Source organism: Pholcus phalangioides, unplaced genomic scaffold (genome assembly GCF_987345545.1).
Source record: "Pholcus phalangioides strain wild (caught in Gottingen) unplaced genomic scaffold, Ppha-v1.0 ptg000008l_1, whole genome shotgun sequence".
Taxonomy (NCBI): domain Eukaryota; kingdom Metazoa; phylum Arthropoda; class Arachnida; order Araneae; family Pholcidae; genus Pholcus; species Pholcus phalangioides.
The window spans coordinates 3,925,254-3,984,151 of NW_028301601.1; the positions used below are offsets into that span (position 1 = coordinate 3,925,254).

General features: G+C 33.9%; 2 protein-coding genes across 2 annotated transcripts; one reads left to right on the forward strand and one right to left on the reverse strand.

The window, feature by feature from the left end:
* Positions 1-3,568: 3,568 nt before the first annotated feature.
* Positions 3,569-33,034, reverse strand: LOC149083512 (oxysterol-binding protein-related protein 11-like). The gene is made up of 21 exons (XM_089234027.1): positions 32,883-33,034; positions 30,457-30,488; positions 28,770-28,875; positions 27,797-27,844; positions 26,574-26,655; positions 25,201-25,280; positions 24,243-24,512; positions 23,218-23,259; positions 22,924-23,004; positions 22,585-22,667; positions 22,009-22,049; positions 21,705-21,829; positions 20,572-20,657; positions 15,477-15,558; positions 13,669-13,822; positions 13,222-13,332; positions 10,445-10,605; positions 10,171-10,284; positions 7,182-7,349; positions 5,920-5,985; positions 3,569-4,614 (listed from the first exon to the last, which is right to left on the reverse strand). Exons 1-21 carry the CDS (start codon positions 32,988-32,990, stop codon positions 4,543-4,545), a joined length of 2,112 nt encoding a protein of 703 aa, XP_089090153.1. The 5' UTR covers positions 32,991-33,034; the 3' UTR covers positions 3,569-4,542.
* Positions 33,035-34,221: 1,187 nt separating this feature from the next.
* LOC149083513 (RUN domain-containing protein 1) lies at positions 34,222-58,561 on the forward strand. Its single transcript, XM_089234029.1, has 17 exons — positions 34,222-34,555; positions 36,709-36,826; positions 38,218-38,362; positions 38,540-38,629; positions 38,766-38,873; positions 38,984-39,136; positions 41,780-41,870; positions 42,125-42,183; positions 43,202-43,276; positions 45,491-45,630; positions 47,009-47,114; positions 47,621-47,716; positions 48,858-48,968; positions 50,469-50,561; positions 51,083-51,180; positions 51,959-52,053; positions 53,916-58,561. Exons 2-17 carry the CDS (start codon positions 36,720-36,722, stop codon positions 54,020-54,022), a joined length of 1,674 nt encoding a protein of 557 aa, XP_089090155.1. The 5' UTR covers positions 34,222-34,555; positions 36,709-36,719; the 3' UTR covers positions 54,023-58,561.
* The last annotated feature ends 337 nt before the right edge of the window (positions 58,562-58,898 follow it).

The following is a 58,898-nucleotide window of genomic DNA, read 5'->3' on the forward strand; positions in this document are numbered from 1 at the left end:
CAGAATGACTTGAAAATTGACATGAATATTCCTGAAAAAATGCAATTGTATTTGGTAAAGGGGGAAAAAATACAAAAATACTTAAAAATTTAAAATTAATGACATCATCTAACACGTGGGAAATTTACTCGAAGAATGGAAACGATGGCCAGTCATGGCAAAATGATAACTTAATTACAGCATTGCACGATTTCATAATTCATGGAAACATCACAAAAAAATAAAGTAATTGAAATAAATAGCTACAACTTACTCAAGAAATGTTAAATATGTTGTCCACCATGTTCTGGCTATGAGGTGAAAGCACAAAAATTCTTGTTCAACAACAGATCAGAGTATGCCATGGTCATGATGTAGATGTGCTTACGATTCACCTTTATTAAACCAAACGCGCCCTCACATTAATATTCCTGAGGAACTTCTGACATACTACTTGCACATTTTGCACTTTTTTTCTTTTGCGAAAGAAACTTCCATTGCTTCACGAGCATCCATGCAAATTTTCATCATTCTGACCAGTACTTATTGTATAGTTTTGGAATCAAAACTTTAATTATAATCACCCTATATATAGCTGATTATTTTTCATAAATCTGTTGCTACTATACAGTAGAACCTTAACTGGGCTTGACGGTGAAAGTAAAAAAAACACGATTGAATATTAATACTGGGAGATATACAGAGATGTGCTACTTTTTATGGGAAAGAAAATTAAAATGTCTGTGAGATAATGTAACTACTAGTACACTAGTTTTTGCCCTTTAGGGACAGATGGTGTCTTTATTGGATTATAGAATCACCTGCCCCCAGCATGATGGTGTCACTCCTGTTGTTGCTTCTTTGTGAAGGAAAAAAGAAACCGTGTGAGATTATACACCACTACATTTATAATAGATGTGTGATGCAATCCTTATTCATGAATTTGCTAAAGATAGATCATCAAAATGTAGCCAAAGGTTAGAAAATGTTGTAAGAATGAGAAATTTTGGCTTTTGTATATAACTTTAAATAACTAAGATACTTCATATGAAAAAATATATATATTCAGGCCAGTTTATGAGACTTTAAAAAAAACCACTTATACCATCTTATGCCATTTAAAGATATACCATAAGAATGTACCCCAAGAATATAAAATGTGATAAAAATGAAAAATTTTTGCTGATAATGAACCAGTTAGACATTTTTCAAGGAAAAAAAAATGATATTTAGTCCACTTTTATTTGATTTTTTGAAAAAAACCATTTGGTAAAAACCAACATGGCTTAAACCAAACAACCCTGGTAGCTAGTGTTGTGTCTGATATTTCACTGCTGCCATCTATACTTGAAATTGTGAGTAAAGTGTAATGATTGAATACTTGTAATGTTGTAGGCCTGTTGCTCTGTGGCGAGACTTCAGCCGACCACCACTGTGGCACCGGTGGGGTTCGAACCCAGATCCTTGTGATGCGAGTCCGTCACTATGACCACTCATTAATTCTACATGAATGAATGAATGAACACCAGAACTTTGCCACTGGACTTATCCCGTTGCCGAGATTTCTTCCAGCCCAGGTTCGTGGCAGAGTCTGGAACATCATTAATTCTACAACAAGCTCTAAAAATCGTGTTGAGAGGAAAAACTGAATTGATGTTAATTGATAGTCTTGTATGTGATAATAAATGTTTCATATTGGAAAACCGATTTCTCCCATGTCCTTTTGTTGTCTGCATGGTTTGAATATGTTAAGAATCTGGGAATGAAATGTATCAGTCGCAATGACACTTTGTGGCTTAAATAGCAAAAATATGCACCAACCTAAGCTTACATATTGTTTAGAATAAGGTATCTAAATGATAATTGAATTGAAAAAAAAAATCAAATGTATTTTGGTATATTTGCACACATTTGGTGTTTCAACTTTAAAAAAAATTTAACTCGTATATAGTAAAATTTAGTATTTGTTTTTGTACATTAACACTTTCGCACAATTTGGGTGTGCATGCATTTTTCCTTTCTTACTTAAAAAACTCTAAATCTTGAAAAAATTTTCAGTCCTGTCAGTTTTGAGAAAGAGAGGTTTGACTGTATTACCAATGCCAATCTTTTACATGATATAAATAACAAAATACAATGTAGAAACAAATTTTTAAGTCACAATAGTGATCTAAGTGATGTCAAGCCCTGGTAGTAGCTATGAGCATGAGCTCTATCCAGAAATGAATGCTTTTGCTTCACAAAAGGGGTGACAAGGGAAAGTGGCAATATTGAGGGCAAGTCAAGGCCAGAATTGGTGTTTGGTAAAGTAGCTACATTTTTGGGAGTCACATTTTTTTTGAGAAACACAGTCAAAAATAATGTTTCTTTTGACTTTAAAAACATCATGACCATTTTTCTGTGTCGACAGATATGATTGATTTAGAATATTTTGTGTTGCCCTTTGAAGTCTGATTTAGCAACCACACATAGAAAAATGTTAGGCGTCAATATTAATTTTCTAGTTGCCATGGCAACCCAGATAAGTCAAGCCCTGTCTTAATGCATTTCAGGCATAAGCACACACATCTGTACAATAGATAATGTAATGATAAAGGATAGAGGTAATGATACAGATAAATTTTAACAGACGGTTTTACATTTGATCGATACATAATAATGCAGTACAATACTTTTTTCCGTTTATGTACCGCTCGCTTAATCATACAAAATGCATGATACTCATAACAGAGCCTGAGAAGAGCATGATAAACAGACATTCCATCAAGAAAGCTAGATATTTAAATCAACACATATATTAAAACCAGGTTAAAGCATTTTACGGCTTCAAGTGAAAAATAATTTTCTCTGTTGCCCTCTGTAATATTCATAAGATGAAGCTAGCGAATTGTTAAGTAGCTGGGGCCAAAATGAAACATTTAATGCACGTTTAGTTAATTGAATAATTAATTTGTTTGTGCCTCAGTTAACAGTGGCAGATTAATGGTAAGGCCAATGGGAGAAGGGTGTTCAGAGTTTAGATTTTGAAATCATTTCTTTGATCAATTCTCAATTTTTATTGATTTCGGAATAATTTTTTTTTCATTGATTTGGCACGATTAGCATTTTCTACATTTTTGTAATACCATTTTAAATATTGATTAGTCCCAAAAATAAATAAAATAATGGGTCAAGCGCTCCCACCTCCAGAATTTATTGAGATGCCCTGCCAGTGGTGCAAAATTTGTTGCATATGCCTCGTGCCACCAGCCTTCTGTATATTGATACAGTCAAACATTGGTGGGGAAGTCATCCACATAAAATGTCGATATGTTCACCAAGTTCATTTTTAGAAAATTCCAATTGTTCTCTATGGTGTTTTAATGTTATTAACTCCTGATAATCTGTATCTTCAAAAAGGTTATGCCTGCATATCGGGACTGTGTCATGGGCCTTCAGGCAAACACCCACGAAAAGACCTTTTTGAAAATGAGCGAATAGAATGCTTGGTCTCATTTTCAAAAAGGTCTCTTCGCGTTCTCCTAAAGTCATTCTTCCACTTTTTCGAGGCTTAGCTCGTCTTGGACTGGAGTATGCTGTAAGGTTTTGGAGACCAAATTGGCCAACGCATGCGATATCTTTACCTTTTTTACAATATATCCAAAGGCAATAAAATAAATGCCCTTCTTCATTTACGTCAAAAGCTTCATGCGGATGCCTTGTGCTATAGGTGGTGTTGGCCCAGGCAACTTTACTTAGCAAATTTACTTGTTTCATCCAAACCTCATTTTTGTGAGAGGTCACCCTCTTCTCTTGAGGCCTCCATAGTCGTGGACAAAATCCAAGAGATGGAACTCAAGTCTCTTTGATGTACCAACTGTCCATGGGTCCTACCGAATTTGTTGCTCCTATATTCTATATTGATTGGCTTGAAAAAAAAATGGGCCAGTCCATTTACGAAATTACATTTTTGCACTCCCAAGAGTGATCCCCCATAACAAGGTTTGACTGTATAAGTAGTCTCTACATAACAGACTTTCATACAACAAAATTTTTACCAGAATGCTAACGTTTTCATTCATTTACTCTACAATTAAAATCTTTTCTCTACAAGTTGCTTCATGGAGTTCAGTGACAACTTGATGAAAACTTGATTGTAATTAATCCATGAAATCTCTGAGTAAATAAAAACATTTCTACATAAACTAAGTGTATAACGAGCATATAATGTAGAAGTAGTATAAGTAAATGGCATTAGAGAAACATTGGAGCAGGTAGAAATTTTGTTCACGATGAATAAGGTGAAGAAATCAATTTCATTGAAAGATAGTTTTTTAATTTGATTTCAACCGATATTATGAACTTTCAGCAAACTAGAGTTGGCATAAAAAGTGTAATAAAGATTCAGATTTTTTTTACAAAAGGTGACAAGCAAAGGTTGTTCTTGTTTCATCTCGAGTAAATGATAGGTGATGTTTTGCGATGATTGTCCTTTCATGAAGATGGCCTAGAAGAGGAGAAAAAAAAACAAATGGATATTTATTTACCCTGCTTCCTTGAAAAACACTCTCATATTTGACTCGTCTATCCGCTGCTGCCGATCTCTGCATTTAATGGGTATTTGTACCTCCAAAATCCATCAACCAAATGGAAGAGCTAAAAAAAGGAAAATTTCACGTCAAGTGATGCATCAAGGAAAATTCAATTTCAAAAATTTCCCGCATTTAATTAACACTACCTATTTCTCATTCAATCGCATTCTCTTGTATAGGCCTAGGGCCAACAATATTATATAAATAAATAAACACAGTGAGATTTCAAAATTGGGTTCAACAGCACACAATTTTGAGATGGGGCCAAGTGCTTACAGATTGAAAAAGGTTTCCAAGATATACAGTCAAATTCTGTTATAATAAGAGCACATGATAGCTGGAAGAATTGTAATTTTTCAATGGACATTTTGTTATAAGTAAAGTTTTCTTTTGTTTTGTCAGATAACAACGTGAAGATTTCGCAACATTCCTGCTTTACGAAAATGACAATAGTCCATACCGAGGATGCAGGCTTCCACCTGACCTGTGAAAAGTGTTTTGTTAGCGAAGTATCAATATGATTTATACCTAGGCTGACCATAAAAGGCTACTACTACTAAACCACATATGCTCCTCGTCCATATTCCTCTGCGGAACCTCTAACGAATTGGTACATGCGGGAATGTGTGTGTACGTGTAGTGAAACCTGACGTGAAGTTTGTTTCTGTGTAATGCTTGTTGTGTCGTGCTGCCATCTCCCACCAGTTTTTCTAACTGTGAGTGAAGTGTAATGATTGAATAATTTATCGTTGTAGGCGTGTTGCTCTCTGTGGCGAGACTTTTTAATGGGGAGATCGGCTCGCATTTGCGCCATGAAGTTGGGAACCATAGGAAACCAACTTCAGCCGACCACCACTGCGGTGTCGGTGGGGTTGACCATAAAAGGCTGCCATCCTTGATAAAAATACAGGATCCACAGTATAGGAGTATAGGTCATTGCCAAAAAAATTATTAAAGATATGTAAAGTTTCCATTTATCATGGAAAAAATTTCAATTGTACCTGATGAAATGCTTTATTTACACTAAAAAAGTTAAAAAAATACTCCTCTGAGACAAATAAAGAGCCCCTCCTTCTTGAGAAAATCCTGTACATGCTACTGAATAGAAGTGTATTTGTTTTTTAATTTTTCTAAAAAATAAATTAGAACTATTAGCTGAATGCCCTGTGCCACAAAATGCTGTCGGTGCATCAGAACCAACACTATCCCTGTGTTCAGACACTACTGGAATCAAATGTTCAATCACTTGAAGTTTGTTACAGCAGATCTGACACTGTATTCCAATATTTTTTTTTGTAGTGTATATATCAATCTCAGTATTCTTTGATTAAAATCGAGATAGAAAGATAAAATGAGAGTTGTTGCTTACTGTGCCATGATGCTGCTGTCTCATTTCTGATCTTCTCTTTTCTTCTAATCTTTGTTCATCTTCAACCTACATTGAAGGAGAAAAAACAAAAAATGAAGTATGATGAGTATTTAACAAAAAATACCCAGATGGAAGTTGATTTTACTTAGAAAGAGGTAACGAGAAGGGAAGATATTTTGAATACTATGAAAATTATGTATTATTTAGACCTTTTCAAAAAACCTATATATAAGAGAGAGATCTCCCCCCCTTCCCCTTAGGGCAGTATAGGAATATGCATGCAGTATAAATAATAGAAAGAGATATAGTATTTTCTCTTTCTCTGTTTTACTGTTCTCAGAATTTGGAGGAAATACAAGGTCACAACAAGAAAAATGCCCATAACATATATGACTGTCATATTTCAAAAATACAGCAACCCAATTAAAAATGCAATTATAAAAACTATATATACATGATAAAATATTATACAATGCCTATAAAAAATATTCAGGGTTGTCTTGTTCTAAGTATGAATAGCTTCTTGATTCACCCCAACATTTATCGTATTACCCAATGTTTATCGCATTTCTTTTTAAATGTGTCAAGCGTGTTAAAATTTACTACAACTGGGGCACACAAACCATTCCATTTATTAGCAACACTATTGGAGAAAAATTCCCTGCGACACCACAACCTAGAATTGTCAAGGGATTATTGGAAAGGCACTATCGCTTCCACAAAATCAGAAAAAAGTCTGCTTTTTGGAAAAAGATGTGACATTTTACAGAGGGTTTAATGATTTCTACTGTGTCATTTATAATGTGGATCAGTGAAACGATCAAGAGGTAAAACATCTTTGAAAAAATTAGTCATTTAATATCACTTGAACATGCTTAAATCAAGAAAAATACACAGAAACGATACCAAAGTTTTCAGGAGAGAAATATTGATAATTGAAAATTCGTGCTGAATAATGAATAAAAAAATAGAATTATGGATGTTTGACTCTGATTTTTCCATTACTTCTCCATTACTCTGATGAGTAAATAAACACTGCAACAAACACTCACAACTATATCAATGACAGGAAAAATATTGAGTTCAATGAGTTTACTCATTCATTATAGCTGAACAGCTCAAAAACTTTCCGTCCCCATACTAACAATGTATGCAACAGCCTATTGATGTTTGATCATTGCATGCAGTCTGATATAATACAATACAAAATATTACGTCTTTCACTCTATGATATTTATCTACAAGCACTTTTTTCCCCCTACCTGTTGTTTCTCTTGCCCAGCTTTTACGTAGTCTCCCTGTTGTAACGCTTTTGTCACATTGAACCAAAGCTTCCGTGATTCATAAGCATCTTGTTGGTCCAATGGCCTTATATGCTTCTTATGCCTCATTAGTTGGGTGACATCTATCACTTTGGAACTTTTTGACTCCTGTTGATGATACAAAACATTTGATATCACAATTGACAGAAGCAGTTTTTAAAAATCATTTTGTGAACCTCGCTTTTCAACATGTCATGCAATTAGATCCTCATTCTCAGGCAATATTTTTCTCCACTTATGGTATTTTAATGTGATTAAGGAACCCCCTGATTTTTTGGGCTTAAAATTTGGAAAAGTTTTTATAAAGGATATTTTTCAATATCCACATATAAGAAATCCCCTATTTTTAGGACATAATATTTCTCAAAATACGGGTTCCTTATACATGTTAAAATACAGTAATTTATTGCAGAGGTTCTCAAATCTGCAGTGATTCAGACATTTGCCACTTTCATTTCCAATATGTAAGACAGACGACAGCACTTCTCTAACATGTACAACTCTAATATCACGAATATATTAAACAACAGGCATATACCATGCCCCCAGAGGAATGTTTATGAGGTGCATGTGTACGGTTCAGTGGCAATGGTTCTCAAAGTGTACATTGCAGCTCTCAGAAGCATCACCAAAAATTATGAAAAACATCAAATTGAGGCTAGGATACTGATACTGAGCTTATTCGATGATTAAAAAGAACTGAAAAATTCACCAAATTTATATCATTATTGCTATGAGGGCATTTTGGATACATGATCACCATAGGAAAGGAACCCAACTGTCATTTAAGTTTGAGGACCCCCTCCTGCATAATAAAACAACTCCAGAGTGTGGCATTAGATTATATTAGAATTTTTTTTCAAGTACCGTATATACTCGTGTATAAGCCAAATTTTTTTTGTGGAAAAATTTATTCCTCAAGTGGAGGGGCCAGCTTATACTCGGGTCAGTTTTTGATAAGAAAATATCAACCTCCGCAATCAGTAGTTATTTTTGTAGCAGTGTTCGAGAAACTGGCATTATTAGTGTATAATATGTTCAAACCCCAAAGAACCGATAATGTCAAGCCCGAGGCAAAGAAATTGAAAACATCATTGACTTTGATACCAGGTGGGCTAACGTCGACTTTACAGCCTTTAGATGTCAGCATCAGCAAGCCTCTCAAAGACTATTTGAGGAATTTGTGAGCGAATGGATGAGTTCTGATGATAAAGAAACTGCAAAAAGTTGTGCCTTGAAGAAACCTGACATTGGGCTAGTGTACCAATGGGTGGCGTGGAATTCTGTTTCAGCCGAAATTATCATCCGGTCCTTCGAAAAGGGCTGCATCAGCAATGCGATGGATGGAACTGAAGATATCCTCTTTGAAAGGGACAATGGTGATAAGACAGCCAAGATGAAGATAAAAACAAAGATGCCGCACCCCCTATGATGATCTGATAGATTACGATGAGCTTGGAGACTCAGAAGAAATGGATTAAAAAGTTTGAATCATGTTCTATTGTAAATTTCAGCAAGCTATTGATTTTGCATGAAAATATAAGAATTTTTTTCTCTAAAATGCACAGATTTTTTGGGGTCGGCTTATACACGGGTTTTTTTTAGTTTATTGCGATTTTGGTAGTCCAGAAGTGGGGGGGGGGGGGGGGTTTGGCTTATATACGAGTCGGCTTATACACGAGTATATACGGTATATAGCCAAAAATACTCTTTTGAATAACACTTCAAATTACTAGTCAAATACATTACATTAAATGCCTCGTTACCATTCAGATTTACTGCTGTTAGCCAATGTAACAAAGAAAACTGAGTTTCTGCAAGCTTTGCCCTCTCAAGAGCGATGAACTAACTTATGGGGAAAAATTTCTAATCAGAAAATTTACCCCACAGGTGGGATTCAGCTGGTTTGCATAAGTTTAGTAATTGAAATTCAATGGGGTTGTTGAAATTCATGGGGAATACCATTGTCCTATGGGGTTGCCAATCATAGAGGAATCACTATACAGTAAGATCTCGGCTAACGAAGATCATTTGTTCCAGAGTCGAGTGAAGAAACCAAAATCTTCATTAGCTGAATCGCAATTTCCCATAGGTTTCTATAGAAAATTGTTTGATTCATTCCAGGTACTGCCCAAAATTCAAACATAAGTTCTTTAAAACACCAAGAGGCACTATAAAAAAATGACAAAAACTGATTGAAGGCTAAAATGAATTGGTTCAAAATTGGATAAATGAAAATTAACAAGATGATATACTGAAAAATGTTTCTACTTTACTCTAAGTACACAACCAACACTAGCTTTAGTCTACTAAAGCAGGTAATTTAGTAGACTAAAGCTGGTGTTGACATCATCCATTCAAGTTCATAGGTTTCCCCATCCATTTGTGATTTTGCCAGATCATTTCTGTGTCTAATATATGTAGACAGAAAAGATAAGTTCTCCTAAAATGTCCAGACTGTTCAGCTTGATAAGAGTATTGTACTGAAAGAATGTCTGCTCTGAAAACTCACTCTTTTTTCATTTTTTCAATGAATTTTCTATTAGCTGAATCTGTAACATGAAATGGTTTAGAAACTTTCAGAAAGAAAAGTGGGGGTACATCTAAAAAAATATTTTGAGACGAGATAATCAGGCTCGGGTGATAGTAAAATGTGATGATGATTGAAGCTAAAATTCAGCTCATGACACAACTGTTTTATAGTAGGGCGTGCATCCATATAATTAGAAATGTTGTTAGCCAAATCTGTATTCATTAGATGAGGCAGAAAAATTGCAAAAACAATCCTTGTTAGTTGAGAAATTCACAAGACAAGGCATTCGTTAGCAGAGGTATCATTGTATTCTTATTGCAATACATGGTTGGTTCAAAATGCTATCTTCTATTACAAAATCAACAATTTCTTAGAATTTAATTTTAATTTACTTACATCAATTGGATGGAAGTTGATTGCACCATTCCACTCTCCATTGAAACGATGGACTAGTTCTTCACCATGACGGATTTCACCCGCTATTTGATTCGGAGTCGCTGATGGATGAGGCTGCAATGCAATTGTGAATCCAAAAATGAAATTTGACAGAAAAATAACTCAATGGAAATATAGAAAAATTGACAACCAGACTCTGCGCTGCCATTTATGTGGGCTCAGCTGTATAGTTGTTCGAAATTAAAAATTTATTTCACTCTGATTTAGTACTAACCTTAGTTATGAAAGTAATGAAGGCACTGTAGTCAGTAGCTGAGCATGTCACTGAAACTCTACCACCAATTTCAATCCAAGGCACAGCAAGTAAGTTACGAATATAAGCACAGGGTAAAGTAAAGATGTAAACTTCATTCAAATTCAGAAGCTGCAGCTTCACTGTAAAAAAAAGTGTCACCAGACACAGTGATACTTTAACAACAATCATTAACAAACTTATATCTCTGCTGGAAAACAGAATACAAAAAAAACCTCCATATAATGATATTCTGCGGACCAAGAAAAAAAAATTGTTGTAGAGGGATTATCGTTATATCGAGAGGTGACATTATCATCATAAGCCATCAAACTTATATGCTGCTGTTGACATCTTTTCTAAATTGATATTGTTAGTACCATAAAAAAATGTGTGTCTGAGTATTCATTCACAGCGAAATTTTCTTATTGATTATTGATTAGTTGATAAACAAAATTCAGATGTATGTGTGTATTGCTCCCGTAGAGCAGTTTATTGCAATACATTTTGGTGTATCCCACAAAAAAGGAGTGATACCAAAAACTTCAACACTTTCGCCAATACACATCTAGATGCATGATTCATGCTGCAACAGTACCTGTTATGAACTGATGAGCGGGCCTGATGATCGGCCTTAATATGGTCGTGATCAACCACATGATTAGTGACTATGGCTGATGAGCAATATTATACTATGAATAACTGAATTAAATTATATAATTATACTCACTTTGTTCTCTGGGTGGTTGGGCGCAGACCTCTGCCCAAGATTTTTCACTTGTTGACAATATTTTCACAATGTAATAGATTTAATGGGTGAACCTGATCAGCTCCCCCATTTGATGTTATTCCTGTTGCCATTCCAAAATAATTTTGTTGTAAAAATGTTTATGATGTGGAATTATGCAAATTTAGAATATTACGTCAATATTTTCATGTAAAGACAGAAGGTGCAAGTAAGACAGTCGGTCCTAAAATATCAACCAGTTATATAAATATCCCTGCTGCCTGCAAATTGATCACTACTTCTCCCATATGAATTGGTTTTGAATTAACGACTAGTATTTTTTACTAATCCTCAGCCGTCGGCTGAAAGTTCTTTAGTTTAACATGTAATGATCAACTGATTAACTATTCATTTTATTTCTGGCCATACCAGATAGATGTTAACTTGAACCTTAACTAAAATGTTCTCATCTTGTGAGTAGAATTGGAAAATCGAAAGGAAATTGATTAATAATTGTAAGAATGTTTAATTGTTTAACTTTGAATAAACGATCCATTGTGAAAAGAATCGTTCTCATTTCATTTTGTTGTCTGTTTACATTTTTTTGATATCGAAACCTGGATATGCAATAGTACATTGCAATATATATCAAAATTCAATTTCACTGAGATGTGAAATTACCTCCATCAAATTTTAGGTGATTATCTTTAATTGATCATTTTTTGTTGCACCATGGTCATTTTCTGCACACAAGGGCTAATTAGACAGAGACCTACAATTTACTGCAGATTCTGAATGGCAGCTTTATTTTATGTACTCACCGAAAGTTTGGTGAGCTAACCCCCTTGGCGTGGGCCTCCCTGCAGTAGCAAACTTTTTCTGTGGTGACATGGGCATTTCTATTGTACCCCTGCAACAGAAAAGTTTTGGAAAAGAACGAACCGGGTAGCAAACTCGCGTTTCTCAAAAAAAATCGTTTGGTACTTTAGGCAAGTATCTTATCGGCCTAGGCTACCCAGCCCTGATTATTATCATTTTTTATATAGAGTTATTTCTGTGTTTTTTAAATAAATATAAAATTTCATATAATAAATATAAAATTATAAAAATTGACAGAGGTTAAATTAGGCTACTCTTCAAAATTAATTTTTGAGATAACACTGGGTGTGGTACCAAATACTAACATTATCAAACATCCTCGGAACAAAAATATGTGACGACTTTAAAAATATATTGAAGAAAAACAAAAAAATATAATTGGTCTCAAAATCTCCTAAAAAATATTTTTATAGAGGGGTTGATGTGGTAAAGGGCATTGTTGTATCAAGAGGCGCTTGACATTAGACTATAGACAATTCCAAACAAGATTTGAAAATGTATTGAGGGATTTATTGCTATATAGAGTATCGTTGTAGCAAGATTTCACTGTATTTATGCATGAACTGAAAACTTATCAAGATTTGAATTAGGCAATCTACGTGGTTATTTTAAAAAATCATCTGCAAAACATTCTATTTAGTACAGACAGCTTACTATAGAAAACTAGCATTTTGAATACAGAGAAACTTTTTTAACCAGCCTAATTGGGATGGTGCGAAGGTCAATCACAGTTTAGACAAAATCTGGTTGAGTAAGAGTTAGAATTTACAAGATAAAAAAAAAATCACCATGGAAAAACTATTTTGCTACATTTATTGGGAAACAAGTCATGGCTCTTTCTTTGCAAATTATTTCTAAAATATTCTGATTCTGCAATAAACAATGCTTACACAATGCAGTTCAAATACAGTAAACCTTGGATTTATTTAGCATACATAGTACTCATATCATGAGAAATATCCCACTAAATCAAGTCAAAATCGGCAAAACTTTTTTGCTCATCTTAGTTCATTAATAGAGTCAAAATTTGTTAAAAATTGTTGCACATCTTGCAAAACTCTTCTAAACCAAATTAGTCATAATTTGAAGCTTTACTGTACTTCTTATTTCAATTCTATAACACACTTCTGCAAGAAGGAAAACACGAACTTACCTTCTCCATTGAAAGTCACACCAATATATGAGGTTAAGAAATTTGATTTGACTGAGATATGTCCATTCATGGCCATATTTCTTTCACTGCATTCGACATAGAAAGCAGACACTAGAATATTGAATATAGAGCAAATAATTAACCATTTAATAACATAAGACAATATTTGACAAAAAAAATTATCTTCTACAACTTGGTGTGAATAGGAATTCAGGATTAAGGAATTGTAAAACAGTACAGTCCACTAAATAAATACATGCACTACATATTAAACGAGTGAAAATAGAATTGATATTGAAAACCCAGTTTTTGCACATTAATTAAGAGAAAAAATTCAGCAATATGTGATGTCAATTTACATTTATTTTCAATACTGGCATCACAATTAAGAAAACAAATAAATGGCGATGAAATGGTTGAAAATTTAAAAAATAATTCTTCATTTACCAGGTGGATGGTGCGAGACTTGCTCAGCAACAAAGGTAACCCTGTCTACATCACTGGTTGCCATCCTGCCATTTTCATGCTGTCTTGGAACTTTCCAAGAACAACGGAATGTCTCCCCTAAGACTGGATTATAAGGTTTCCTTGGAACCATGACCTTTAATGAATAATTGATAAAAATGAATACATTTTGAACAAAATAAAACTAAAAAGTATAGACAAATTTTAAAAATCATTTCCATTCCAGCAGCAATGTTTTCACCCTATATTGAATATATTTAAAATTCAGCTAAAATTTCAGCAACTAGCTTCAAAGAATTTTCATTTTGTGTTGGTGATTTTCCATGTAAAATCATAATTTTGCATGAACTCGAATTTAGAATGATTAAGTGTTTGAATATTTTTTTAATTATCAGACAACACCTTAAGAGTAGTTATTAATGACATTGAGATTAAATTTTAAAAACAAAATATGGGTTAAATAGCATATACAGCCTTTCCAATCATATTTCCTTTTCAAAAAAGACAAGCAAAATTAATCTAAAGAATTTCATCTCTCTTGATGCATGAAAAACACTTCCAAGAGAGGGTATCAACACTTCTGTAGCTGACTACATTGTACAAAGTCTATCCCAAGGAGTCGATGCATTTAAAAAAACATGTTGACAGATCAAATATAAACAAAACTTTTTTTATAGTTTGTTAAAAAGTTAAGGTACCAAAAAATTATTTTTTGACTCCGTCGAAATTGACATTGAAACACCTTTGTCTTCCTTTTCACTAGTAATCCTAAAAGGAAGTAGATAAATGTGGAGCTGAACTTGCACAAAGTGCTTTGTTTGCACATGATTTATTTTATTATTTCATGGAATTGAGTGGATAAGATCTTCTTGGTTGTCTAGAGATTAATGAAGTTGTGTAGTATTTGATAATAGTAAGTATAGACGATAATGAACTGCATTGTGCTCCTATCAAGCTGTAAACCAATTAGGTTAAAGTTATCTGGGCATGTAAAACTTTTGATATGCATGTATTTTTTGGAACTACATGCTTGACATTGGTATGTATAAAAAAACCAAACACATTTAAATGCTTCCACTTGTGATTATCACAATGACGCAAGTGTTCCTACATATATGCGTGAAATTCCATAGAAAAGCTTTGTCAGGTAGTCATGATGCAATGTATAGTCAACATACAGTATAGTTTTACGACACCCTAATATTTTGTGGCCCGAAGAAAACTCTAGACAGCTGAGATGTCATTCGCTCTGTGCCAATCTCCACTGAAGATGTCTGCCACAAATTTGGAGCAAAGCATTCAGTAGACATTCACCACAACCCTGGCTCTTTGACTAGGAATCGTCTAATCTTGACTCAACACCACCAATATTTTTTGTTACAAGAAGCTTCATTTGTATTTGATCTGCTCTAGTATTAATCATAAAAAACAAGCATGATGTGTACACATGCAAAAGTGTTAAAACAGAAAAAGAAAACTTATTTCAAAATATTTCACCATACGAGGAATTGAAAAATTGCATAAATCAAGCATTTTCAGCCCATTGCTCACGAGCACCAGTGTTTCCTGAAGAACCCAGAGTGCTCGATGCTCATATATAATTTTTGGCTTGTGAGCACTTCATCAACTGTCCAATTGAACACCTTGTACAAATTTCATTCAAGGATTCAAACCATTCCGATTACATGCATTTGTATGCCAAACTTGCCGTTAAGGGTACTGTTTTTTTTATGATGGGTACAGACAGTGCTCGTGACTAAAAAATGGTTGAAAACCAACAAAAACCCTACCTCTCTAGCAGCATGAAATGATGTAAGGTACCACTCAAGCACAGCTAGCATTCTTTCTTCCGGGTTTACTTGCTCTTCTATCCTATGATCACAAAACATCAAGGCATGAAACATATTTTTCACTCAAAAATATATAAGAGAAGAATAAACATTGAATATCATTAATCTGTAGAAATATAATTTATTGTAAAATTAGAGACTGAGATTTTGAAGACCAATGATTGTGATTGTTCTTATTTTTAATTTTTTAATTTTCAAAGCATGCATGTACAGTACGCACAACTTTTAACCAAACGATGGCGATATCTTGCGTTCTAAAAGTTGTAGAATGAAGCGGTTTCCACCAAAAATTATGGTTCGTAATTTTCTACCCGATTATGTTCAAACTTCTAAATTTTCAATGTAAACCCTTATTTTTCCCCATCTTATCTGATTTATCGCATTGCACTTATCCTAAAAATAAAATTTCATCGCCATAAGTATAAAAATAAGAGAGATGAGTGAAAATGTGTTTGGGAATGCTCTCAACGTTGAGAAACGGAATTTCTCAAGGTTGATTGCAGGGGTAAAAAACACACACCAAACAAGTTTCGAACAATAAATACTCCATATGATACGTGAGTGCTTGGATTTAGTGCTGCTAAAAAATAGTTTTTATTTTATGGAGGTGAAAAACAAACTTTTTTTCATTACTCTTCGTTTTAGTGACTTTATATCCATGATTGAGTGAATATTTATACCATAATTATTTCAAACGATGTGTCACAAAGCAATTGTTTGTGACGACAATTTCATCAATTCAGAAAAGAAATATAAGAATTTGCACACTATTTTATATTACAATTTTGTTTAATTTTGCAATTCCTCAATTTTTAATAATGCTAAAAAATACGGATGAAACGAAATACTGTGGTTTTAGCAGAGACGACTCCACCAATAGCCACTACCCTAAACTTGGAGCACACTAAGATGATTTATGCTATTGGGAGAACTGTTATTTATTGATTATTATCTCCATAAATATTAATATCAATCTAATTGTATGGTATTAATTTGAATTCTTTGCACGTTATTATGTTTACCATTTCAGCTCATGAATATTGTCTAAGGAATGAAACAAATTTCTGAAATAGTGAAAAATTTCAAAATTTCGTTGTTTATTTGTTTACTCGAATTTTTAAAAAGAAAAAAAAATGTTTGAAAAAAAATTGGATGGATGACTTATTTATCGTATCACCATATACTTAAAACAATAATTACTCATTTCATTCAAGTTATGAGCTTCATATTTAAACATTTCCGCATAATTTGTCATGAGAAATTTTTCAATGAGTTTCAAATTTATATCTAGTATATGGTCCCTAAAGTGGTCATTTTCATATAATCACTCATATCTCACAAAATAGAGGTCAGATTGGAATGAAAATTAATTCTGTTGGGTTTTCGACTATGCCGATTGGAATGAAGTAAAAATTAATGTATGCTTCTATTCACAAATTTTTAAAATGATTTAATAATTCATAACAAAACTATGTTTGGCCCGTTAGAATCCATCATGTAAAATAAAAATTAATGAGATAGCTAAATTACTTCAGCAATTATGCACAAAAACAAGATGTTTCTGTTTAACATTACGTCATTCGTTTTTCAATAATTTACATTTCAATAACTGTTCGTTCGAAATTGATGAAATTTGGTATTTCGGCATTTATTGAGATTCTAAATCCAAATATGGAAGAAAAAAATGGGGTTACCATTGAACTTTCAAAAGTTGGATCTAGTTTTAGCATCAAGATGACCCCTTAAGAAAAAATGAACTTAATACACTTATGGAACATCTTAAACGAAGAAGGCTTTCTTTTTTTTTACAATAAATATAACCCACGATATCGCCATCCTTCGGTTAAAAGTTGTGTGTACTGTACATAACACATACATCACAACAAACAACAAAGAAACACACACCCAAATACAAACACAGTGTGACCACTAGGGACTGTCCACATCCAGCAGGTAAATAAAAATTTTATATATGACGTTGCACCACATACTGAGTAGATTTACATTTGTGTACAATAGAACTTGGGTTTACGAGTGATTCAGTTAACTAGTATTTTAATATACGAGAAATATATAAATAATAGCACTATATTTTTAATAACATCGCAATAAACGAGTGAGATGCAATTCATTCTATTCTTCACTGAATAGAACAAACCTTAACCTCTTAAAATTTTAGAAAAAAGCTGTTTCTACATCGTACATTGCCTCAAGATCATCACCAAGAGAATTCTTCACCCCCAATTCTGCTTGGAGAAAACTATGGGTTAATTGTGTCATTGAATGTGACTTTCAGGGATTAGCTGAAGAACAGAAGTCATTACTGGTCAAAGAGATTGTATCCTTGGAATTATTGGAGGAACATGGTCAGAGTTGTACACAGACAAACTGATGGATCTCATTGTGAGCAACAGCGAGACCTTATGTGCATGATCTTGTCTGAGGAGGATGAAGAGAAATCTCTTGGTTCAAATAAGATAAGAGAAATGTGTAAAATATTTTCCATATTAAGCAGAGCAAACTTTTGTAGAAAAGAACCATCTAAATAAAGCTGAATGAATGAACGCCAGAACTTTGCCACTGGACTTATCCCGTTGCTGAGATCTCTTCCAGCCCAGCTTCGTGGCAGAGTCTGGAACAATCTAAATAAAGCTGTAGAAGTCCAATGATGATGCAATTGTCAAATTTTTGCTAAATTCTAAAAAGGAGCAACAGCAAGAATCACTGCAATGACTCTTTTTCAAAGTCCCACAAAAAGAAAAAAACTGTGGTGAGTGAGCAGGTAACAATGAGTCCGTAAGTCATCCTAAACAATAGTCCTTCTCTATCGCATTGTTTATCATAGGTAAATTTGCAAAATTATTGTATTGTATGTTTACTTTATGGTGTTATTGTATTATTTACAGTAAAACCTCGATAAGTCGTCACCTCAAGTTATCGAAAAATTATGACGACTTAAGCGAAGTTCCGTCAGTTTTAATGTGCAATGTTATGAAAATCGTATAAATTTAAAGTAATATGACATTTATTAAAGTATGAATCAAAATAACAATATTAATAAAATTTATAGATTGCGAAAGAAAAAATAATAGCAATTTTTCATCTTTTTTATCTCTTATTACTTAAATTATTGTGGTGAAATGTCAAATGATAATAGACCATAAAGTTAACTTAATAAAAAATTTGGGAATGCTAAAATGCTGTACACTTTGATTTAAACTAGTAATTTTTAATTTATATACTAACAAAGCAACTGTTTGAATAAGTAGCTTTTCTTCATAACAGAACTCTATTGCCCATTAATTTTACATATATATCAAATTTAATTTTAGTGTTTGAATTCTTCATCAGTAGTTCATGATTTCATCAGTAGTTTGAATTCTTCATCAGTAGTTCAGCAACTACAAAGTAATCTCGAACACTTTTGACTTGATGGAGGGGCCCTGAGCAGGGAAAAGTAAACAGAAGACCTCAACTTGGGAAAGAATGTCTAATTTTTTTCAACAAAGATATTTTGTTTAAATTTGAAGCCCTAAATTAGTAGAGTAAATGCTTTCTATGATTATTTATTATCCGTGCCCATTGCACTTTGACTTAAACTTAATTAATTTGATTCTTTGATTTACATAAATTTTGATTTCCTTTATGTAATCTTTGACATATCAATAAATTTTGGTTTCGCCGGAGATGCCCTACACCTCCCCCTTGGGGGGGGGGGGGCGTTTTGCCCAGTTTTTCCAATGGAGCCCAGGAAGAAATGAGATCTAGCTTGAACAGTCCCCAACGTTCCAAAAACCTTAGTCGGCAAATGAACTTCCCCAGCATAACTTTCGTTACTTGAACTGTCCGTTTGGGTATATAGGATTTTATGGTGACTTTTAAGCATATGGCAATGTTGTTAACAAGCTTTTTTTTAATGGGAGCCATAAAAATAGTCTGTTCCTCTTTCTCAAACTTTTTCATAGTGACGAGTTAACCGAAATTAGCGACGAGTAAACGAGGGTTTAATAACATTGTGGTCAATGAGAGCTGAAAGGGTCTGAAGAAAAATGACGACTTAACCAGAGTGACGACTTAACGAGGTTTTACTGTATTATACTATCATTGCACTGTTCTATTTATTAAATGTTGTTTTTATCAGTCAATTTTATATGAATGAATAATTATAGAATAAATCATTCAAATTTACATTATTTTACATGAGATAGTTTAATTCTATAACAGAATGATTCAGATTATGAGCACATTCACAGAATAAATTAAGCTCACAAACCAAAGCTGCACTGCATTTCAAAGTAAAAAAAAAGCTAAAGGTATGGGGGTAAAAAACGTATTGGATCAATTGCTAATTAAGGGGGTCAAAGTCAGAGTGATGCAAGCCAATTCTAACTTAAGTACAGAAATGCAATCTTGAAGTGCTAAACTGCTGAAAGAGAAAAAATGAACTTAGTCTCAGCCTCAGTTCACTACTATAAATTGCAAAATTATAAAATTCTTAACATGGTACCGTCGAATCCATTATAACAAATGCCAAGAGACCAGAAGAATCACTTCGTTATAAAGGAATTCCAGATTACCTAGCATTATTTCTATGTAAACTTATTTAGGGGATTAGAAAAGTGTTTGTTAAAACAAGATTTTTGCTATAATGGTATTTGTTAAAATGGGATTCGACTGTACTATGAAAACAATTCTAATAAAACCTTTTCCCCAAAATGAAAATTATTGGCAAACACCACTCCGACTTTAACCCTCTCAATTAATTATATCTATACTTGTATTATATATCTTATACATAAAAGTTTCTAATTGATATGGTTAACTTATTAGACATTTTAATATTGTGAGGAATTGTATAAATTTAACACATTTACACATTTGTTATCAACAATGAAAAATGAGAAAGAACACTTTTAGAATCGGTGGCATTATGACAAAATTCTAGGCTAAGAAGTGAAATCTATGGTGAACTTCATAGACCTAAGAATGAATTCTGGAAAAAGGTAAAAAAACAAACAAAAATAAGCTTTCCAACCTGGTGAATAGGTCTGTGTGCCTCATGAAATCTGCAAACATCTCTAGCAATGAGCGGGGTTCAAGTATAAAGCTTGGCAAAACTACCTGCAACATGAATCAATCAAAAAAAAAATTAAGTCCATGAAAACATCTTTCTCTAAGATAAATTAATCCAGGAAATATGAGTTATACTAAAATTTTGTGAGTTGTTCAATGCAATACACTACTACTTAACTACACATGCACCTCATCCATATTTCTCTGTGGAACTAGTAATGAATTGGTACATGTATTGAAACTGACATGAAACTTGTTTCTGTGTATTGCTTGTTATGTGTAGTGCTGCCATCTGCCACCAATTTTTTTAAACTATGAATGAAGTGCAATGATTGAATGATTGTATTGTTGTTGCTCTCTGTGGCGAGACTTTATAACTGGGAAAACGGCTCACATTCGTGCCTCAAAGTTGAGAACCACAGAAAACCAACTTTAGCTGACCACAACTATGGCTTCAGTGGGGTGCAATGCAATATGCTAATATACATATCAGAAAATTTTATTGCAACACATCATTCACTCGGTTTTTAGGAACACCTCTAGAAAAGTTACAACAAAAGTTCAGAGTTTGATATATACATAAACATATTTACCCCAATCTGAATAACTAGATAAACCCCAATCTGAATAAGGCCAGATTATTGAGTCTATTGTAGATAAATTTTTTTATGTAAATTATGTGGTAAGTTATTTAAGTTCTAATTAAAGGCAAAGAAAAAAAATATGTTAAAAAAAATTACATAGCAACAAATATTCAAACCCAGTACTTTAGAAGTACCAATGATAGATGGAAGATTAAACACACAATAAAGTCTAAATGTCCATTTCCAGAGGAGTTTGTGAATCAGAGTTTAAAAAAATAAATCTTCCTGATACTTGTAAACATTTTTATATGTGACAGCAAAACACCAGCAGTAATCTCATGAAACATAGTCGAACAACAGTGTACACAATATATAGAAATAACAAAGCAGTTGGTTGATACCTATATTAGAATGCTTTTATTGAAAATACTTACATCAGTAGCAAAAAAGGTGAAAAAAATGTGAATATACTTGAAGTTATTTGATACCATGAAAAATGTAGAAGACTCACTTTTGTAAGGTCTGAACCAAGCTTAAGCTGTGACATCAGATTAAGTACTTCTGAATGCTGCTCTGGGTTGAGACATATTTCTTTTTCAGCGATTTCATCTTGGTCTGTAACCTCTCCACTTGGATCTGTAATGAGTGATGCTACAAATTTGTAGATCATTGGCTTGATTTTCAAATTGATAGTTGGAATGCATAACAGATATAAACAAAAAGTTTGGTTTTCTGATGCAGACTAGTGTGAATCACAAGATAATTGCAATTTTATTGCACTTATTGCAAAATTTTATAAACCCTATTTCACATACCTGCTCCTGATGATGTTTCTGCCGGTAAGTAAAATGTAGAGCTATGGTAAAATATGAAAAGAGAAATTTTAAAGGTATTTTACTCAACACATAACATTAAAATTTATAGATGAATATCAAAAATTATCATAGAAAAGTGGCAATTATCATGCATTCATGTACACTTGTGAGGAATACATGTACTTTATACTTTGTGATACTTATACTGTTGCATTGTATGCAATATATTACATGAAAAGACATAAAAGAGAAATTTTTTAACGAATATCATGGGATTGACCACAGAGGGGATAAATATGACTAGGCACATCAAACATATAACACAAAAGAAAACTACCAGTGAGAATTTGAGGAATAAAAAGATACAATGCTGTGTGTTTTAACTTTAGTGCAAGCCTTTTTTCAAACATGTTAACTGGCGAGGTTTCTGGTCCACCAATAAAGAGGAAAAAAAATGGTCACTCATGAGTGAAAAACTTTTTCCATCATAGGTTACGAATTTTTATAGAGTAAAAATGTTTTCACATGATAAATAGACCATAAAGTTAACTTAATAAAAAATTTGAGAATGCTCACCTTTCACTGATGGTGTCTGTTGAATTTGAGCTTGCCCTACTAGATTTCTTTGCAATCATTGCCTTGGGAAAGTTAATGGCCACCTGGTGAAAGGGAAAGGTAAGCTAAATAAATTTTGTGTGGAGCTGGGGGAAAAAATCCGTTAAAATTTAAGCATTTTTTTTTTAAACATAGAAAAAAATATATCATCCTTATTATCAAGATTTTTTTAAAGTAACCTTTGTCACATGAAAAACTATGTACTGAATTTATTATAATTTTTATTTTAGAGAGAGGTTTGATGATAAACCTGATTTTAAAAAAAAACACCACATGGCAATTTAAATTCTAGAAACATACTTGTTGGTGCTGTAAAATAGTGTAACACTGCTGCAGGCTTTTCAATGTTGCGGCAGAGGTTGCTTTGAGCAATAATAGATCCTGAGGAAAAAAAAATCTATTAAAAAATTATTCCAGACGTAATAAAAATAAACAGTAGCTAAATATGGTCTGTCCTTACTACAATGAAAAATTTGATAAAATATTTCAATACTTTTTTTACACTATCATCAATAAATTTTAATAGACTGGAATTTATATTCTTAATGGACTATACAATATACTGGAAATAAATGTTTATGTAACCACACTTACAGTATCACAAGATTTTGGTCCTATTCCTGAATGTGGTAGTAACTGAAAGAGAAAAAACAAAACATTAGATTGAAATAATACGGGCAAACTTCTGGAAGTGGATAAGTCCTTTTCCATGTTTCAGTACTGTATCAGTATTTTTTTGTAGTTCTGTCCAGATTCTAATGTGAAATTGAATAAGTAGATATTGTCTTATATATTTTTTATGGGAATTTTGTTTCAGTCACCTCGATCATCAATTTCTCTGTTGTGGCTGTGGTGTTGCCACCAACATGTGTGGGAAAATAAATCCATGCCCCAGGTGATGACTGATGTACGCACTCGAAGCGCCATCACCATCGTGTGATTATTTGAATTATCACGTAGTTCGTTTCTCGTCCTGTACATAATATGTTGTGTAAATAAAGTCTGTCCCTTCGTGTAAGATAAAATGCATGTCTGTTTTGAATTTAAACTACATGCAACCATCCCATTCACTCAACGTGGCCTTTTGTATTTATATTAAATTGTTTCACTGATTCCCCCTATTTTCAGTTTGAAATCTTTAAATAATACTACACAACAGTGGATATTGAGTTTTTTACATTAGTTTTTTTATTCGTCCACTTGGAAAAAATGCACAGAGAGATAGTTATAGAAGTACATAGATAGATAGTTTATAGTGGAGATTTACAGTCAAAAATCTATACACACATACTTTTGTAATAGAGTATGGCAAAAGCAAATTTCACTGTATTTCGTATGGCCAGACAGTTGGATGAATAGCTTAAACTAATATACTTGCACAAACAAACCAGACACGTTTGACTGTGAAATAAGAAATTTAAAAACTACTATTGGTTTAAAAAGGAAAGGGAGCAAAAGCTCTTCATCAATACATTGAATTTGTTTATTTGTTATTTTTTATTACAACTGAATAAAATAAAGTTCAAATATGGCAATGAAATAAACAACAAAAATGGTAACAAAATACAAGTAGTAGTAGACACAAATAATGCAACAGAAAATACTTTGCAACAGCATACCTCTACACTCCTTGTTAAACTATGAAGTCTGGATTCAGTCTGTTGAAGCATGTCTCTGACTGCAGAGAGGGCTTCAGCCACAGAGGAAGCAGTTCTCTTCACACGACTCTTTCCATCATCATGATATGATATGCTCCCCTGAGGCAGGATATATGTTGGGATATCACTATCTTTGGTGCTGGTTTGCTTGGATGCTCGATTCTCACAATATGAATGAGTTCTCGCAACCATTGGTCCAAGAAACTCCCTCGGAGGAAGTGGAGGGTTTTTCTATGAAACATAGGAAAATTAATTTAAAAAAAAAATCAAATATAATGGTAGATTTTTTGCAAGCCATGATAAAACATCATAAATGCGAAAAAAATATTCCTTTTATCATAAATTAAAAACTTACAGTTACTCATACATAATAAGACCTCAATTATCCAAGCAAAAGAGAACTGGGTATATTTGGACAACCAAAACCTCAGCTAATATGGGTCTTTCAGAATTTGGAGTAAAATTAAATAAACTTGTAAACGGTGAAAATCATATTCACATTATATAAGTTATTTTTAATTACTGAAAATGAGCGGGAAAAAACAAAGACCAAATGAATAAAGTATTTAAGTTACATGAAGTAATGCAAAATATTTACAGTTTACGAAATCTCTAAGACTACTTTTAAAAACAGTTTAAGGCTACTTAGTTTCCATCCTGTGCCTGTATATACAGTGAAACACATGAATAACAATACTCAAGGGATAAAAAGAAATATTGCTACATAGGTGATTGTTATAGAGAGATCGTTACACAGGATTTTCACTGCATGATGAGTTAACTTTAAAGTACAGGTGTTATAAAAAGTCTGTACACTTTGCAAGTTAGCAAGAGACTTTGGACATTACTCATGACAAGTACATTAAATGTGTAACAAACTAAAATTAAAAGAAAAGAAAAAACATGTTGAAGAATTTACCTCAGCAATGGTGTTGGTATGACGCTCTGCGACTACCCTTATCCTGTTCACCCAGAACTGCCTTTCTTTTGCATCATTAGCTATAATAAAATGTATAAAGAATTTAATAGGTTTTACCCCCAAAGAAAATATTCTAGCATGTTTAGTCTTGCTATGAATTATGGTGACATCAGTGACAGAGATAATTAGTAACAAAACTTAGAACAATTAAGAAAAAACAAACAAACAAATAAGCAAAGCAACAAGCCCTTCTTCATTATCCTCTTAACTACCCAAATACCCAGAAAAATAACTTTCGAGGAATGGAAAGGAATGTGCAGTGGAGTGAGTTTGACAGAAGTTGCTGCAAGAGCTTTCAGAACCTCATGCATACAACACAAAAAAATTGCCAATAGAAAGAGGAAAATTAAAGTTTGCAGCCCATCATAATAAACTTTCAAAGTAAGAGAATGAAAACCACATAAATGAATTGAACAACTTGCAAAGAAATATGAGTGATAAAAAATTTGAGTGCATGTTCATTGAAGTAAATGACAATTCTCTATCTTCTTCAGAAGGAAAGTGATCATAAGAATGGCTCTCTTTGTTAATCAACTTTGGTTTTATTTTTTGCTTTCAATTTATTGGAAGAGTAGATCTAAAAGAGTTACTTCTAAAAATTTATTTAATTAATTTTTTCTTTTTAAATCTTTAAAGGTTTCCAAAATCTTAATAACACAAATTTTTGAAACCTCTCATTGTGACAGAATATTCTCAGAATATTTTTGAACTAAAACATTCCAAACATTCCATTATGAGGTGATTATGCCAAAAGATTTGTTTTAAATGTTTCAGGCAATGTGAAATGAATTATATTTCATAATATAAACAAAATTAGCAAAAAAAATTTCATTATTTAAAAGAAAAAAAAGAATATTCTTGATTATTCCCCAATTTTTACATCAACCAGAATATTCTCCTCCGAGAATATTCTCCTGTCACATCTTTAGATGTTCCAACCTCTTCTATTTCCATCACCACACACTGATATGAAAAATGGAGGAACAAAGGGAAAAGAAAAAGACACTGATGCAGGAAAATAAGAACAAAAATAAATTTTGAGACCAGAGAGAAAGGTTATGGATTTCGAAAGTCAGATGGAAAAGAATATATATTTTTATGTAAATATCTAAGGTAACTGAATATGATGTCATCATCATGTACGCATAATTTAACCAAGCAGAATAATTTAAAAAAAATTAATTCTATGGTCTGCATCTGTTTTGTGTGACATCTGATGAAAATTACTATGAAACGAACCAACCTGTGGGCTACCTGGCCTCATACAGGGTAAAAAATAATAACTATGAACTTTCAAAACATAGAAATCACACCTTTCAATTTATACATTTCCCCACATGCAGCACTGATCGTGAAAGACTGGCTATCTTCATCACTGGGCGAGATGACCGCACCCTGGAAAAAAAGAAATAAGTTTTAAAGCTATTTTTCTATACTCTGTTGCAAAAATCGCAGTCTTAAATGTTGAATAGATTATGATTTTTGTGAAAATGATCATCAGAAATTCAAATCAATTTTAATTTCATCATATAATATCTAAACATAATAAAGCTATAGCAGATTTAGAAGGGTGCCATTTTATATATACTCAGAGTAACAACATTTCTTAACGGCGGTCATTTTCAATAAAAACATTCACATTATGACAGATAATTCATGGTTTAGGATTTTAAAGTTGGTTTTCTGAACGAATTTACAAAATGAGAATTTTTAAACATAATTACTAGACAAAACAGAACAAAGTGAAAAAATTAGTCCTCTGATATAAAATAAAGGTTGATACTGATCATTTTTGACGCATCGCGGCCATTTTCTGCACACGAGAGCTAACTAGACCGGGACCTACAATTTATTGCAATTTCCAAATGGCAGGCTTGTTTTTTATACTCATCGAGAGGTTGGTGCGCTAACCCCTTGATGGGGGACTCCATGCAGTAGCAATTTCTTCTATGGTCATGTCACAGTTTTTGTTGTACCCCTGCATCAAGAAAGTTTTCTGACAAGGACGAACCGGGTATTGAACTCATGACGCCTCTAAACATTCTCTGGTACTTTAGGCGAGTATCTTATCAACCTCGGCTACAGCGCCCCAAATAAAGGTTGTATGGTCACAATACAAACAATGTATAGCATCTGAAAATTTCATACACATGCATCATGTAATGTTTTGCAGGAATCGAATGTCAAATTGTGGGAATATACCAAGTGTATATCATACCAAAGTCATAGATTCTTCTGTAACAAATTGAATACAAGAGTAGCGTGATGCACTGTACTATTTTTTGAAAAATAATAAAAAGGGATACGTCAAAAGTCTTTGTTTTAACTCTTGCACTGCTCACATCATGATGATGAGCATGATAGGCTGCTCAATAATTTTTTGATGATTTACGATATGGAGCAAAAAAAAAAAAAATTTCTTATGCATACAAAAAGGTATATTCCAGACCATTTACAAAATTTAAGAATTAAGGAAGCTAGCTTATGCATATCTGTAGAAAAATCAAAAACTTGAATATCATTCACAAAGACTTACCGCTAGATAAATGGCTCCTCTAGGTCTTCTTTTTTTCACTTCATCAAGCTGGGCAAAAAAAAAACATATTCAATGTATGCATAACGAATGAGGCATAATTAATGCATGCAGATGATTCCAAAAAGATGGGAAAAGAGGTGATAGTATACACCAATACAAATAATTGTCATAAAAGAATGCATGGTCTAACATGAAACGCAAATGCACTAGCGTGTTTCAAAATGGCCACTCTGCAAATGTTAAAATGGTATTCCTGTATGAATTTATCAGGAGAAAAAGAAAATCATGCATGCAAATGTAACCTAAAGAAGAAAAGAAGAAGAAACCATATACAAATCTGCGTCAGTGAATAAAAGGTGTTCCAGCATGCAACCATTCTAACAGTTGTAATGTACAGGATAATGGTGAACTTCAGTAATTCTGAGTCTGTGCCTTTTATTCACTGTGATGCAGATTTGTATACGGTTTCTTCTTCTTCCTCCCCAAGTTACATTTGTATGCATGTGATGTTCTTTTTCTCCCGATAAATTTAAAAAGGAACGCCATTTTAACGTTTGCGGAGTGGCCGTTTTGAAATGCGCTAGTGCATTTGCGTTTCATGTTATACCAGGCACTCTTTAATGACAATTAAAGTGTCTTGAATATTGGTGTGTACTATCACCTCTTTAAGTTTTTCCCATCTTTTCTGAATCGCCCTGTATAATTACTTGTCTATCAGTATGTTAATTGACACCTCACACAGCTTACGGGATTTTTTCCCAAAAGTTATTCGCATTTAGAAATAAATAGCAAAGCAAATAAAAGATATAGCACAATAATGCTATACACCTCTCTCACTTGTGCATTTTTTTTTTTCATTGTTCCTTTGTACCAATGCATAAGCGAGAGATCACTGTATTTGCATCGGATGTTATTGTCTTTGGATAACTCATAAGGAAGGATGCCATGGTACAATGTGAAGTAAAGTACTTACCATGTAATATTCTAGGATACCGGAATCTGGCAGCAGAACAAACCACCTGTACTGGTAACCTTTAACGACATTGGTGTACTTATGGAGTTGACCTTCCAAAGGTTTGCTGCATGAGTTAAAAGTATATTAAAATATGTTGTCTTTAAAGGATATTTATTGATGTCATAAAAAAAGTTTTTCCAAACTATAAAGTTTAGATTTAATTCAATCATTTGGTAAAAAAAAAAAGCGTACATTCATAAATTTAATTAAAAAAATCGTTGCATTTTATCCTTTCAATGTAACTATGATGACCCTCGAGTCCTATTGTTGAAAAAATACTCGCTGAGGTTACAATAGGGCTAGACAAATCCCAGGTGCAAAAGTTTCCTCGGCAACTAGAAAACTGATATCAGTGCCCGGAAACTCTCCATATGCACTTGCTAAATTAGAGTCCAAAGATGACAAAATTTTCTGATTTCATGATAATGTGTCAATTTGAAAAAAAAAACTTAATCTTTAAGACTTTTTTTTTAGTAAAAACCATACTTGATTTCTAAGAATCTTGATTGCGGATTAAATTTTTTAATGATTTTTCAAGCTCTCAGTTGCACTAGAATAAAACTTGACATCGAGGAATAAGCATGCTCACAACTTTTATTAGCAACATATTCTTAATCAGCGAAGAAAAAAAAATTAACACAGCTCGAGAAAAAAAATGCAAAAGGATATATAAACATGTTTACCTGTAACAAAATAAGCCAATACTAGCAACAACGGCTCTCAAACAAGATAAGTTACAGGAACAATTATAAAAAAAAAAACATGAATGTGACAGTGACAACAGTAAAAATACTTGCTGGCTGATTGTTGTAAATGCTTTAAATCAGCATTTCTCAACCTCTGGTATACAACGAAGTCATAGGTGGTTTGCAGGCATAATCAATCCTTTAATTCTTTAACTGAATGAAAGATTGGCGTATATACTCGTGTACCCGCACCACTTCAGTATCACCATAATAACATTGAAGGCCCGGTATATAAGCCGAGCCCCCCCCCCACCCCAAAATCTGTGTATTTTAGAGGGGAAACAAATTTGTATATTTTTATGCAATAAAAGTTACAATGAAAACTGTCTAATCCATTTCTTCTGATTCTCCAAGCTCTACATCAAAAGCCAATATAGTGTGGCATCTTCGTTTTCATCTTCAACCGTGGCATCATCACTTGCAAAATGGATGTCTTGTTTAAAGCTCCATCCATCACATTACTGATACAACACATTGAGGAGCAGTAGCTTCAAAAACTTTCCGAGAAACTATTTCTCACAGCAATTCAACAAAATTTGGCGTAGATGTTGCTAATCAAATGACCAGAAAATACTCGTTTAAGGCAGTATCGCGGAGGTGGCCTCTGTCCACCACGCTTTCTACAACATCCTAGTTTTTACTACTATAAATTCCTGGATTTCGTACAGCACAGTACAGAAAAGTTAAACTATTAGTCGAATGCAGTTAATCTAAATACTTATCGACAAGCTGAATTCATCATACGTCTCAAAAACATCTAATTCACACATACAGATTTTAAAAATAACTTGACTGTACTATACAGAAAAAGGGCCGAACCAATGCCAATTACATGTGAGCCTACATAAAACATGTACATAAATATTTATGGAATCAAAAAATAATTTTAATGTACATACCTCATTTTATTCATTTCTTGAGCATCAAGTTCCTAAAAAGAAGGTAAAAAAGTGATCATTTTATGCTTATGATGCCAGAATTAACAAATACTGATAAAATATAGAACAATAGTACAGTGAACCCTCCAAATAATGACCACTAACAAGACCGAGCAAATGTGGGTTAATCTTGTTATTGGGAAATTACTGTTGTTAAGAGGTTCAGTATTTCTACAACGTAGATATAATTTTTTCATTTCTTGTGAAATTACAATAACCCATGAAAAGCTGTTTTTACAGCAAGACATTTATTTTGTATTGAATATGCGTGAATTTTTCATGACCTTCATTTGTGATTTTTATTGTAAATTTCACTATAGGAAAAATGCATGTAGCTGCACCGTAATCCTTGCATCCTTCAGTTATGATTCATCCTTTGATGCCATCAGCTATTTTTTATTGTTATCCAGAGCATTATTTTAAATTACCGCTTACCTGACTCTTTGATCTGTGACATAGCCGTTTTCAGAATTCAAGTTAGCGGTGAACCACTACCCCCTAATAAATACTTAGGCTCAGCCCTTGAACTTTTCAAGACGGTTAGGCAGCAGCACCAATTTACAGGGAACCTAACAGGCCATAGCCCAGGGCAGCAAATTTGAAGAACGATTGATCAGTTCGAACAATCGGATAAGTGTGGTTCAATTTGTATAGACCACAGCGGTAAAACCACGAATCTGCCTTTACATAGAGAAAAATCATGCAAGTCACCTAGAGAGCAAAGGACCAGGATATTGTGACCAAAATAGTTTGCAAGCATGTGTGATCAAAAACGGGAACAGATGCAGTATGGTCCGCCACGACTTTGGCGACTTTTTTCTCGCAATAAGTCGCCAAGACCATCATAATGCTTCTCTGGGTTGCCGTATTTTTTAACAATTTTCCGGTTTCATTGGGTGATACTAGATGGCGCTGACTTCACCAAACAGGATTTTTCTTTTGTTCACCGCGTTTTTTCAAAAATTCTAAGCAGCCGTTGTTCTATTTCCAGCGCGTCTCTCTCTCTCCCTCTCATTATTATTCCTCCCTTCTGTAGCTCTAGTTATTTGGATTATCTACTGCTCAGGTTGTATCATACCATTTTATTATTTCGTTGTATTTATTAGTTATTCACCCATTGCCATGCCTTCTGTTTTATCGGTTTATTATTTAAAATGAACCTACAGAACTTTTCATGCCCGGATCCGTTTATTTAAAAAAAAGGGTCCGGGTTTTAGTTTTAATACATAGAATATTTATGCCCGGAATTCCTTATGCCCCGATCTTTTTATTATTAAAAAAATGGGCCAGGTGTAATTTTTTGTAACTGATATTTTTTTCTATTTTTATGCTTGGTGGTTTCTATTATGTTTCCCACACTGTTTTTTTTTCGGTGTCTGTAGTGTCTGACGGCCTTGGCGACTCTTCGTCAGGCCATCAGACATGTGTGGAGCCAAATAATTGCCAAGTGGCGGACCATACGACAGCTGTTCCCAAAAGCGTAATTTACAAAGCAAATGACCATGGCCGCGCCAGAATGACCTGCACCTGATTGGTGCAGTGGGAAGATGCTTATCTTCCACTGTGAGGATTACCACCAAAGGTCCTCGGGTTCGAATCCAGGTAAGAACATTAGAAACAAGTTCTTTACACACAGAGCCTGAGGTGACGCCAAATGTAGAAAAGATACCTACAAAACTCCACTGGGTGAACATTGCTATATGGCGATATATGACTGAAGTTGCTGTATCTCAAAGTAGAAGAGTGCCTTAAAGTGTGCGTAAGCATGTGAATGACCTGCACAGCAAGAGACCAGATCAGTGAGCGACATAGAGTTTACAAGCATAAGAATGACCCAGAACATGTGCAAGCATGTTATGGGAGTGATCAAAACAGAGTGCAAGCACATGAGTGATCAAGAGAGAGATTTGAAGATGGGGCGGGGTAAGCGTAGGCCCCCCCCCTGCCTGCCTCCACTAGAATGGGAGAAGGTTAAGAAACCATAAATGTGCCTCTGCTGCAGGGTTTCAACTATAATTACTTGAAGAACACGTTACATATAGACCAATTTCACTGCACCATCTATGCTAGAGGTGTTTTTTTATAGAGAAATTACATGTTTAAATTATCATTAGTTTGCTTAATTAGCAATGAAAGATCTCAAGGTGTTTGAGCAGTGATATTCCACGTTCAGTGTAATTAATTGCCGCACTCATGCCTTTATTATACAATATACATTTGAGCACTTTTTTTTTACCACATAGCACGTGCTCCGACCTTTCACATCGAGTTCAAACAAGCAACAAAAATGATTGACTCCTCTGTTTTGATTACATAATATAAGCTAAAACATGATAATGACGCACACACATGCAATCGAACCAACGATCTTTGAGAGTTTAATTTACCTTGGCCTTCTTCATGGCTGACAAGAGGGTTTTTTTCTCTTCGTCCGTGAGATCAGGCACGTCATTAACTAATACATTGATTTCTTGTGTTTGGGGAGAAATCGCCATAATAATAATAAGTACATCGATGACATGTTGCCAACTTTCTGAGTACAAATAAAATAGAAATTTACAGATTGCAAGAACTTCATCATCACCGCTTTAGTCACTTTTAATGCTGAAACTAGATGGCAGGATCACATAACTGGAAAATTATATTTTGACCTGTCGTCTCTGCTTTTTTCGGTGGTACTTTCGTTAGAGCATCTCTTTATTTGGCGTTGAAGAAACTGCATTTCTTTTGTTTGATCCAAAAACTTAAGCCGGGTTTTCCTAGGAGCAGGTTTTCTGCGCCGCGCGCAAAGTGACCCGCCCAGCGCGACACGCCGTCCACTCACTAATAAGAAAATCAGGAACGACTGAGCGCAATACGGCTCACGACCGTGCTTTACGTCGGGCGTTATTGGCTGACTGCGTCTGGAGGAGTCAAATGCGTCGTGCACCGTGCGTTTTGTCGATGTCCTCTTCACTCTTGTGTGTTTTCTTTTCCTTCCCTTCAAACCGGAACATGCAGACGACAGAGTAGCTGATGCCAGGGCCATATGCTGCAATATAGCTGCCCTGATCTGATGCGCCACTCTAGGAAAACACAAACGCGTAGCGTTTCCTATGCACCACGTTTCTGCCGGCGCGAAATGGTCTAATTTGGTTCATGCGGCGCAAAAAACTTATTCCTTGGAAAACCAGGCTTTAACAAGAAAAGCTGATTTGGATCCACTGAGCTATAGTCGGGTTTTCCTAGGAATAAGTTTTTTGCGCCGCATGAACCGAATTAGACTATTTCGAGCCGACAGAAACGAGTTACATAATCACGCTACGCGTTTGTGTTTTCCTAGCGAGGCGCGTCAGATCAGGGCGGCTATAAAAGTATATGGCTTTGGCATCAGCTACTCTGTCGTCTGCATACTCCGGTTTGAAGAAAAGGGAAAGAAGACACACAAGAGTGAAGAGAATATCGGCAAAACCGCGGCGCACGACGCATTTGACTCCTCCAGAAGCAGTCGGCCAATCACGCCCGACGTAAAGCGCTGTCGTGAGGCGTATTGCACGCTGTAGGAAAACAGTCATGCTGCTTTTCTTACTGGTGAATGTACGGCGTGTCGCGCTGGGCGAATCACGTTGAGCGCGGCACAGGAAACCTCTGCTCCTAGGAAAACCCGGCTTTAAGGATTTTATTGATCCAATCAAGTCCAGTCAAAGAAAGCTAACAATTATTTTAACTAATCTGGTGGCAACACACACAGACGTTTTTTTTTTGTTTACGTTGTACACAGCTGTGGATGGCGCTGAATGTCCATTTTGTTGCGGAAGCGGTGCTCACTGCATTAAAATTAATTTATTAGTTACTTTGAATTGTTATTTGTAATTAAGAATATATGCGAAAAATGTTGTTGGTGCTGCAAAGATCTTTATAATGAGAGTTTTGCGTCGGTGGTTTTAGTTTGACAACAGCTGTGTAAACATTTGACTAATGTCACATTCCCGGTCCATACTTATTTTTACTATCTACGGAAATCTCTCTTGAAATGCAGCTAAAAAGTAGATTTTGAAGTGATTTCTGACCTCTTTGAATGGTATTTGTCTATTCGATTTTTTCTTTTATTGGTATTTTTCTTGATATTCATTCCATTGCTTGTCTTCCATATGGGTAAAATATGCGTGGGTGGTACATACCACTAGAGATGTGTTGACAGCGGGATTTAGCGGGCTATAGCCTAGGAAATATGTGCGGAGATGCGGTAAATTGGAGAAATGAGTGGTCGAAGAAATTAGTAAATCGTGAGAATAGCGGAAAAATTTGCTCAGCCCGCTGGCAGTAAAACCATAAACACACCTCTAGCTCTAGAGAGTGATGGGCTAAGTCAGTAATTGACCAAATGAGTGGTTTAAAGAGTATGCAAGCATGTTAGTAAATAGAAGAGTGACCCAGAGCACAAGGGGCTAGGTCACTGAGCGATCAAAAGAGTGACTCCGAGTTTGCAAGCGTGAGTGACCAAAACAGTGTAGAGGCAAATGAGTGACTTAGGTAGCCAGGACCATGTCAGCAAGTCATCTACAGCAGTGGTGCGCAAACCGTAGATCGCGATTCCCCCCCCCCCCCCCCCCCCCGGGAATTGTGAGAGATTCTCCAAAATAAAAACTTCCAAATAAGAAATTCATTTTTACTTTAAAATATGTAAAAACTAAAGAATGCTTTTATTCAGCTGAACTAATTATTGTGTATCGTACAATGGAATTTCATCAAATACTACTTGTACAGTAATTGATATATCGGCTCCGTCATGCCAGAATCATGTTTGTGCAATGTTCTTGCAAAAAAAAGAATGTAGGAAATGACGTTTGAATGTTACTTTACCCATGTTATTCTATGAAAGTTATTTTCCGAAATGTTTTGTAACGTGTGTTTCAATAGGGATACACATTCACGTTTTGGTCACAATTTCGATAGCAAAACAAAGTATCCAAACAGCTGGTAAAGAAAAGAAAATTTCTACATTCATGCTTCTAGCATGGACGATATCAAGTTAGTAGTTTTACAGGGTGACTTGGAGAGAATAACTTGATTTCAAAATTGTATATTTCTTGAAAATTAAAAACCCAGAATGGAATGGTAAGTAGTACGTGAATTTACGAGGGAAAATGTGTCTATATTTTACGACAAATTTTTTTTTAATGGTCGATTTTAAAGTGTAGAATAATTTTGAAATTGGATGATTCTTTCTTAATCACCCTGTATACGAAAATCAAAGTGACACCTAGCCACACTTCCATCTTGTATAGAGGGCGCTAAATACATAAGAAACAAAGTAAATATTAATATGATATTTAAAAAAAATTGAATATCTTTGGAAGTCAACATAGCCTAATATAAATCACAACAAGCGTTCCAAAAATGGCTTTCAGAACAGCAGATTTACTCTCTGAAAATCAATGTGCCGGAAAGCCAGTATATGGTCAGTCTATGTGGGGTTGCAGGACATATGGTCAACATGCGAAGGGATCAGCGATAAAGTTTTTGGTCAAAAGGAGGTCATGCTTTGAAAAGTTTGCACACCATTGATCTAGAGAGTTTGGTACCAAGTCAGGGACCAGACCAGTGAGCTGACAAAAGAATGACTTGGAGAGCAAAGGATCATGTCAGTGAGTGACCAAAAACGTTATCTAGAGAGCAGTTTACGAGGTTGGCGAGTAACCAAATGAGTGATCTAAAGTGCAACAAGCATGTGAGTGACAAAAAGAGTGATTTATAGCATGTGAATGATCAGAAGAGTGACAGAGATCAGTGAGCAACCAAAACAGTGACCAAGAAAATGTGCAAGCATGGGAGTTGTGGGTAAAAGAAAGTGTGCAAGCATAGGAGTTATGATTAACTGAAAGGTAGTGGAGGGGCCTAAGTTGGCTATAGCCTAGGTTTTTTATGTGCATATCACATGCTTAAAATTTTGTATAAAATCCGAAGCAATTGCATTCTCTATTATATAACAAGCCTGAGTATGTCAAATAGAAATAAAATATTGTATACACTTGGGGCTTCAAGCACTTAACTACTGAAATTTCATTATTTTTCTTTTGAAAATGGAATTTAATTTATTGAAAGAGCAATGAATAATTTTTAATGAGTATTTTCATGGGGGTTCCTGGTTATATCCTTGTCCTACTGTATTTATTTTAGGAAAAATTCTTGTTATGTTTTTATTTGTTCTCAATGCTTGCTCGAAATTTTCAGATCTGCTCAGAATGAGTGAATGTAGTGACCAAGATGTTCTCCAAGGAGAATGGCTTCAGGCTACTGCATCGGGAGATTCTGATGAGTATGCTGATGGTGTGTATTATGATAGAGATGAGTGAGTTTCTTTTATATATTCTTATCTTTCTCAAATACAGGCACCACAGACAAAAAGCCTGATGAGGTGGCTAAAAAAAAGATGCCCATAAAGAATATGGATGTCAAATATAATTAAAATACAGTATCTCAAAATAAGAGCAACTATCATGAAAAAACTAATAAATACATACTAAAATGACACTAACAAAAACTAATGATTAAATAAAATATACTGCCCATAAAAAAATAATGGTTGTCTTATCAAAGAATGGGTAGGTTCTGGATTCACCTTATTGCTTTCTAATTGTGCCAATTGCAGTAGAGTTCATGACACTTGAGTGTAAGCTATTCCATTTATCAAGAATCCATGATGAATCAAGCAATAATAAATCTAGAAAAAATTGGCAACAATCTGCTCTCTATGAAGAAAAAAAAATTAGACCCTTTGTGTGTTATTCAATGGAACATCCCATTTTTTTTTGCTCCTCCTGTAAAGTTCGGAATTTTTGTGGTTTTCATTTTTTATATATATATATATATATTAGGTGGCAATATATTTTTCAATGAAGTAGGTATTCTTCCAATTTTCAGCAGGTGAAAACTAAAGGCTCGTTTACATAGGCTAAATAATTTAATTGTTAACTAAATTTGTAGTCATCAAATACTTTGCAGATGTTAAGTGCTTTTTACACAGACATAGTTGGTAAGTGATTCAGTAAATAAGTCAGGGAAATGAGAACTGGTGAGGGGAAAATGTATTTGGCAAAAGTCAGGGATCTATGTAAATATTTTTTGAAATTCAGAAAAGTTCTGTGAAAGGAAATAAACTTGAAAAAAATAAATAAATTTGGGAGGCTAAGATTTTTTAATTATATTTCTTTCCTCCAGAGATTTGTTCAGGGAAATGATCAAGCAGATATTTCTGGGAACCTTGTAAATAGATAAGAGTCCAATCTATTTTTTCAGCTAATTAGGCACTATGTGCATGTGACCTTGTATTATCCAATGAGCATTCAATACTTGATTACTTACATTGGGACGGTTTTTCGAGCACATGAGAACTTAAAATTTAGTTAACTACTTTATCATTTAACTCATGTAAACAGACCTTAAGGGGGGGGGGGGGCAGTATTCAATTGGGAAATCAACTTTACAAAGTATGTGTTCGTCAAAGTTAAAATAAGTGTCTCTTAAGAAGATGAGATACCTTGTCAATTTGCTCAAGGAGTTAATCAAACCTAGCTTGCACGTTTGCTGTTCCAAAATTGAATGAATTGATCTGTGTGCAGATTAGAATCAGGGGTAATATAATAATAAATATAGGTTTTTTGATGCTGAGAAATATAATTTGGATTGAATTAGTTTTTTTTTACTGTTCAATTCACATATATTTGATATTCCAATATTTAGTGACTTGTATGAAACTGAACAACTCAGAAGATTAGAAGATGAACAGGAACGCCTCAATTCATCATTAATTGCTCTGACTAGTCATTTTGCACAAGTTCAATTCAGGTTGAAACAAATTGTGGATGCAACACCTGAAGACAAAGAGGTAATAACCTGCATTACTTTATTTTAATTATTTTGAACAATATTGACCTGCGATTGGTTTTTGCTAATTTATACAACTTCAGGACATTGAGAACCCAAGATCTGATCTGTGTGGAAGTGGTTTAAAAATCAATAAACATGTTTTACTGATATTTTCTTCTCTTATTTGTCTTTGTAGGTATTATTGAAAGATCTAGAAGAATTTGCATTCAGGGGTATTCCTGATATCCGAGATGTCGAAGCAAGGCTTGATGTCAGCCAAATTGTGGTAAGTGTGAAATCTTCACTGCAAATGTATTTATGAGTATGTTATTATGTCATTAAAATATACTGAAAGATTTAAGCCATATTTTTACTGGAAAGTTGCAGGTGAATTTAGTAAAGTTTTCCCACCCCTCTTTCAGACGGAGAAGGAACATGAAGAGAAGCTGGAGCAGCAACGAACAAAGCAGAAGGAACTCATAAATAAGCTGAAAGAGCAACTTGAAGATCTTGAACATTATGCTTATGAGGTATGTGTGTACTTGTTTTTTTTATAGATTTGTAGAATGTTGCAAGGAAATTATCATGCTAACTTTTGATGAATCAAATAATGATACACATTGTGTTTTGTGTATTTCAGACGGGAGAAGCAGGTATGCCACAAAGTATGCTTCTTGAAAGGCAATCGGTTATTCTTGAACAACTGAAAGGAAAACTCCTTCTTGACTTAGATGAACTTGATAAATTGAGTCCAGATGAACTTCGGTCTCAAGTTGACTTAGCAATCAAACAGGTATTTTTATTACTGTGGTCTGCCTAAATTAACTCTCAAGATTTTATACTATTCCTTAAACTGAATTTTTTTCTTGTACATACAGAAAGGTACATTTTCACCCATTTGCACAATGAAACAATGTTAAGACACTGAAATAATAATCTGTTTCAGACAGGCTTTTCTTTTTCATAAAGGTGCACATCAAAGCACCAATTATCAATGGGGTTATCTTTTGATTCCATTCAAAACAGGTTTCCATGTCATATATCTGTGACATAGTTCATTGTATTTTTATGACTCTCACTTCATGTTTTATAAAACAAAGGTAACTTGTTGTTCAGGTGAGAAAATATGTTCTAGTTTCTCTGTCGTTCAAAAAGAGAAAATCACAATTCATTTTTAAAGCCAGAGTGGCATAACCTCCAGCCCATGAAAGGTGTTTTAAAAAAAAGTCAATGCACTGAACAGCATGAGTATTTATATCAGTTTGTGGCCTGTAAGCAGTAGCCATCTCGCATATCTGACCCACATTCATCTGAAAAGGTTCTGCACCTCTGGTTCAAGCTCTTCAAAGTTTCTCAAATACAATGGAAAAGAAATTTAATTTTCAAATATAAGATGCAAATTGCTTATTAACCTATTTGCTTTCAAGATATTTTTAACAAAATTGGTGAAACCATGATATAGCTTATTTCTTGTCATAATGAAGTATCAAGTCGTTCTTGTAGTGAAACCCTATAATTTATTTCTGTAAAGAAATAAGACTTTTTTCCTTTTACATTTGATAAAAATACTTCAATGTCAGCTTCAAGAACTGTGTTTGTTAAACTGGAATAGTGTCCTTTTTTCTGCCATGAGCTTATTGTTATTTCATCCAAACATATACAGTTGGCCCCACTTAATTAGGTAACAGATAAACGAATATCTCGCTTGTACAGATAAAATCCTCTGGAGCCAAAATTTCTCTTATAGAGACAATTTCAAAGTTCCCTGCTTAATAGAATAATATCAACAACTTTTTCCCACTTAATTGAATATTACAATTCATATGACAACGGTAAATATACAGGGTGTCTCAGCACCAGGTTTACAAACTTTTAGGAGTGGGTAGGGTCTACCTAGACCACTCAGAATCACATAGCAGTGCATGGTTAGAAATGCTTTCCTGATGCAGTAAAGGATACAGAAAACAGAAGTGGAAGGACACCATGTAAGTGAACACACGTTTTAATAATAAATGTGCATCGAAAAAAAATTAACAGAGGCCAAAGGTGTTCAAAGTGTCCTCCATGAGGTGTAATGCAGATCTCACATCTCAAGCGCATTGAATTTCGAACATTCTGGAAGATTTCAGGCATGTCTAGGACTTTCCTGCAATACAGGCAGTGTCATGCACCAATGTTTTGATATGCCTCAAGTCTGGGGACTGCATGAAGTGATCAGGACATGATAGATCTGGCGATCGAGCAGGCCAATGCATCAAACACTCGAAACCACAGCTCCTGTATAATGCCACGGAATGCATCAGGAAAGCATTCCCAACCCTGCATTACATGTGATTCCCAGTTGTCTGGGTGCATCCTACCCCTCCTAGAATTTGTAAACCTGTTGCTGAGACACCCTGTATATTAACCACTATGTACAGGATATTTTTATTAGACGAGGATTATATGAATTATTATTAACGTTTGAAAATTATGGCAAATATGTAGCCACTCAAAACAATAAAACATCTGGACTTGGGGCTTAGAATGTCTAGGCTGCCTTCTGTAGATTTAGTTTTGTTCTGTCTTGAGCCAATTGAGGGTGCTTAAATTTTTAAATTAAAGTAAAAATCTCAAAAATGTGTGCAAACACACCATGGCCTCATAGAATGCCTTAAAATAAATGCAAAAAAAAAAAAAAAAAAATGAATGCAAAAAGAAAGGATTTGAGTTTGAGCAACAAATTTAAACTTTTGGAAAGAAAGTAAAATGAAATTGTGGCAAAGAGTATGGAGTCTTTCAAGCTCAGATGTCTGGCATGACACGAACTTTGGATGAAATTGAAATAAATTGGCAAAAAAACAGAAGCCTGATCATAGAACTTGAAGCTTGATCAGAAGATAAAATCTAATTTTGACTTTTGACTGCAATGTTTTCATGCTGAAATAGCCAAAAACTCAACCATGGTATAATTAGACAAAAAGCACAGGAAATCGTCAAAGGTTTTGGACACTCAATGATTTTCTGCTTTAAAATGATGGTTACATAGATGGCAGCAAAAGAACACTTTGATGTTTAAGACATTGCTACCTATATTAGACATATTACAAACTATACTAATGTTGTGAAATGGTAATTGAATTGGCTCCCATATAATCAAATACCCAGCCTAATCGGATATTATGTGCTGGAATTTTTGATAGTCATTTAAGTGGGGCTGACTGTATTCAAGTTTGAAAGTTTAATAATATTATGTTCTTTAATTAATTAATTTTTTGTAGAAATGCATCTTTCTTGTATTGTATGGATATTTATGCTCTTTAAATTAACCATAAAGTTGTCAAATTGATTTTCATTAAACTTGCATTAACATATTAACTTGCTAGTAAAAGCTTCACTGCTGTGGCTTTAGTGTATGATACTCACTAACAATACTAACCAAACTTGGTATTTAAAGCTGGTTAACCCAGTCAAGATGAAAGAACAACTGGTTTCACAGCTAAAGACTCAAATTTCTGACTTGGAAAGGTTCATTGAGTTTCTTCAAGGTATTAAAATTCTACTAGTACTTGAATTTTGAGTGTGTATATCATCATATATGGTGTTCATCTCTTGTACAGTGCATATCTGATATTTATTATAAAAAATTCTTTTCTATTGGTGTTTGGATTGAGAGATCAGTATTCTGCCTGGTTGATTTCAGACTAGATAATTTGCTTTTCAGTTATTTTGTATTGTGATAGGTCTTGATTTGTTCATTGTCATGTGCATGGTAATGATAACAGTTTCTTTCTTTTATCAGGTGAAAATTCATCAAAGGGCAAAGAACATTGCACGTGCAACTGTCCTATTCATGGCATGGTACATGTATTTTATTTCATATATACTTCACATCAGTGTTCTTCAACTTTTTTACATCTACGGACCGGACAAAACAGGAAAATAATTTCCTGGACTGGTAGAAATGAGAGAAATAATTTGCAGACTGGTGAAAAAGAAAATGGGGGAAAATAATTTTCAGATTAAAAAAAAAGAGAATAATTTGTTGATAGGCAAATAATAAACAAGAAAAATAATTTTCAGACTGGCTGATGACAAAAAACCTAAAATAAAAACAAATTTAGAAACAATATTTTAATTTTTTTACTCTGAAATTATGTAATAGCTCCATAGATTGGGCAAAATTTTTTGCACCAGCGGATAAACTCTATATTACACCATTTAGGTTCTATTTATTATTATGTATATTTTATTCTGTTTGTTGTTCATCTGTCTTGTTGATTAGAAATTATTCCTATATATTTGAGAGAAGTTCATAGTTTTCTTACCGTTTCTCTTTCCTACCAGTCATTTTAAAAACATGTAAATGAATAACAATAGCAATTTCATTCTTTTGTGAGATTGCTAGTCTTGACAATATATGATTTTTTCTTTTATTATTTGTTCCCTTTGGGGCATGGTAGCCCAGGTTAATAAGACACTCACCTACTATACTAAAGAATGTTCTGAGGTGTCATGGGTTTTTTCCATTAGTCCTTGTCAGAATCTTTCCTGATGCTTAGGTACAACAAAAACAGTGAAAAGATGACCACAATAGAAATCCCACACCCACACAAAGAGGTTACCATGCAAACCTCTCAGCAACACATACGAAAAAAAAAAGATGTGCCAAATGGTCTGTTTGAAATCAACAATAAATGATAATTCCCAGCATAATTAGCTTTCTGGTGCAGAAAATGATGAAATGATTATTTTCCTTGTGTTTTATACTTGTGTCTGAAATTAACAAGGTGCATAAAAATGTGCTTAAAAATCACATTTAGATATTTTTTTTTATTGTCTCTACATTCTCTCTTTATCTATATTTTTCTATTTGTAGAAAAGTGAGCTTTGTTCAGATTCTGATCATAATGGTAGCTCAAGTAAAGGCTTTGGGAAGAATAACAAAATTGAGGTACATATTTCATTGAATTATTCTTCTAGTTAAATGAAGATTAATGTTCTCTGTACATTCAAAACCATAAAAACCATTTTTTTTCTTATGAAATGAAAAATGTTAGATGTATATAACAGAAAGCAATAAAAATAGTTTTAGCCAGTTATCTGGCTACTATGGCATATACCATCATGAAGATTTTTGGTTTAATTATTTCAATTTTTGAAACTAATTAGTAATTTCAGTTATAACTTTTTTTGTTGATTTCAAAATACAGTTAAGAACATGATGAAGTCAGTTTCAATGTATTAATAAAAAAACTTAATCAGGAAAATATATTTTAAGCTTCAAAATTTTAGAAAAGGAGAAAAATTAATTAATTGGAAAGATGAGTGATTAAAAGCAGAAGCAATAAAATTTTTGAAGGTTGGTTTAGTCTGATTCTATGAAATCTCTTCTGCTTTCATAGTTGTTTTTAAAGTTTCTTTGATTGCAGTAATAATTGAAGAATGTGTGTGTAGGATTCAACAACTTGAGATGAGGTAGAAATATTGTGGGCTAAATATATATATATAGTCATTGCCCAGTAGAATTTTGATTTCCAGACAGATTCTGAGCAGCATCAAAGTTTTCCAGCACAACCCAGCATCAAGAGAAGATGCTCTTTGAGTTGGTGAAGCTAGACTTCCTGCTACACATAACATTTGTCCAAAAACTAAGCCACTTAAATCTATTGTTATTGCTCTCCCTTGACCAACACTCCTATGATTGCAGTTAACTGTTCCAGATATTGTTGGGTGGTGTGGGTATCATGAAGATTCCAGTTCCAACTGTGTTGACAGCACAGTAGTGGTTGGCTGAAGTTTGTTTTCTGCAATTTTCCCAACTCCAAAATGCAGGAGTCAGTCTTTCCTTTCCTTCAAATAAATATGTTTGCTGAGAGCAGGGTCGTAGCCAGAAATTTATTTCGGGGGGGGGGGGGACCAAAGTGACAGAACAATGGATTTGGCCATCTTTTTCCCTTTTTTCGGTCATTTTCTCTCATTTCGGGGGGGGGGGGGGACCAGACCCCCAAGTACCCCCCCCTGGCTACGCCCTTGGCTGAGAGCTTTAACATGGACTTAAAACACGAAAATTTGGTCATCCATTGTTTTATTTATTGATAAACTCACACAACATGTATAATTACAGTGGAGTGGGAAAACATGAACATATAGAGCACGTTGCAATACAGAAAGGCAAAGAATAATACAAAAAATCATAATTATAAAGTTGAAGCAAATAAATATAATACAAAAAACGTACATACATTTAAGACGGGGAAAGAAATATCAAAAACGCTTCAACTGCATGACAACTTTTACCCCTGAGTCATTTCTGTCATTTTGCTTTGGCTCAAGTCAATCTTATAGGATACTGAAATAGTGCTATAAAAAAAAGTAAATTAAAATTAAAAAAAATGTTAATTAAAATTTAAAAAATATTTTTTTGAGTTTTTTTTCATAAAGCCTTATTATGTTATCTTATCGGGGAAGGGCATCATACTTTTACTAATATTTTGAGTGGGAGCCTTGTGTAGGGTAAACCACTTTACAGTAAGTGAGAACTATGTGAATTTTATTAATCTACATATATAAAATTGATTTTCTGTCTGTGTATGTTCTCTATACAAATCTACAATTTTAGATAGATTGTCCTCAAATTTTGCATATATATACCAAACAAGACCCGACTTGAATGATAGGCTACTTTAAAAGTTTTTCAGACCTGGGCAAATGTCCAAAATAGGCAAAAAACTGTCTGGCAACAATGGTGTCTGAGCCCTAACAATCACTTTCAGAATGTTTTTTGTTACCATGTTTCCCTAGCAATGCATTTCAGACATGGATATGGCTTTACAATTGTTTGTCACTTCTTTAATCCTCTCAGTAATTGAAGAAAACCCAAGCAGCACCGGGTATTATAGCTAATCAATTATATTTTTTGTTGTGAATAAATGCTTTTAGTGCATTTCATTGTGGTACAAACAACGCTAATTAACAAGAGATACCAACTTCATAAATTTGGTGGTGACTGATGATAATGCTACCTCTCTATATAATGATAACCTCTCTACAACGATATTTTTTCTTGGTCTGCAGAGTAGCATTATATAGAGGTTTCACTGTATATATTTTTAAAATTTTAATGGAAATATCAAATTTTACAAATTTTACATTTTCATTATTTCAGGCTGAAGGTGGGCAAGCATTGCGTATCATGCAAAGAGTTCTTACTTTGCTCCAGATGTTTACGATGGCCCAGTTTGGTTGTGGCCGAAACAATTTCCACAAGAACGAATTGAAGAAAACAACAAAAGGAAATCATTATGGGTACATATACCTACAGCACAATACATTTTTGTTATGAAATTTACTTATTGTATTTAAAAAAGACTATATTGTATTAGTAATTCGGGTAGAAAGAGTATCCAGGACACATTGATGCTCTTGAACATAGATATACAGTACATACTCATGCATTAAGCTGACCCCCCTTCCTCCCTCTTGAGGACCACTAAAACAGCTAAAAATTTAAAACCTACATATAAACTTTCTTCAGAACACTCACACAGCCTACCTCAGAACATAGACACATTTTAGAGCAAAAAAATGTGTATTTTTAATGTATAAAAATAACAATGTAAAAACAATCAAAACCTTTTTCCTTGTCCAGTTTTTTCTGACAAAATTTTACAGAACAACAATAACACATTTCTAGTGTATAGTGAGTTTTTATTAGTGCAATAGTTTTTCCTGTGGATCAATAGCTACAGCGAATCAAGAGGACATGGGTACACAATACATTGTCTGCTGGTCAGATATGCCAGATCGATACGTATATACAGTATAGCTTGCCGGCAACAAATTACTGCACTTATGGTGTTGCGTGTATTGATGCTATTTTTGAAATGTCTACATGCAACTTCCAAGCAGAGCTCACCTGAGCACTGCCTGGAAGCCTCTTGATGGGTGAGGGGCTTTCAGATCACCTTGCCTAGTAATTGCCATCAATGATGGTGTCCAACTTGTAGGGGATCTTAGAAGCATTGCTTGGTCTGATGTAGCAACAAACATGGCCTTGTTTTCGTGAGCTGGGTGGAATCTACTTTGTTGGCAGGAATTAGTGCATCCCTGCTATAGGAAGCGGGCATGTTGGTAAAACTTGGGTTTAATTTTTTTCTCCTCATAAACTACTTCACCAAACACCAACTCTGGCCATATCGCTATATTGCAATTTACTGCCATTAGTGAGATGGGTTGGAAGTGAAGGTGCTGTCTATCGGTAGTCGCCTCGAGTTCGTTTGGGAAAATATCTTATTTATATCCTCCCTTGGGTTCGAACCCGGGACCGTGACAACAACCTTCACGATGGTAGACGAGCATCTTACCACCATGCCACTCGGGCACCGCTCTCCTCATAAACTGACCAACTATTTAGCTGACCAACCCCCACCCAACATAGGAACAAATCTTTGTGTAGTTATTTGATTCATTGGTTCTCAAGATCATGGTTTTTTTTTTAAATAAGGTGGAGCAATTCAATGAAAGATTTTTTTCTCTCCTTTATTGTACTAGAAATAGTGTTTTTGTTAAATTGAACAGACTTGTATATTCTTTTAAAAAATTTTTCTATTCATTAACATTATTTTAGTGATTAATTCCCATATGTCTTAATAAACTTCAATTTCTTGATGCCTGTGTTTTTTAGAGATCTTAGAGCTCAACTCGAAATAGCAGTCAATGAAGTAGAGAAGTTGGCAGCTGAACAAGAACCACCATTTGAAGACAGTGATTATACCAGTGATTCAGAAGATGTAAGTTTAGTGAAAATTTGTATCGCATTCTAAAATGTTGCTGTATTCTAATTTCTTATTTAAATAATTAAATTGAATATTAAAAATCATGCTTTGTTTCATCTTGAAAACTTTTTTATGCATTCTTGATTGAATAGTTCAATTGCTTCAAAATTCTGCAGCTTTTGTTTATTTGGCATGCACCTATTTTTTTTAAAAAGGTTCTTACCATTCACATTCAATTTTAATGTTGGCACCAACTCTGGCCATATTGCTATATTGCAATTTACTGCCATTAATGAGATGGGTTGGAAATGAAGGCGCTGTCTATCAGTGGTTGCCTCAAGCTTGTTAGGGAAAATATCTTATCTATATCCTTCGGGTTTGAATCTGGGACCCTGACAGCAACCTTTACAGTGGTAGACGAGCTTCATACCACCATGCCACTCAGGCGCTAATAATGTTGACACTGGTCAGATTTACATGTTTTGAAATATCACTAGTGATGATTATTTTTTCTGCTCCAGGCACCAGTGGTGCGGTGTAATGAAAAGCTGACCACAGCCGTGAGGAAAGATTTGGCAGGTTCCGTTAGAGATCTCATGCAACATGGCCTCATGCCTGTAAGTATGAAATAAAGTTAGTGCTGTTCATTCTAAATTTAACCTTTGGTCGGGCGCAATACAAATCCTAATACATTCAGGTCCAACTCATCTGTGAGATTATAAATTAAATTTTTTTTTGGCTTAAGGGAAAGCTTGTCAAATTAAACTGTACACTCAAATAAGGTTATATTTGTGTTTTTAAGTAGATTTTTTATATTTCCCTGCAATTTCTAATAACAAAACTTCAAGTTTACTGTTTTTTTAAAGGCTGGAACATCATGGGCATACTAACTATTGCTGATGTATAAAAAAAAATTTGAGAAAAATTTTGAAAATTAATCAGTGTAACTCATCTACCAGATTAACATATTTCTCAGACCAACAGTGCACTGTAGGGAAGAAAAACACAATACCTTTGTGTGAGTTGTGGCAACCACTTTTATAGCAGAAAGCCTCAGTGCAAAGCTCTTGACATCATTGAAGTCGTCCAATTTCCTTATTGTCATTGGATATACTGCAAGAAAAGGTAAAGATTTTGCATATGTCAGACTTATCCAATGGCTACAGGTGAAATGGACGACTTCAGTGACGACAAAGCTTTGTGCAGATGCTTTCTGCTATAGAAGGTGTTGGTTGTGGTGAGTCAGGAAGCTTTTAGGCCCTTTCTCAATAAATCCTGCTCTTTGGCATGAAAAAAAAACCGGGTACTTCATCTCACAGATTAGGTGAGACATTCATTCTCTTATTAATGAAATTGTCATAAGATCTCAATTATTATTTTTCACTTTTATAATGAATTTGTTTTTATTTTTTGTAACTTCCAGTATGCCACATAAATGATAAACCAATGGATCAGTTGATTATTTTGTTTTATCATCCAGTTATATTTGTTTTAGAAAGTTAGGGTGGTACAAAAGACAATCATGTTTTTCAATGCTGAGTCATCAGTCACCTGATTGAGTTCCATGCCTGTTGTGGTCATTGTATTCCAGTTTTGAATATCTTCCCTCCCTCCCCCACATTAGAATTTGAACCCAGAGCAGATGATGGCATTGGTGTAGTGTGGCATATGTGCTTTTATCATAACTTTTCATACTGCTTTATACACTTAGATAGATGGTTTCAAGATAAGTTAGATAATTTGTCATGTTTGCTTTAGGTTGGTCAAAGCAAGAGCTTAGTCCCTTTTAGTTGCTTCTCACTTAAATCACCTGGTGCCACCAAAATGATGCATGCGTGGGACTTGATACTGAAATATTATGAGCTAAAGGTAAGTTTCTTATCTTCACTGGAGGAATATTGTATTTTTCTCATAAATCATTGTGAATGCTTTAATACAGTGGTTCTTAACCTTTTTGACTGACTGGGCCCCCATTTTAGTATATAATTTTTACAGCGGTGCCCTGTAAGTCTGTTTTTATTTATTTATACAATTTACTGATTTATTTAATTTTTGTTAAGTGGCGCTAGAGCAACAAGAGTTCTGTCGAGCACAGGTTGAGAATCTCTGCTTTAATATACAGTCGAACTCCAGTTTAACAAATCAGCTAAAACTGACATTTCTATTTGTTAACCAGTCATCTGGCTCATTAATTTATTTGTGTGCTACTCCCATCGGCTCTTTTTATAAAGATATACATGCTTTGTTCCTTTTTTGGAGTTTGAATATAATAAAATACATTTTTGATTAAAATTTTTATGAATATGTTAAAACTGAGTTTATCATGTTGTTTGCTATTTTTTAAGCTGATTAAAAATAATAATTGAAGTAATTACTAATTATATTGATTTCTTAATTGCATAAGACCAGAAATTGGCATGACATGCTATTCTATCATGGCTAGATGGCTGTTTAAATCAAGGAAAATCTTTAGATTGAGGTTGAAAAACACAAAATGTTTTTTTAAATCAAGGAATTCATTAAATCACAGTTTGTTACATTGGGGTTTGGCTGTAGTATAAACTTATGGTCTCTTCGCGTTCTTCTAAAGTCATTCTTCCGCTTTTTCGAGGCTTAGTTCGTCCTGGACTGGAGTATGCTGTAAGGTTTTGGAGACCATACCTACAGAAGGACATAGACTTGGTTGAAGGGGTGCAGAGAAGAGCTACGAGTGTCCTTATTGGCACACGAGGCTTGAGTTATGAAGAGAGACTTCAATTTTTGAATATGTTTACATTGGATGAACGCAGGTGTCGAGGAGATATGATCGAAGTGTTCAAAATTTTCAATGGGATGGATAGGATGGACCATGAACTTTTAATACACCGCCACCAATCGACTGCTTTTACAAGGGGACACCAGTATCCATTGGTGAGGGACAATGCAAGGCTATGGTGTCACAGGGAATTTTTCTCTAATAGGGTTGTTAATAAATGGAATAGCTTACCCCCCGAAGTAGTTAATTGTAACACAATTGACACTTTTAAAAAGAAATACGATAAACATGTTGGGGTAAATAGAGAAGCTTATCCATTCTTAGAATAAGACAACCATAAGTATTCTTTATGGGCATTGTATAATATTTTATGATGTGTATATATTGTAGTTTACAATTTTTGTTTATTGCATTTTTAATTGGGTTGCTATATTTTTGAAATATATGACATCCATATTTTTATGGGCATCTTTTTCTCAGCCACCTCGTTGGGCATTTTGCTTGTTGTGGCATTGCATTTGTATTTATACATTTTTACTTGATTCAGTCATTGATTAATTTTTGATGATTCATGTCATGATTTTTTGAGTTGTAATAAAAACCTTCTGTCACAGAATGGTTACCAATACAATGCTTCTCCTGCCAGAAAATTATGCCAAAGTTTCAACTTGGAAATTGTTGGAGGTGTAGCTATCACTCCAAAACAGGTAAGACTTAAAAAGCTATAAATTGTTAAATCTGTTATTTGAAATCAACAAAAGTGTCAGTGTTTTTTCTATATGATCGTCGTAACAACCCCTTCCATTTTTTTAACATTTACTTATTAGTGATAGTGGTAGGAATCAGAAATTTATGTACATGGATAATAGAATGACTTTGCCCCCTCAAAATAGTGAAATTAGCATGTGAAGATTATACACAAGAAACTACAGTACATAAAATCATACTCTTTGCATTCTTGATTCAATGATATACTCAAGTTGATGACAATTTTCCTGCACCTGTTCATAATTGAGTGTCAGAAATTCCAAAAATGTGTATACTGTTAAATAGTAAAAAAAGTATTTTTTGAATAGGTGAATCAAAAATTCATGCAGTAGAGGTTTTGTGCTGTGGTTTTGTTGTATTTTATTTTTGACATCGATGCTGAATTTGGTGTTGGTTATGATAAAACCATGTTAAATTCTATTTGTCACATTAGATGATTTGATAATTTTTACTCTTTCAGTCTTTACTTAGTACTATTGGCAATATTATTAGCACTCATACTCCCCTGAAGAGATCTGCTGATTCTCACTTCAAGGCTTTAATATGTGCTGGACTCAAGTAAGTTCTTTTGGGATCAATGTATTTATGTTTTATCCACAACATGCTTTGAAGAGTTATATCTTAGTGTTTTCTTACTGTAAAAGTGTGGTTTGAGAAATGTGGCTGCTTACCTCGTCACCTCTATGCTTTTCACATTGCATATGCCATGATTTTATTTTAGATCACTACTTAATTATACTAGCCTTAATTTATCCACCTTATTTCATTTTGTGATGAGTAGTTATCTCTAAAGAGAGCTCCCACAATCCTGGGTTGTCACTATAGCTCATATAACCCTTTGACTACATATATATTTTTATTTTTTGACCTTTTTTACTACAAAAATAGACAAAATAGGTCACAAATATAACAAATTCAGTGTTTGGTATTTTTTCACCAAGTGGTATTTGAACCAAGGCTGGGACACATGCCCCAGTTGTAGTCAATGACATTATGAAGGGATGGTACACATATGGTTTTAAGCAAGCTAACTGCAGTGCCATACAAATAACTAAAGATAGAGCCAGATCAGTTGCTTATGTTTTATGATTGGGATGTATTACAATTAGTTTTGGAACAATTTTTGTCCCAGTAGTAATTTTTTAAATCTTAGTGGGACACGCACATATATGTTCCATTAGTAGCCAAATTGTTAAGAAGTCACACTGGGCTGAAATTGTTGTTTCAATAGAAAAGTAAAACATTCAAGAATATTTCAGAGTGGGTGGTATCTTTGTTTGGGGTTATTCAATGTTCCACAGTTAAAAAATTTTTTTTTCTTTCTCACATTATATAGTGAAAAACGGCTAGTGCTGTGGCTTAGATTGATTTACAAGTCAAAAGTTTTGGTTGAACGATTCTATCAGCCTTGGAGTTACACTGCATTAACAGGTATGTGTATGTGTGCTATGATTGTTATATAATTTCAATATGAAATGTTTATTCATTATTCCTTCATTTGTGCTCTTATGACCTAAAAATATATGACTATAATGTGGTGTCTTATAACCACTCAGGCTTCAGGTATAAGCAAAAAAATGTTTATTTACCCGGATTTCTTGGAAGCATTTGATCAGAACCAACATAGACACAACTTTTGACACATTTGCTTTGAATCAGGATAAGAGGGTGCTTGTTGAATTGCACAGATTCTGTGGGTTATGCTGAATGGGCAATTTTCTAATTGGATGGATGTCAAAAGTGGAGTCTATCATTGAAGTGTCTTAGTACCATACTATTTTCATTTTTTATCTTTTTTAGTCGATTAAGGTTATGATAGGATTTTTAGCTAGTTGTGGATCACATTAATTGGTTTAGGTAAGAACTGTAGCAATGCCCTATTGCTAGATCCCAGCATGAGCAGACAAATAAAGCATGTCTTTTAGAGCTCACAAATGCTGACTGTTTATTTTAGTTTTTAAAACCCATGTTTCACTTGTTGAAGGATAAAATCATTTCTGATGTGACTTAGGAAAAGGTACTTCAGTTAGGTTTAGGAAAAGTACTTAGGTTTTCTGAATTAGGAAACCTTAATGAAACTAATTTCTTAGATTTTCAGAACATTTTTCTACAGTGGCAAATAAAATGCTAGATTACAAGATTCATTGAAAGACTGGTTATTTGTGGAGATGTAGATTACAAGGAAGAAAATTCATTAATGATCCTACTGGGACTTGAACCCCAGTCTCTCGCTTGCTGGACGAGTGCTCTACCATCTAAGCTATGGAAGCAGAATATTTCAACCTTGGAGTTTATATGTATATATGTTGAAAGGCTCCGTACATGGACGGCAGCAGCAATCAACTAATAGCTTGTGAATGACATAGGCCACCAGATGGCCACATGCATATAGAAATGTCCTCTCCACTTCTTAATACAAGAACTCAGGGTTTGAGTCCCTGTGGGGGCAGTCAGGCTTATCATTTTGGGGGGGGGGGGGGGCAATGACCCCCAAATTTTGAAATGCACTAAAAATGTAAATTAATTTAAAAATGTGTGGTATATATATACACACACACATATTGAGTACATGTTCTTTGCCCTCCCCCCACCCGGAAAAAGTTGAAATAACGGTCCTAGGGGCAGCGATGAATTTTTTGTAATCTTCATCTCCACAAATAACCAGTCTTTCAATGTTCTTGTATTAACAAGTGGAGAGGCCATTTCTATATGCATGTGGCCATCTGGTGGCCTATGTCGTTCACAAGCTATTCGTTGATTGCTGCTGCTGTCCATGTACGAAGCCTTTCAACATATATATATGCTCCAAGGTTGAAATATTCTTTCTGCTTCCATAGCTTAGATGGTAGAGCAAGCAAGAGACCGGGGTTCGAGTTCCCGTGGGGCAGTGATGAATTTTCTTCCTTGTAATCTTCATCTCCACAAATAACCAGTCTTTCAATGAATCTTGTATTAACAAATGGAGAGGACATTTCTATATGAAAAATGCTTAGTGTCCCATTAGAAAAAGTCTGTGCTCTATAAGTCAGTCATACTTTCTCTTTTGTGTGTCTAAATCCATCCTGGACTAGACTTCGGAGGCCATATCTATGGAAAGATATATACTTAGTTGTGAGGATTGAAAAAAAAAAAAAAAGAATCACTGGGTTCCTTGAACTTGTGGTCTCACTTTATCTTATGTGCCTGCAAGGAGGATGAATTATTTCCTGACTTCATGTATGAATATCCTTTCTTTAAAATTGAAAACATTCAGGTTTCATTAAGTTACTTCATAAAAAATTTCTCTGTTATAGGTTTTGAAGATGCATTACGGACCCTCGAAAGGCTCAGTCATTACAATTTTGATCTTCCAGTAGACCTAGCTGTTCGTCAGCTACAAAATATAAAGGATGCATTTTAGTATGAAATGTTGATCATAAACATATATACTGTGTGATTTAATGTGAATATTTATATATTGTTTCATGACAGTAATCAAATGTGTTGCATGCCATAAAGAACTAGTCATTACTGAAATGTCGGATGCATACTCCTTATGTTTACCATATGCATGGAAAATCTCGATTGTGATTAATGTTGTTTTCTTCTCATTATTAATTATGATTGGTTTTTATCGAGTGTTTTTGGACCAATACTTATTGTTATAATTTTGATTTTGAACTTACTTGTCTAGAAGCAAACAGCATGTACAATACATCTGCTGACTATGCAATGTAACCAACAACTTGATATGTTTGAATAGATGAAGTCAAACATTCTTCAGGAGACGAAAGGTGGAAAAATCTAAGTAATTGATGTAATAAGGATCTGATGTATTCGTTTCAAGATAAGGCTAAGTTTTGCCAATCAAAGAGCTTATTTAAATTTATTCAAAACTATTTCATTTTAGGAATCCAATACAATTCAATATTGTAGTATTTTAAGTTACAAGTGCCTCGATTTTCGAGTAAAAATATATATGATAACATATGTATATATTTCAATTTCAAGAAAATATTGGATTTATGATCTTTAAATGTATGAGAAAAAGCTCATTTGACACATGAGCACAAAGCTTTGAGTGCTTCGGAAAAAAAAGGTCTACATCCATTGTCATGCTGTTGTTTTCTTGAAATGCTTATATTCTATGCAGAAAATACTGCTCTGTACTATGATAGATATATAGGTTTTTTTACAAGCATTGATATTATGGGAACGTGAAAGGGATTAGAGAGGTTATTTCCTTTATTTAAATTATTATTTTAAATGTGGAAAAATTTGCTTCAAAGTTTTTCATAAAAAAGAGTAACTGTTAAGAAAAATTTTAAGTACCACTAAAATTGTAATTGGATTTTTCAACAATGATTAACTTTGTTGAAAATTTTTGAAAAAATTGAAACATTTATAAGAATGTGTAAAATATTGATGTCAACTATGCATTGCTTCCTCAAGAACATTATTTTCATGCAAGTGAAATTTTACTCTTGTTATTTTTATTCTCAATGTGTTGTCGCATATAAAAGTAGTTTTGTTCATTATGGTGGCATTAATATTTTATAAGAGGTTGTGCATTTTGTTCTGCATTTAATTTGGTTTCCAGTCATGATTTAAAAATTCCATTCTCTTACTTTTTAGAACAGCAATGTTTCAACAAACAGCTCATAGTTTTTGAAACTTAACTCATACATACATCATAGAGGTATAGTGGAGGAAAAGGATTTAACTGAATATGGAGATCTTATGCTCAAATAATTTCATTACTGATTTGTTTGTGAGGGAATAGCTCTGTGGGTGGAACTTTGTTTTTCTTTTAGAGAATATGGAATTTTAAGGAGGGAACACATCCCGCTTTCACATGGTTTCACGCACTTAAAAAAATAATTTTGACCTAGCAAAAGTAGGCCATCAACTGCTTTCTGGTTGTAGTTTTAGCCGAATAAATAGATGATGCATATTTTAGGTTGCAAAAAAAAGTCAGTGAAAGTGTAATTGTGTGTGCTTACTAAGAAATGGTAAAGAGATTCGAGTTGAATGTAGGTTTTTGTTTTGCTAACTGTATCCATCATCATGTATTCTGTTATATATTTTTGTTATTCACTTGTCAAACTACCCTCTCATATCTTTCTTGATCAGAAAGAAGGGAAGGAAAAGACTTTTAAACTCCATAAATGAGAAAAGTCTACTTGTGTTTCTACTCTCTATGACTACCTTGCGGCTTAAACAATTATCATATCTTCCAATTAGACTTTACAAATACAATGTCATAACAGGCAAAATGCCCAATGAGGTGGCTGAGAAAAAGATGCCCATAAAAATATGGATGTCATATATTTCAAAAATATAGCAACCCAATTAAAAATGCAATTAACAAAAATTGTAAACAATATATGAGGCCAGATATCTCATTGCCACCAAAAATTCCGGTCAAACTATTCATTTGACTGATTTGAGAGACTGTGAGGAGTACTTTTGTTAGAGAAAAACTTTTGTTTTCGCCATTCAAACTTTCGCCCATTAAAGGTAACTATACAATTGAACATTGTCATCAATAGAGCATACACCATGTTCGGTTTAAATTTAAAAGAAAGAAAGTTGAACATTGCACCTTAAGATCTGCTGTTATTATTTCGCTGAAGGTCCTTGAGAGATTTAAATCTGTCAAGGATTTTGTCCTTTTATCTTAAAACATTAAAAACTGAGTTGTTATTAATTGTAATGATGAGATAAACATTTCTTTGTTGGTATTGCTATTGAAAAATCAAAAATAAATCACATGTTTATTAAATTAATGATATTTTTATGGTTTTTGAGTCTTTCTCAGGATTGTTTAAGAAAAGAATATTCACGACAAAATTTCTATGATCTTCTGTTTGTTGGTTATCATTCCAGAGTTTACGTACTTCAGGGATTTCTGTTTGATTTTTTACTTTCGTATGTTAGCTCACGTTGAGTTAAATATTAACATCTCACAAATTTGTACAGCAATAGTGCAAGTATATCTAATGCTTGGTATCTCTACATGGTTGTTCTTCCATTATTGCATAAATCTACTAAGCCAGCATTTCAACAATGACATACATGCTAAGATGTGTGTCATCGAAAACTAAAGAAATAGATAAAATTCTATGATTTGGTTTTGTGTGTTTTCTAATTCAGACCTGTCATTTAGGGGGTGTCTAAAAGCCCCCCCCCCTAAAGAACCCGGGGGTTCTTTTAGAAATAGACTAAAAATTATATATACACAAATATATATACATTAATTGAGTACATGTCTTTGCCCCCCCCCCCCCCCCCCCCCCGGGAAAAAGTTGAATTGCCGGCCCTGTGTTCTAATTCTACGATTGTTTTTATCTCGTTCCAAAACTAGATTTTTTGGTTTCATGCATTTATGTTGAATTATAAATAATCTAAAACAACATTATTATGTGTTATGTGCTATTTGAAAATTATCTATCGACATCTTCCAGAAATATTTATTTCTCTCTTTGTGAGATTCCAAAATCGATATTCTTATAATTCGTATCAGTTATATCAGACATTAATGGAATATAATCTTTAAAATATATCTATTCATTCCCATGAAATATTCAAACTTCCATTTTTTTTGTTTAAATGCTTTTCCCTCTTGTAAGGTTGATACATTGAAGATGTGCCAATTACAACGCAGGACTACAATAATTTTGATAAAGTTTCTGTATCTGAAAAAGAACAGCCAGTTCTTTTTTAATTTTGTGTTTCGAATACGAATCAGAACATAAAAAAAGCAGAACTGGCTAAGGGTTTCTTTGTAACTGCTTACTCAATGCATGCATAACTTACTTTGCAAATGTATAAAAACGGATTTTCTATTAGCTGAATCTATCATTTTATTTGAAATAATTCAAATGCTTTCAGAAAGAGAAGCGTAATTACATCTGGAAAAAATTCTGAGGCAGACATGAGCAAATCAGGCTCGAGTGACAACAATTCTGATCATGATTAGTGTTAAAAATCAGCTTATGACTCTGCTGTTTTATGTTAGCATGTGCATCCACATAGCAACGAAAATATTTGTTAGTCGAAAGCCAAGCTGGAAAAATCATGCAAAAAAAAAATCTTTGATAGCCGAGGCATTTGTTAGCCAAGGTATCAGTGTAAAACATTAAAGTATATACGTGAGACCCCTATCAAATTATATAAAACAAACCAATACATAGGAACACCACACAAATATTATTACATAGAAATACAAATACAGTGAAAATCTTGTATAATGATAATTGCGTATACAACAGTATCATTCCCCCTATTCCTGCAAACTTCTCATAGTGTTAATATAATCCATCTGTTAAAATAATTCATATGGTATTTTTTTCTGCTTCCTTCAGCATTGTTATATGTGATCTTCAGTATGTTCATCAGGAAGTTTTTTTTGTCAACTAATGCCAAAAAATGCTAAAGAGACGTGTCCATAAAGCTTCCCAATTTTAATGACTTTGAAGTAGTTCCTCGAGATATGTCCCTTTAAAGAGCTGTCAAATCTGGGAAAAGACAATTCACAGCTTTAACCAAGCTTTCAATAAGATCCAGCTTAATTTATATGTAGTAGTTGAATGTTTTTCTTTGTTTGCCGATTCAATACACCAAACATTGATTTTCCAGCAATTTTTTTTGTCACAGGGTCTCTCTTTATCTCAACTGACCTATAGACAAAGAAAGCAACTCTTTGTCTTTCTGGGTTATGCTTCGTTTGCATAACCCAGTCGAAAACCCATACAAACTTCAAGTCTGCATAGCTATTCCACAGGGATAGTCTACTTATTGCAGTGAACTAACTCGAGCAGGAACTTTATATTAACACGTGGATTGCATGTTTGATGTATTGTGACACCCTGCGATTATAGGTCAAATATCAAAATAAAAAGTTGCTTGCACTGCAACCTTTTTATATTCGACTTAACTTCTTTGCTACTCTCTTCATTTTTATTTAGACATCGCTCACACTTAAGAGTTTACTGTAGAAGGGTAAAATGATTGCATGGTATTCACATTACACTGTAGTTTTTTTAGGATATTTTAATGCTATGCCAAATTATCTGCCCTCTTATATTTCACCAGATAATACCATGCAATATCACTTTCATAATGTGTAACATCACATAAGATCTACAAAACAAGTTAACAAAACTTTTTTTATTTCAACATTTGTGTTCAGCAGGTTGTAATAATTCAAAATTTTGGTTGTCGGTTGCAGAATTTCATTGTTATCCACTTTAATAGAATAAGTGTTTTTGTTATGCAGAAAGCTGTTGCAATTA

Excerpts from the sequence above, each read along its gene's own strand:
- LOC149083512 (XM_089234027.1), bottom strand. The coding sequence starts at position 32,990 with ATGGCGATTTCTCCCCAAACACAAGAAATCAATGTATTAGTTAATGAC. Across the intron at positions 27,845-28,769 it reads GTATCCTAGAATATTACATG|CTTGATGAAGTGAAAAAAAG; the intron begins GTAAGTACTTTA and ends TTTTTTGCCCAG. Across the intron at positions 24,513-25,200 it reads ATACCAACACCATTGCTGAG|AAAAACCCTCCACTTCCTCC; the intron begins GTAAATTCTTCA and ends TATGTTTCATAG.
- LOC149083513 (XM_089234029.1), top strand. The coding sequence starts at position 36,720 with ATGAGTGAATGTAGTGACCAAGATGTTCTCCAAGGAGAATGGCTTCAG. Across the intron at positions 38,630-38,765 it reads TTGATGTCAGCCAAATTGTG|ACGGAGAAGGAACATGAAGA; the intron begins GTAAGTGTGAAA and ends CCCCTCTTTCAG. Across the intron at positions 48,969-50,468 it reads TGAAATATTATGAGCTAAAG|AATGGTTACCAATACAATGC; the intron begins GTAAGTTTCTTA and ends CTTCTGTCACAG.